At 40.9% G+C, this 72089-nt stretch overlaps 1 protein-coding gene and 1 non-coding gene across 3 annotated transcripts; one reads left to right on the top strand and one right to left on the bottom strand.

Annotated features, from left to right (window-relative positions):
• Nucleotides 1–15759: 15759 nt before the first annotated feature.
• Nucleotides 15760–15863, bottom strand: LOC127546052 (U6 spliceosomal RNA). Its single transcript, XR_007949917.1, has one exon. It is a non-coding gene; the product is annotated as a U6 spliceosomal RNA (small nuclear RNA).
• Nucleotides 15864–31658: 15795 nt separating this feature from the next.
• On the top strand, nt 31659–71498 carry CCDC124 (coiled-coil domain containing 124). Of its 2 annotated transcripts, XM_051972377.1 has the most exons (6): nt 31659–31758; nt 49415–49586; nt 67370–67556; nt 68373–68487; nt 68656–68880; nt 71060–71498. In XM_051972377.1, the coding sequence occupies exons 2-5, from the start codon at nt 49428–49430 to the stop codon at nt 68858–68860; spliced, it is 666 nt and encodes a 221-aa protein (XP_051828337.1). In that variant the 5' UTR covers nt 31659–31758; nt 49415–49427; the 3' UTR covers nt 68861–68880; nt 71060–71498. The 2 variants fall into 2 exon arrangements, with proteins under 2 accessions (XP_051828337.1, XP_051828336.1); XM_051972376.1 differs by lacking the exon at nt 71060–71498 and having other exon boundaries at nt 68656–71035.
• The last annotated feature ends 591 nt before the right edge of the window (nt 71499–72089 follow it).

The following is a 72089-nucleotide window of genomic DNA, read 5'->3' as shown; positions in this document are numbered from 1 at the left end:
TGTATTCTGACAAAGGAACTTTGACTATAACCAAGAATCAACTACCCAGCTAAACTAAGTATTATTTTTCAGGGGAAAAGATGGATATTTAATGAAATAGGGAATTTTCAATCATTTTTTGATGAAAAGACTAGAGTTGAACAGAAAATTGATCTTCAAATACAAGACTGAAGATAAATATAAGAAGAGAAAAGGGAAGGATGAAAACACATGCTTTTAAAAAATGTTTAAATCCCTACATAGAAAATGATTCATGTAACCCTTGAAAACTATAAATTTGTCAGGGCAGTTAGAAGGGGATACCTAAAGGGTGTAGTTATAAATTGACTTTACTATGATGATATAAAAAAACAAATTAGGGATGGAAAAGAGATTGTACTGAGAGAAGAGGAAAGGGGAGATAAAATAGAATAAATTATGTCACATGAAGAGGCACAAAAGACCTATTACAAATTTGGTTCAAAGAGGGAATAACATACATATTTAATTTGGTGTAGAAATTTGTGTCACATTCTGAGGTACCACTACACACCTCTCAGATTGACTAAAATGACAGGAAAAGACAATGACAAATGTTGGAGGGAATGTGGGAAAACTGGGACACTAATACATTATTGGTGGATTTGTGAAGTGATTCACCATTCTGGAGAGCAATATGGAACTATGCCCAAAGGGCTATCAAACTGTGCATATCCTTTGATCCAGCAGAATTTCTACTGTGCTTTTATCCCAAAGAGATCTTAAAGGACGGAAGGGGACCTACATGTGCAAAAATGTTTCTGGCAGCCCTTTTTGTTGTGACAAGAAACTGAAAACTGAGTGGATCCCCATCAGTTGAAGAATGGCTGAATAAGTTATGAATGTTATGGAATATTATCATGCCATAAGAAATGAATAGCAAGATGATTTCAGAGAGGCCTGAAGAGACTTAAATGAATTGATGCTAAGTGAAATGAGCAGAACCAGGAGATCATTGTACATGGCAACAACAAGATTATACAATGATCAGTTCTGATGGACGTGGCTCTTTTCAACAATGGGATGAATTAGGCCAGTTCCAATGATCTTGTGATGAAGAGAGCATCTACACCCAGGGAGAGGACTGGGAGAACTGAGTGAGGATCACAACATAGCATTTTCACTCTTTTTGTTGTTTGCTTGCATTTTATTTTTTCTAATTTTTTTCCTTTTTGATTTGTTTTTTTGTGCAGCAAGATAATTGCATAAATATGTATACATATATTGCATTTAACACATTTTTACCATGTTTAACATATATTGGATTACTTGCTATCTAGGGGAGAGGGTAGGGAGAAGTGTGTGGGGGGGAATTGGAAGGTTTTGCAAGGGTTAGTATTGAAAAATTATCCATGCATAGCTTTTGAAAATTAAAAAGCTTTAATAAAAAAAAAAAGAAAAATCATTTAAAAAATAGAAATTTGTCTTACCCTATGGGGAAGTAGGAGGGGACAGGGGAAAGGAAAGGGGGAGGATAATTGAAGGGAAAACAGAAGTAGAAAGGTAAAAGAGATAAGAAAAGGGGAGCCAAAAAAGAGAGAACAGATTAAGGGAGGTAGTATCAGGGGAAAAAAAAAAAAAACAAAAAAACATTGGTCAGGAGGGAAATGTGAAAGGAGAGAGAAAAGTATAACTTGAGGAAAATAGGATAGGAAAATACGTTAGTAACTTTAACCATGAATGTGAATGGAATGAACTCTCCCATAAAACATATCAAAGCAGATAGCAAAATGCTAGAATCCTACAATATGTTATTTACAAGAAACACATTTGAAGCAGAGAGATACATGCAGAGTAATGGTAAAAGGTTGGAGCAGAATCTATTATGCTTCTGCTGAAGTAAAAAAAAAAAAGCCAGGGTAGCAATCCTGATCTCAGATCAAACAAAACAAATATAGATCTAATTAAAAGAGATAAGGAAGGAAATTACATCTTGCTAAATGGTACCATAATGAATTTCAATATTAAACATATATGTACCAAATGGTAGAGCATCCACATTTTTAAAAGAGAAGTTAAATGAATTGTAAGAAAAAATAGAAAACAAAACTATTCTAGTGGGTTATCGCAATTTCCCTCTGTCAGAATTAGATAAATCTAACCACAAAATAAACAAGAAAAAAGTTAAAGAGGTGAATAAAATTTTAGAAAAATTAGGTATGATAGACCTTTGGAGAAAATTAAATGGAATTAGAAAGGAATATACCTTTTCCTCAGAGGTAATGGCACTTACACAAAAATTGAGGCACAAAAATCTCACAATCAAATACAGAAAAATAGAAGTAGTAAATGCCTCCTTTTCAGATCATAATGCAATAAAAATTACATCCAATAAAGGGCCAGGAAATTGAAGAAATTAGAGTAAGTAATGAAGAAACAAAATTATCATCTTTGCAGATGATATGATGGTATACTTAGAGAATCCTAGAGAATCAACTAAAAAACTACTAGAAGCAACTAACAACTTGCAGGATATAAAATAAATCCACATAAATCATCAGCATTTCTATATGTTACCAACAAATCCAGTATCAAGAGATAGAAAGAGAAATCCCATTTAAAATGATTGTAAGTTAATATAAAGTATTTGGAAATGTACCCGTCAAGACAAAGTCAGAAACTATATAAACACAATTATAAAAAAAAAAAAAAACTTTTCACACAAATAAACTTAGATCTAAACAACTGGAAGAATACCAAATACGAATGGGTAGTCTGAGCTAATATAATAAAAATGACAATTCTATTTAAATTAATCCACTTTTTCAGTGCCATACCAATTAAATTGCCAAGAAATTACTTTATGAGAGCTAGGAAAATTAATGATAAAATTCATCTGGAAGACCAAAAGGTCAAGAATTTCAAGGGAATTAATGAAAAAAATTACAAAGTGGCCTAGCTGTGCCAGAGCTAAAATTATATTATAAAACAGTAGTCATCAAAACCATTTGGTACTGGCTAATAAATAGAATAGTGGGTCAGTGGAATAGATTAGGTTCACAAGACACAATAGTCAATGACTATAGTTATCTGGTATTTGATAAACCCTTAGTTTTGGGGATAAGAACTTACTATTTGACAAAAATTTCTAGGAAAATTGGAAAATAGTATGGCAGAAACTATTCATTGACGAACATCTAACGCCCTGTACCAAGATAAGGTTGAAATGGGTTCATGATGTAGACATAAATGTTGATACTATAAACAAATTAGTAGGACAAGAGATAGGAACAAGAGATAGTCTACTTGTCAGATCTTTGAAGAAGGGAGGAATTTATGATCAAAGAAGAACTAGAGAATATTATGAAATATGAAATGGATAATTTTGATTATATTAAATCAAAAAAAGTTTTATACAAACAAAACCAATGCAACCAAGATTAGAAGAATTAGCAGCAATCTAGGGGGAAAATTTTATATCCAATGTTTCTGATAAAGGCTTCAAGTCTAAAATATAGAGAGATTAGACGCAAATTTATAAGAATACATAGTAGGTGCTTCCTCCTTTTATTCCTCTTTCATTAGTAGTAGTCTCTTTCAGTGCGTGATCTACCCAGCAGATAGCAAGACCAGAGTACGGTTAAGAATATGAGTTGAGATATAGAGAGGAACTCAGTGAAGCAATATGCCCAAAATAGATACTGCACATAAAGGGAACATTATGACTAAATCATTTAAAAAAAGATATTGGAGTCCTGTGGTGCTAATATGTGATTTTCCTTGGCCATATCTGTGCAGTGTTTAGAGGGATATAAACCCCTGTTTTATGAAAGGAATGGTTTATGACCAGTGTCTATGTTGTGCTATTTTAATAAATATCTTTATTTTAAGCTAATTGTGTCAACTGGCTGATCATTAAATATAAATGCACTGGTGTGGGTTTGTGAACTATGGTTTTAGGATTTTGAACCCACAAAGTACCCTAAATCTGTGGTACTTGTTCCTCTCAAAGAATACAACTTGTGAATGTGAGTTGGGGAAACAGTCCAGAGAGGGCACTTGTCTGACTATATGAAGTCTAAATCACTAATCTTATTACCTTTTCTATAGCTTTACTAAACTAGTAGATGAGATAGATATCCATATAACTATGGATAAAATTAACTTACATTTTATCAAAGATACTATTTTTGAAGAGAAGATGTAGACTAAATGAAAATACAATTAGTTAGATTCAGAATTGGTTGAATGACTAACTTCAAAATAGTTTTTAATGATTCAATGTTAATGATTTGGGAGGACATAAGTAAAGCCTCCTGGATATCTATGGTTTATCATTTTCCATTTATTATTTTATCCATCAAATTAATTAAGATATGTAAAGTGATTGAACTGTCTTCCTCAGAATCCTTAGAAATGTCCTGGGTATGTGCTCTCTAGCATAGCCAATTCAACCAATTTAATTATCCCTACAGATATAGAACTATTATTACCATATCTATTATTATTATAGTATAGGGGCCGCATTTGACATCCCTTCCTTTGTTGATTTCATGTAGACAAGTGAAGTATTCCTAGAGGAATTGTCCGCTAGTAAAGCTCACTCTTTTAGCATTTTAGGAGTAACCCTAATGGAGAGAAAACCCATCAACTACTGTATACTATAAATCTTGAGCCCCCACTAGTATGCTTTCCATTTGATCAATTTAGTTGGTTGCATTCCATTACCTCAACCAGAATTATATACTAAACAAAGGCAAAGTCAGAATAATAACATAACATTCCACCCATAAACTAGGGACACAGTCTGCTCCCAACACATACAATTCCCATTTGGGGGCTTTAGACATAGGTTTTTCTGTAAGCTAAACTGTTTATATCTGAAAGTGGCACAAGATTAATTATTATGAATGACTTAGATAAAGGTAGTGATGGCTTGCTCATTAGATTTTACAGATAACACCAAACTGAAAAGAAGAAACCAAAATAGTGAATGACAGTGTTAGGATATAAAAAGAGCTTGACAGAGCATTGGACTAAATCTAATAAGATGAAATTCAATAGGGATAATGTTTTACATTAAATAAAATCTTATACTTGGGTTAAAAAAAGCTATTAAATATAAGATGGAGGAGGCATATTTAAATGGCAGTTTGGCTGAAAATGATATAGAGGAGCACTGCATGTTCCATATGAATCAAGTGTGATATGAAGACCATAAATTATTGTCATTGTAATTTTAGGCTCCTTCCTAGGGTTAGGAAGGAGATTTTCCTCGTGAGCTTTGATCTTGTCACATCTTATATAGAATATTGCATTCATTTCTGGATATCAGAGTTGACATTGATAAGTCAGAGAGGGTCCAGAGGAGGGAAGCAGTATATTAAAGAGATTTGAGTCCATGCTGTGTGAGAGTTGAAGATAAGGGATCCCCTTTGGCTGGTGGCAGGTTTTGTGAAAGAATTCACAAACACCAGTGAATACAGGCACGAATTTTGTGGCAAAAAATGGATTTATTTATGCTTAGAAAACAGTACGTTAAGAAGACAGTTTTCTTAGCAGGCAAACTCTTGATTAAGAATTTAACAAAGGTGGATTTACACTGAGAAGAAAATATCTTCATTAGTGGGCTAAGTCCAGAAGGGCATTTAGCAAAGCTTCAGGGTTCAAAGTCATCTTTTATTAGCCTTCTGAGGTCTGGGCCAGGGGCCAGTCTCTGGGTGAATCTGAGAGACTGATTTTCAATTCAATTCAATTCAAAATTGAATGAGATTACTTATTTTGGGAGTTGTCTGGGAAGGATGTGTCCCTCCCAGAGGCCAGGAGAGTTTGAGAGTCAGGTGCACCCTTCCCCCAAAAGGCTCCTTTCCAACCCCTCCCTCCAAAAAGGGACACAGTCTACATCAGCCCCCCCCAAAAAAAATTAAATGGGACACAATTTACATCACTATTTGAGAATCAGTGGAAGGGATAAGTATATTCATCCTTGAGAAGAGAATATTTGGAGGCATGATAGCTATATTCAAGTGTTTAAATGCTAATATATGGAAGAGAGATTAAACTTATTCTATTTGGTTTTAATGGGCAGAAAAAGGGACAATGAATAGACATTATAATGAGATAAATTGAGATTTAATGTCTGGACAAACTTCTTAACAAGTAAAGTTGCTCCAAAATGGAATGGACTAATATTGTTTGAGTGGTCTAGATTAGTGGCTATAAGAGAGTTGTTAAGAATCCCCTTTAAATCAGCCACAGGTTTTAGGAGTGAAAGAATTCACTCATTCCCAAATTATTAGTTGAAAAATGAAAATTTATTGTTAGAAATCAGTTTACCAAGAGACTGACTTTTATAGTGGCAGGTCTATGGAAAATGGAGTTTTGCACTGAGAATGCAGTTCTCGGTGGACAGAAGGTCCTGGCAGCAAAAGGAGCTGCCAAGGTCCATCTGCAAAGACTTTAGGTAATGGAAACTATTATATTATGAGTGTCTTGGTAGGGCCTGGGACAGCTGGAGCAGAGCAGGTCAGACCCTGTGGGGGCTAGTGGGTGGAGTCCCATGTTGGCTCATCTACAGGCTGGGTTTCAGCTTGAGCTGGAATTTGAACAAAATTGAATAGAAGACCTTTAATTGAATAGGGTTGGAATTCTTTTGCTCAGGACTGAATCGGCCCTCCCTCCGGCAGGGTCCCTCACTGAGGCAAAATTGAAAGAGATTTTCTCCTTCAAGGATTTTTAGAGTTTCAGGGTCCCTTCTTCAGGACTATCTCAAGAGGTTATAGATTCCCCTTCCTTAAGGGACTTTGGGAGATGAAGCAGGGGGATGAAGGACCATTTGTGGCATATGTTCTAGAATGGGTTAGTACCATGTATTGTTTGTATTAAATGACCACCGAGATCCCTTCCAATACTCAAAATTCTATGATTCTGTGAGTACCCATTGATATGGAGATGGATGAAAAAACTGTCACCTCAACTGCTTTTTCTCTGAACCCTCGAGGCTACTTTTCCCATTTATGAGCTCCTCCTAGAACTTCCATTTTTAAAAAGGGCTCAGACCAGTCATCCTTTATTTTCTGGATGTCACCACCCTGCCCCCTCAGTAGTACCCATTTCCTGATCTCCTTTTAACTCTCTCTAGTGTGTTTCCTCTCCTCCCTTCTCCAACCTTCATTAGAGTGTGTATTCTTTGAGGGTAGGAAATGTATTTTTTTTTTTTTTTGCTTTATCTTCATCTTTATTGCCTAGCCCAGTGCCAAGCATGGAATAAATATTTAATAAATGTTGGTTGATTTGCCTTGCTGACACAACTTATCAGGTCCAGTCCATCTGCTCCTATCCTAAATGTGCTTGATAATATGGCAATCCATATCAATGTAAGGAAATCTTATTGTGCAGTGAGAAATGAAGATAGGGAATTTAGACAAGCATGGAAATTTTTGTTTAAATTGACGCAGTGTGGAATAAAGAGAACTAAGAAAAAAATGATGAGATGTAGCTCCAGGAGAATGTAGCAATTTCTGAGAAATGCTAAAATCCTTGGGAGTGCCACAAATCATTATTTATCTGTCAGAGAACAGTCTATTGGTCAGTGAGCTATAGAATTCAGTGAAAGGAACTGCTCCAAAGCTCTCCACTTCTATTCAATTCTCTTCAAGAAGCTATAGAATTCAATAATGGCTTCAACCCACCTCTACCACTTCTCAATTATACCTCTAAGACATAAAATTAGTCTATCAATGATTTGAACCTGATTTTTGGTTTTCTTTCCTATAAAATTATCTGCTTGGCTCTGGCTCTTTGCTTAAATTTCCTTGAAATTTAGCCCACTATCAGCAGCATGAAAAATCTTTGCTCCTTAACTTGGAAACAGAGTTTGTGAATTCTTTCACCATATCTGTGACACTGAACTGCATTCCCTAATATTGTTGGAGTGTCTTCCACCTTAACAAGAATATATCAGTCAACAAGCATTTATTAAGTACCTCCTATTTGTCAAGCACTATGCTAAGTTCCAATAATAAAAGGATAGACCTCCCAAAAAATACAAATTAGTATCTACCCTCAAGGAGTTTATTTTCTAATGGGTAAGACAACCTTTGGGTTAGGGTATATAAGATACATGCAGAGCAAATGTAAATAAAAAGATAACTAAAAGAAATTTGAACTGAGTAACTTCAGAAACAGTGAAAGTTTAAGAGAAAATACATAATGAAGCAAATGTTCTCATTGTGACAGAAAATCGGAGAAATACTAGGGCAGAATGTTGTACAAATTATGAAATCTGCACACTGTACTGGGTTTCTTTGTACTTGACTTTTTCTTTATTATAAGGGATGCTTCAATTGTGAGGAGAAGAACAACAGGTTAATTGACTATGATATAAAGAAAAAAAAATCAGTAAAACATATTTTTAAATGTTACCTGTGATCTAGGTGAATGGGATAAATAGTGAAGACCTCTCATGGGAATTTGGTCTTGAACTATGCCCTAACTGTGATTTGAGACTTTGCACTAACAAATTGAACTATAGCTGAAAAGCTGCAGGTGTCCAATTGTTTTGGATGAACATTTCCTGTCCTGTTTCCCTCCACACACACCTCTTAATTAGCATTTAAGTACTTTTTAAAAGATGATGATGACTTTGGGAATTTAGTTAACAGAACTCTCTCATCCAAGAATACCTGCTTGTATAGCAGTTCTCTAGGGAAATTTTAATTAAGAGTTTGTTATTTATTCTTTTGTTTATGGTATAGATTTCTGTGTTTAGAGTGTAAACCTGGATTTCCCCAGACAATGGGAAAAGAAGGACTTGTGTTTTGCAGTTTGTGCTTTGCACTCCTCTACTGACACCTTATCTGTTGGAAGTTGTCCTTTCTTGCAAAATCATAATAAATCTTTTTTTTGTTTTTTTAATCTCAAAAGTCTCTGATTTTAATTTGGGTAAGGCTCACTGTCCCACACAGGGGTAACATTTAAATGTCACTTAGAAACTCTCAGGGGGCGATGGGATCACATGGGTCAGGTTTGTTCCTGGGGAGCTCACTCTTTTACTCTATCTCCATGCCAGAGTAAAACTCCAGGAAATCACCTAAATAAAGCTTAGATGTGGTTCATATCTAAGGAATTTCTTCAAAGTGAGTAAAAACCTCCCTAATTTCCAGATAAGCATACAATGTACTATGTGAATATCAAGAATGGATCATCCTTTAGTTTCTGCTCTATGAAAAATGAATAAGATACAAGGCACACACTCACACATGAGCAGTTATGTGGCACATCAGATAGAACCTTGGGCTTGGAGTCATGAAGGTTCATCTTCCTGAGTTCAAATCTAACTTCAGACACTCACTACCTGTGATTCTGGGCAAGTCATTTGTTAACCTTTTTTATCTCAGTTCCTCATCTGTAAAATGAGTTGGAGCAGGAAATGGTAAACCGCATCAATATTTTTGCCAAGAAAACTCCAAATGGATTACAAAGAACCAAAAATGACTGAAAAATGATTGAATTGAACTGAAAATATATACAGACAATGTAAAACATAGAAGTAGTTCATTAGAACACTGTCTCAGTCACACCAAAATGAGGCTTGTAAACACAAGAAGAGATTTAAGAGTCTAAACTTCTGAGTTTTAAAAGATCAGGAGGACACTATATTATCATCCAAAAAATCTGGGTTTTGTCCCCAGCCCTATCCTGAGGAACAAAAAATGATATTTATGCATCAGCATTAAAAAATAATTGAGTGTCTCCATGGTCTAGGACAGGATGGACCCAAACAAGGCAGATACTTTATGAAGTAATGTCTAACTTCTCCTTATTCAGCACATTTTCCCCCACTGCTCATGAGGTTCTCAGCAACAAGCTAAGCCATTCAACACACCACTCTGCCCTCCACTCACCCACACATCCAGTGCTCTGAAGGGCCAAACTCTAAACCTAGAAATTTGCTGTTCAAGTCAGAGAAATGAGAAAGAACTGAGGAACAGAGAGAATGGAGAACAGAGAGAATGTGTAGGGAACTGTGGGGTACTCTACTAAACCTGAAAGAAATAGCCAGCATCCCTTATGAAGCCATTTTTGTCCTTCCAGAAGTCACTGTGAGGCAGACATCTAGTCTACTAACTGTGAACTGGTGTGTCAGAGGAGGTTAAAATGCTGTGAGATTCAGCCTCCAGGGCAAATTATCATGAAAGAAGAAGCAGTCAGAAAATAATCAAAAGGAAAAAAGTCAGAGGGAAAAAAAGGATGAAATTACTAAAGATCTCAGTAGGAAAAAAAAACCAAAATAACCCCAAGATGTAGAGCATAAGCCGATAGAACAACTGGAAAGATATTAATAGCTGAAAGAAATATAACCTCCCGATCAAGTAAATACATTCAAGCATCTATGAGTAAGTACTGCAAAATAAAGGAAAATTGCTCAACATTTGATGAGGCAGAGGACCCTGTGGATTTTGAAAAGAGCCTAAAATCTCAGTTTACTGTTCCTAAATGGTTTAAAAGAAAAATAAGAGCAGAATGTTATGGCCTGAACAGCAGTAATAATTAGCAAAATAGAAAAACTTCAATCAACAAATCTCATCAAAGCAACAAAATAAAAAATAATTGAATAGGAATTAGGAATTTACTTCATTATAGAAGTGAAGGACAACCTAAAAAGAGAAGCAAAAAAGCAGTAACATTAAAAGAAAATCTGTTATCCATACAAGCAAAACATAATGATCTCAAAGACAGGATGCATAGAGACAAAAAATCCCTCCCCCCAAAACAAAATCTGTACACTATAATATAAGGAACTATATGAGAAAATTGTCTTGAATTTTTGAACACAGAAAACAAAGTACCAATTGTAAGAATCCCTAGATTGCCTCCAGAAAGAAATTTGAGACTGCCAGGTTCAAGACATATCATGATTAAACTTGACATTCCAATAAGAAACAACCAATTCTGCAAGTGACCAGGAGAATGACTTTCAAATATAAAAGAAAGAGAATTTTAATAACACAAAACTATTCTGCAAACACCAGAAAAAATGAAGGATAAAATGGAATGTGTTTCAAAGAGCAATGCATCTCAAAATACAGCCCAAGATGACCTACTCTGCAAATCTGAGCATAACCATAAACAGAAAAAGATGGATGTTCAATAATAAAGGGAAATTCTAAACATTCTTAGAAAGGAAACCAGACCCACAGAGATTGTTTGCTTTTCATACATCTCAGACAACAGAAGTACCAGAAGAATAAATAAATGCAGCAACCAAGAATAACAGCAACAACAACAATAAAACAAGAGAGATACTGTTAAGCAACTTCTTTTAAAATTTACACAAGGAGCCAAGAGTGAAAGCAGAAATCAACAGAAGTGATGATGAAGAAATAAGCACAACACTATCCCGCCCCCCACAGGTGAATCAATATTTTTTTGTGAGACCAAATTACAAAGTGTTACTGTGCATTAAAAAGGAAACTGAGGAAGAAGATAGAAGAGAATAGGGATTTACCTTAATCATGTCAGAGGCTAACAATAATTCATATAGTTTTTTTGTAATAGGAACTGTGTCCCTCTGATCTTTGGTGGGGAGGGGGTGGACTTGGGTTGGAAAAACCCTAAATCTCAACCCCTCCCAAATTTTGGGAGCATCCTCATCCTCCTACTTGATTCCCAGGGAAAACTCCCACAGTAATTCCCACCTACAATTTATTTGGAGATTTTGGCCTGGGGCATAATTGCCACCCATTATTGATTAGTCCCTCAAATCATCTGGAGATCACTCCCTAGCCCTGGGCCATAGAAGGCTAAATAAAAAACAAGACTGTGTACCCAAATCTTTGCTAATTCCTAATAAGGAACTAGCCCACTGAGAGAGAGAGATGCTCGGTGATAATAAACCCATTTCTGCCAAAAACCTCACTTGGAGATTGGGAGATTCCTTTTGTAAAAACCTGCTAGGACCCCCATCACTATTAGGGTATCCTCACCTGTCAAAAGTCTCACAGGAAAAAAAAAACAATAGAATGCTTGAGGAGGTAAAGGGAGGGATTGAAAAAGGAGGGAAAAAAGGGGGGAAATTTTGTTTTGCTGGTGAAAGGGGGTATTGTTGATGAATTCTATGAGAGAAGAAAGTCTCTAAAAGAGAGGAAAACCTTAAAATACATTTTATTGCAAGAATTTGGTGTTTAAAGAGCAGAGTCATCCAGCCTCAAGAAAAGGGGGAATCACAAGTCTTAGGGGCAACTGACACCCAGAAAAGTGGGAGGATATATGGACCCAGGGAAGAGATCTTTAAATGACCTAGGGGAGGGGAAAACAGTTAATCAGGGACACAGGAAAATTTTACTGTGAGGCAATATTTTCTCTGTCATCTGCAGTAATTGGTATCTTTCTAAGAATAAGGCATACCCAAAGAAAGGGAACCAGAAGGCAAGGTCTATAAGATAAGAATAGCAATAATTTAAAAGGGAGAATCAAAGATAGGGAGCCCAAAAGTTTTAATTCTATGAGGAATCCAGAAAATAAGTATAAATATTATGCCCTGAATAAAATTATTATAACCCCACCTTTTTCTTTGCCATTAGGACTGGGAAAATTGAGTCAGAAAAGAAGCCTTGAAACACCTTTGAGTCATAAAACTCCAGGTGCCTTATCTCAATCCTTGCTAGAATAATTCCTCTTCTTTTTGAGTATTGTCCCTCGCCTTGCTGTCTCTTGCCCTCGACCTTCTTATCTTGATCCTTATCCTGTCAGGACTAAGTTATGATCCTTTCCTGGAATTATGGTTTGTCTGCCCACCCAGTGTCCTCACCCCCATTATCTGCCTTTTTTTCCCCTTTAATATTGTATACACAGGTTATTCTGTTTGCAAACCCTAGTTAGCTATGAGAGTTTCCTGCTTCAGTCTCTCAGGGTTGAATGATTTTTGAAAATATAGTAATAAGTACAGAAATTGAAATTTCAAAAACTAATGATATGGTATAGTTTCTAGGGAAATATAGTGGTGTTTTGGGGGTCCTCTTGTTAAAGTTGGGAAGGAGACCCCAAAAGTTTAGGGGTGACCTAGTGAAACCAGTGAGGTGTCTCAAAAGACTTTGCAGGTTTGAACCCATTTCCTTAGCCACGGGGCAAAATTTATTGTAATTTTAATGCTATTATAAGTAGACTGAAATTCTGAGAATTCATCAGCTTTTAATTATTGACATGCTAATTCTATGGCTCAGGAGTGATCTCCGGATTTTGGTGATCACTGACCAATAGATTATCACTATTGATTCAGGCATTTGGTCCCTGGGATTATTTTGAGGAGACCAGAAGCTATCTGACAGTCAGCAATGAATTGAGGAGTGGTCTTTTCAGAATCAGACAGATTGTTGCTCTTAAATTGGGAGAGTGGGAAGTCCCTGAAGCAGACTCCAAAGCCAGAAGATTTAGGATTACTGATTTATTCTTAGAATAGAAGCCCTCCCCCCCAAAAAAAAATCAGGGGACCACAAGATCATATTACCTCACCCTGACCTTGGGGGGCTTCTGTTGTGGCAATCTATTTGATTCCAGAGTTCTCTGGTTTTGCCCCACACACACCCAACCTAGGAATGCTATTGTTCTGGCAATCTATTTGATACTCCTCAATTCATTGCTGACTATCAGATAGCTTCCGGCCTCAGGAGAGTCCCACAGACCAATGCTAATCTAGCACAGAACAGTGCTAATCTGTTGGTCAATGAGACCTAATTCTGGAGACTACTCTCTAGTCCTACCCTTGGACCATAGAATTAGCACGTCAATGATAGAAAGCTGGATAAAAGTCTCTCCTTGCTTCATTTACTCTGCTGAATTCTCTTAGAATTCAGTCCGCTTGTAATTGTGTTAAATTACAATAAACTTTGCCCCTTAACTTGGAATGGGTTCAAGCCTGCAAATTCTTTTGAGAAACCTATGACCCCAAACTTTTGGGGTCCCCTTCCCACCCTCAACACTGACAAACAAAAAAATTTAAGACAGGAAGAATCTGACTATTTCACTGATAAGAAAAATAGAGGGGAAAAATTAAATAACCAGAAAACAATGACAGAATAAAAAGGAATTAATTTTTAAAAATTCCAAAACAAGGGAAGGAGTAGCATATAGGGGAGGAGAATTGAGGGGCATGAGTGTGACAGCAATGAGAATAGAACCACATTAACAAAGTTTATGCTAAATAACTATAGAGATATAATACTGTGTTTGCAGAGGAAGAGATAAAAAATCATAAGTGGGGGGGGCAATATCAAAGACAAATAGAGGAAGATATAAAAAATTTTTTTTTCCTGAGGTAATTGGGATTAAGTGACTTGCCCAGGGTCACAGGAAGTGTTAAGTGTCTGAGATAAAAATTTGAACTCGGGTCTTCCTGACTTCAGGGCTGGTACTTTATCCACTGCATCATCTAGCTGCCTCTTAAAGCTTTCTTTTCTTTTCTTTTTTTGAAGATATAAACTTAACTCAATTTCAAATGTGACCAGATTAACCAATTCAATAGAACGAAAAAGAATGACAACTTTGTATGGTATGAACTGAGTGAAGACCTCTCATAAGGAAGTGGCTTCTACTTATGCCCTAATTGTTACTTGAGACTTTGAAATAACAAGTTGATCTATTGTTAAAAGCTGCAGGTGTTTGTCTTAGATAAATAAACATTTCTCTCCTGTCTCTCCCCCACAAATATACTTTTTCATTAGCATTTAAGTACCTACTTTGGTAAAGTGTGTGCTAGGGTCCATATCTAATCTCTAGATAAATTAGAATTCTTCACCAATGGGAGAAAAGTTCAGAGGGTGGGGTAGGGGCTTCTGGTTAGTGTATATAAAACCCTATGTTTGCACTTTGCATTTTGCATTCCTCTACTGACACCTTGTCTGTTGGCAGTTGTCCTTTTTTGCAAGATCATAATAAAGCCCTTTTTGCTTTTCTTACTCTGAAAGTCTTTGATTTTAATTTGGGTTCACTGTCCCAGTCAGTTTAAGAAAACATAACCCTACAATCTGTTGCTTGCAAAAAATATATTCTTAAAAACAAAAGATTCAGAGAATAAAAATAAAAGACTTGGGGGAAAATATTTTATTATGCAACAAGTGAATCCAAAAAAGCAAGAGTTGTGATCATGCTATCAGATAAAGCAAAAACATTCAAAATACAAAAAGAGATAATCAAGGGCATTATATTATGCTAAAGGAAACTATAATTAATTAATATCAATTTTATTTACTATTAATAAGTTGATCTTAAATGGTTAAAGGGAACTGGAATGTTAGTCACTAAAATCAATAATGAAGTAGAACACAGCAGGTAGGGGCTCAAGCTGTTGGATTTAGAGAGACACCTCCAAATATCTCATGGTTCCTCTAAGCCCTGAAGGAATGAATCTTATGGAGGAAACTATAACTTTTTAGAAATGTATACATGAGCTTCTTAGCAAGGCATCATCTAGAATGCACTTTTGTTGGCTGAGTGCACTATCAATACATGAATTTAATTTTAATTTTTAATATTAAAATCTTAATTTTTATGGAATTATTATGATTGATTTTTCATTATTAAATAATTTTATTATGTCCTTGTTTACAGTATTAGCAACTTTTAGAATGAAGGAAAAAAAATGGCTTCATGATGCTTGAATTTACAAAAAAGAAAAGAAAGAAAACCTTGGGTGTCTGACTCTCAAAGCCATAACATCACAATTGTATCATCCATATAACAACATCTCAATATTACAGGTAAGTTGGAAAATGAAATGTCAACATTGATGCATACATTTTCTGAGATAGCAAACCCAAATTCTAAATTTCTTCATCCTTGTGTAGGGGTCACGTTAATCTTCTCTGTTATCATTCCAATTTTAGTTTATGTGCTGCCAAAGCAAACACCAATACGTGAATTTTTAAAGGACAGTGAATCTGGTAAGATGAGATGGCATAGGGCAGGCATCAGTTAAGAGAAATGAGAAAACACAGCATCCACATCTAGGTTGTGCTAGCATTTATCACGGTCAAAAGAGGTGCCAGTAGCACTGTAGGAGATCTGCATGTACTAATATGCAACTCTGAGAGAAAATAGCTCCTCTAGACTAAAAGTTGGCAAATTATAGCCTGGGGACCAAATCCAGACTACTTTTGCATAGACCATAAGCTAAGAAATCTTTTATGTTTTTAGATAGTGGAAAAATGTTTTTTTAAAAAGAATAATACTTCATAGCACATGAAAATTATATGAAATTCAAATTTCAGTGTCCATAAAGTTTTATTGGAACACAATGATGCTTATTCATTTATGTACTGTACAGATGTTTTCAAACTAAAAAGTCAGAGTTAAGTAGTTGTGAGAGTGATGTGTTTATTGTTTCTTGCATCTCATTGTACTACGAAATTGCAGTGATACAGTTAAAGCTCAAAAGTATTCCAAGAGTCACATGTATTGCCACATTCTTTTTTTGGTACATAACCATAATGTCAACACAAGAAAAAACTCTGAACATCAAATGCTATATTTTATTTTTTATAAACTAAAGCTAGCATTTATTTAAGAGATTATTAGCAATATTTATATCTTGGGACAAAAATTTTTTTTGGTTATGGATAAGTGGTGAAATTTAGGCAGAAAAAGTAAAAATACTGATGAAAATGAGGCATAGTCTTTGCTAACAGATTATAGTACACCTAAATCGACAAGGGGAAAAATCTGTTCAATCATTTTTGCAATATGGATTTACTTCTTTAAAAAAAAAATAATAGCTTTGGGACAGCTAGGTGGCACAGTGGATAGAGTCCCACCTCTGAAGTCAGAAGGATCTGAGTTCAAATTTGACCTCAGACACTTAACACTCCCTAGCTGTGTGACCCTGGGCAAGTCACTTAATACCAATTACCTCAGAAAAAAATAATAGCTTTTTATTTTCAAAATACATGCAAAATACATTTTCAAAATACATACCTGGAACCAATGAAACAGCAAATCCTTCTGGGTATTGGAATAACTCTGGGAGGCAAGGAGTGCAAATATTCACAAGTCGAACTTATTTAACACATATTGGACTACCTGTCAGCTAGGAGAGGGGATGGGGGAAAGGAGGGAAAAACTTGTAACAAAAGGTTATGCAAGGATTAATGTTGGAAAAATTATAATGTATCAGTGTCCCAGTTTTCCCACATCCCCTCCAACAGTCATCATTATCTTTTCCTGTTATTTTAACCAATTTGAGAGGTGTGTAGTGGTATCTCAGAGTCATCTTAATTTGCATTTCTCTGATCAATAGTGATTTGGAATACCTTTTCATATGACTAGAAATAGTTTCAGTTTCTTCATCTGAAAATTGCCTGTTCATATCCTTTGGAGAATGGCTTGATTTGTTATAAATTTGAGTTGATTCTCTATATATTTTGGAAATGAGGCTTTTATCAGAATTTTTGAATGTAAAATTATTTTCCCATTTTATTGCTTTCCTTCTAATCTTCTCTGCATTAGTTTTGTTTGTGTAAAATTTTTTAACTTAATATCATCAAAATTATCTATTTTGTGATCAATAATATCTCTAGTTTTCCTTTGGTCACAAATTCCTTCCTCCTCCACAGGTCTGAGAGGTAAATTATACTGTGTTCTTCTAATTTTATTTATAATCTCAACCTTTATGCCTAGGTCATGAACCCATTTTGACCTTATCTTGGTATACAATGTTAAGTGTGGGTCAATGCTTAATTTCTACCATACTAATTTCCAATTTTTCTAGCAGTTTTTGTTAAATAGTGAATTCTTATCCCAAAATCTAGGATCTTTGGGTTTGTCAAACACTAGATTGCTATAGTTATTGACTATTTTGTCCTGTGAACCTAACAAATTCCACTGATCAACTAGTCTATTTCTTAGCCAGTACCAAATACTTTTGATGACTGCTGCTTTATAATATAGTTTTAGATCTGGCATTTGATTTTTTTTATTAGTTCCCTTGAAATTCTTGACCTTTTGTTCTTCCAGATGAATTTTGTTGTTATTTTTTCTAGGTGAGTAAAATAGTTTCTTGGGAGTTTGATTGGTATAGCATTAAATAAATAGATTAATTTAGGAAGTGTTGTCATCTTTATTATATTTACTTGACCTATCCAAGAGCGTTTGATATTTTCCCAATTGTTTAGATCTGACTTTATTCATGTGGAAAGTGTTTTGCACTTTTGCTCATATAGCTCCTGACTATGAAAAGTTATTTCACACAAATAAAAGTTATTCCATTTTCTTATTGGTTTTATATTATTAAAAATATGCTGCTACTATTTATTTTGAGTTTCATCAATAAAAATTTTATGGAATTTTTTTCTCATTATGTAAGTATATATATATATATATATACATGATTTGCCTCTCAGTTTGCAAAGCCTAAACTATTTACTATCTAATTCTTTACAGAAAAAGTTTGCTCACCCTTGCCCTAAATTACAACTGCTATACTAAAAAGAAGCCAGCAACAATTTCTCTTAAAACTCTTCAGTTATATATCAAGAAATTAGTGCTTCCAGTCTGTTACTGTAATGAGTTTCACTTGCATCTAGGTGTAAGTGAACTGACTTGTCACTTTTCCACTGCATTAAAGAGAATAAAGGATCAATTGGGAACTAAGGTTAGTGCTATCAGGAATATTTAACACCTGACTCAATTTCTTATTATTACTTTGCTATTCTATTCCAACTGGATATCTTTTTATTGAGTTAATGTGCCATCTCTTTTGATCTGGCATTAAGAGACATATTGGTGGGACCTTAAAGCTATGAATTTGAAAAATGACAAACCTGCCAGAACCTGGAACTGAGGGAACTCCCAGTTGCCCTAAGTAAACTTTTAATGACCTTCAGATAAGATAAGAAAAAGGGGATTGCCTCATCTCCTTTGCTCTGGCCAGATATGAATATATATACTTTTTTCCCATCTCCCCAGCTTCTAGTTTTTTATGACTTTCTCCTATGGCAACAAACTAATAAAAGTTTGCCTGTTTCACCAAGGAAACAAGGCCATTGGAGAATAAAAAGAGCATTTATAGGTAAAAACCAAACAAAAGTAGTCTGGGTTGAGGGAAGGCTAAGAAGAATTGAGTTGCTATTTCTTGGAAATGTTATAGATGAAGGTCACTCAAACTAGTAGCTGGAGAGATGGTGATGTAATATTGGAGGAGGAGTACAATGAATCATGAAACACAGTAGTATCTGGCCCAAACAAAAGAAACAAAGGTCTTACCTTGTCTGGAGGCCATCCAAGGGACAAAGAGAAAGAACATTTAATGTTGGGAATCAGTAAAGAAGTGGGAATGATTCTCAATATTGGATATAGTGAGTAAGAAGAAGTTAATAGAAGCATAGTCTAAGACAGGAAGGAGATCTTGGAGACAACTGGATAACTCCATTTTTTTTTGCAGACCCCAGGGAACTCGGGTCCAGAGAGACAGAGTAATCATACTAATAGGTGGTAAATGGAAGAGCCTAGATTTATTCTGATTCTTAAAGTCTCCCTCTAAATCTATTGATCATCTCACTATGTGATCATCTCACCATGTTGCCTCCTTAATCCTACCAAGAAATGGGAAGGAATAGGGGCAAAACAAAAGAAAAATATATTGTTTCAGGAACAGTTGGGTCAGAAGACAATTGAGAGAATAAAGAGAATAAGGCCCTTCAAGAGGAAAATGACAAGCAAAAGTACTTTAGAGGAGGAAAGGAAAAAGAATTAAAGAGCTATCACAGAAAGAAGAAATTAGATTTGACCCCATGATGAAGAAGTGGGAGAACTGAAGAGAGGCAGGTCTTGGTTAAGTTTAAGGGAGTACTTCTTAAAAAGAGCCAATGTGAAATGATCACCTCTGGAAATAAATAGTCCTCCATCATTGAAAACTGGATGATCACTTTTCAGGGATGCTATAAAATGGATTAGTGAAAAGATAGGGAGTCAGGGGAGTTGGCTTAGAATCCTACCTTTACCACTTAGAACCTGAGTGACCCTGGTTAAAGGTGACTTTGATCTCCATGATTCAGGTTCTTCTTTTGTAATGCAAGAGGGTTAGATTAGGTGGTATTTGTAGTCCACTCCAGCTCCATATCTATGATTTTACAATTCCTACGCAATACAGGTCCACCTAAATTAATGGAAAATTAATGAATGAAAAAGTATTTATTATTTGCTTATAATGTACCCAGTACTGGGCTAAATGTTCTATGTTGTTCCTTCCATCTCTGAAATTCTAGAATACAATTTTCTGTATCCTCCTCTAAAAAGTAGTCAGAGTAATGAGGTTCAGCTCCCCTTGATTCTTGGTCAGGGAGCCAAATGATGAGATTTGGTACAGGGCAGGAAATTATGGGAACCCCTTTGGTCGGCACAGAGGTCCTTCATAAAGGAATTTGCAAACTTGAAAAGCAAAAAAAGTTTATTATTGGCATTGGGAATTCAGCTTTTGCTATGCATGAATAGAAAGACTGAATTCCTTGGTGGCAAGATCCTGACAGAGAAGTAAAGTTTCTAGTGGAGGAGTCTTGGCAGAGAGAGAGAGAGATAATATTTCTAGCAGAGAAATCCCAACAGAGAGGTGAATAAGGTCTTGTAAGGGAAATAGGTGAGAAAGATAAAGAAAGGGCAACGCTGAAAGAGAATATCATTTCACTGGGCAGAGGGTTGCAGCTGAGCAAGCTACTTTTAGGCCTTCTGCAAGGAGTAAGCCCCAAGTTGCCTCTTTTTATAATTGAAACCTTGGCTAGAAGCTAGGGGCACTTCTCTATGGGGGCTGGAAACAGTTTTAGCTGGAATCAGAATAGAAAGTCTTAGAATTCTTTTTTGGAATTCAGTTTTTTAAACCATGAGTGAAGTGGAATCCACTACAGAGGCAGCCTATTGCATTTGAAGTAGCTCTGATTTTTAATCAGTTAATAAACATTTACTAAACACCTACTATGTTCCAGATTCTGTGAATACAAAGACAAATGAAACAATCCCTGCCCTCAAGAAACTTATATTCTAATGTGGGGAGAGAAAGAAAGAAATCACTTATCACATGTAAGTGCAACATCCCTTAACTCAAGGAGTTGGGTTGCATCTGAGATTGTTGCTTGCAGGATGAGACAGAAATTCTTGGTGTATTTTGATTAGAGAACTATTCAAAGCCAAAACTGTATATGAAAAATCAGTCTTCTCTGCTCATCCTAAAAGAGAGTATTGAAATCTAATTTAAAAAAAAACTTAAATACTTAAGTAAATTCTTAAGGGAGGACACAAGGTCTCCCTTGGTGTGATAAAAAGAGAAGCTACATAGTTCCATCAACACTTATTACTGTGACTGCTACTGTCCTGACCAGAAATGAGACAATGAAAAATCATTATATTTGAACTAAGTAGAAGTCACTCAGAAGAGATGCAGAATGATTGTAGCTGTCCAGGGTGCTGAAACAAAACTGGTGACAGTTCAACTTCTATGCCAATTTGACTCTTGCAGAGTCTATGTCCCTGAGATTATTTAAGGGTTTAATTTCTGTCTTTGCCATGTATTTTCAAAAGATGCCATTCATTGCTTGAATGTCTGTCTCTGAAGGATTAAATACATATGAGAGGGAGACTATAATCAGTCAAATTTGCAGAGGAAGAGAAGAAAATTGATTTTATGTCTAATTATTAAGACTACCAGTTAGGAATTAAAGATATACACACACATATATACAATTCATATATACATACATACACATGTGAATACAATTATGTGTGAATGAATGAGATCCCTTCTGCTTGGAGATGCAGATTTAGAGACTAAAGAATTCACTAACCCCAAAGGCTGTGGCAAAAAGAGAAGGTTTTATTTTTCACCAAGAGGCTTTCCGTTAGTGGGCATATTTTCTTAATGAAGAAAATTTTGCAAAGAATGACTGGCAAAGACCCACTTTATGAGCAAATCTGGGACGGTTTGAATTGATTGACCAGGATTTCTCAATTGAATAAAAATTTAGAATTTCCTGAATGAAGATGTGACTTCCCAAAAGATCAATGGGAGTTGATTTGCCCTTGAATAATGCTGTTTATCTCATACTGGGAAGGTGGGTCTTCTCTCTAGACTCCTTGGAGCTTGGGAGACCCTGACCTCTCTTCTCCTCCTCCTCCTCCTCTTTCTCTGATGCAATTGGAGTTAAGTGACTTGCCCAGTATCACACAGCTAGGAAGTATTAAGTGCCTGAGGCCAAATTTGAACTCAGGTCCTTATCTCTCTTCTTTTGAAGATCAACGGGGACATGGTTTTACACAATTTTTACAGAGTTCACCCACATCAAATAAACATACATATAAAAATATTATTGTAGCTACTCTAAAGCAAAAAAAAAAAAAAAAAAAAAAAAGTGAATCTGTACCATCCCAGATATAGACTGAATTACAGTTTCTACTGGAAGGAGGCTTGCCAAGGGAGTACAAACCAGTCCAAAACCAGTAGCCTAAGGCAATTTCTCTTCTAAATGTCTCCCCAGAACAGGTTTAAAAGACTCTCATCCTACTTGAAGGGCAGAATGAGAACGCTATGAACAGAATGAGATAAAGATCAAAATCCTTCTACTGGGGACGCTTATTAGAAAGCTAGGAAAGCGTAAAGCCACCCACACAAATGTAGCAGGACCTAGAAAGGGAGTAGCTATTTCTCCTCATCCAACTTCCTTGACCACTGTTAGTAAAGAATAAAACAAATTTGCTTGCATTTTGTTTTCTTTCTCATTTTTTTCTTTTCTGATCTGATTTTTCTTTGTGGCAACATAATTGTATAAATATGTATACATATATTGGATTTAACATATATTTTTAACATATTTAATATATATTGAATTACTTGCCATCTAGGGGAGAAGGTGGGGAAATTTGGAACACAAGGTTTTGCAAGAGTCAGTGTTAAAAAATTATCCATGCATATGTTTTGAAAATAAAAAGCTTTAATAAAAAAGAAAAAGAAAAAAGAGTAAAACAAAAAGAACATTCAAAATAGAGGAAATTTCTTTTTTTTTTTTTCATTTCTTCCTTTCATTTTAACTGAATGACTGTTTGACTGATGCCTTTTGTTTTTACATGATAGTATTGGAATTATATGTTTCTACCCTCACCTTAAATAATATAAACACAGAAGATCCTCACTTCTCAATTGAATCAGCCAGTTATGATTGTAAACTTCATAAACAATTCCTTAATTGATTTGAGTGGAATGTTTTGATGTTAGATGAGACAAATGAATCCCAATTGCCTCAGGAAAAAAAAAAAAAAAGAAAGAACATCAACCTTGGAGTTTAGCAGGGAACTATACCCAAATAGGACTTTACAAAAGAAAAAATACTTTTATCAAACTGTGCATACCCTTTGATCCAGCACTGTTACTACTGGGCTTATATACCAAAGAGATACTAAAGAAGAGAAAGGCACCTGTTTGTATCAAAATGTTTGTGGCAGCCCTTTTTGTGTTGGCTAGAAACTGGAAAATGAATGGATGCCCATCAATTGGAGAATGGTTCGGTAAATTGTGGTATATGAATGTTATGGAATATTATTGTTCTGTAAGAAATGACCAGCAGGATGAATACAGAGAAGCTTGGAAAGACATACATGAACTGATACTGAGTGAAATGAGCAGAACCAGGACATCATTACACACTTCAACAACTATACTGTATGAAGATGTAATCTGATGGAAGTAGATATCTTCAACAAAGAGAAGATCTAATTCAGTTCCAATTGATCAATGATGGACAGAATCAGCTACGGCCAAAGAAGGAACACTGGGAAATGAATGTAAACTCTTTGCATTTTTGTTTTTCTTCCCAGGTTATTTTTAACTTCTGAATCCAATTCTTCCTGTGCAATAAGAGAACTGTATGGTTCTGCACAAATATATTGTATCTAGGATATACTATAACATATTTAACATGTATAAGACTGCCTGTCATCTAGGAGAGGGGGGTGGAGGGAGGGAAGGGAAAAGTCGGAACAGAAGTGAGTGCAAGGGATAATGTTGTAAAAAATTATCCATGCATATGTACTGTCAATAAAAAAGTTATAAAAAAAAAAAAAAAGAAAAAATACTTTTAGCAATCAAAAACTATGAGTTTATCCTTTGACCACATGTGCTTTCTCTAAACTTGAACCCATTCTTTTCAGGGACTTTATGTATGAAAGTGGAGAATTTGCTAATTCTGCTAATTTGATAAACTGGGAAGTTTAGGCATAGGGAGGGGGAGGGGGGGCAAGTGTTTTTATAATAACTGTTTACCTACTTATTGATACCTTTTGTAAAATTAATTAATTGTCTGATAATTGATGGAGAACACATCTGATGGGGGCTCAGGACATAGCAGAAGTACTAGAAACCTGAAGATCCTTTGGGATTAACTCTAGAATTTTGAGGGGAGAATTAGTTGTCCATCTTCTGGACAATGTGGAAGAGAGGTGGGAAAGTATTCCCAGAGAGGTATTAAGTTACCATATTAAAAGTAGCCATTCTGAAAGGGGTCAATTGGAGGAAAACTTTGCATTAAATTTCTTGAATTATGAGTTAGTATCCAAAAGGCACAAAGAACAGACCAAAAGTCATTTGCTCAATAGAGAATTTATCAAAGTATATGAATAATTTTCAAAAGAAGAAATGCAAATTATTAATAGTCATAAAATGGTCCAGATAATTAATAAGAAAAATGCAAATATTGTCTCAGTTTCCCTAACTGTTCTGCCTCAATCTCCTTAGTTGCAACCCCACCCCGCCTCCAGTTCATTAAGACTGATATAACTCTAGGCTACTTGCTCTAAGGTTATAAATTCTCATTGTGTAAACTCAAAAAGGGGCAACTAGACTTTCTGTATGTAGTCAGATACTTTTTTACTTCCCAGTTTGTTAGAATTTATGATCCTATCCCCCAACCTGTCAGAACCAGATTAATAGTTCCTGCCTAGAGATTCCCACTCATCAGAGTGGACTCCACCCCCCTGCCTTTGTTTAGCTAATGTGTATAAATATGTCCCTCAAATTGGTGGCTGGATGCTGGTTTCTTGGAAATGATAGTCTCATTCAGCCCTGAGACCAAACATGGATCCATTTGGTCCCAGTAAATCTCTCCCTTTTAAATAAATTATTAAAAACTCTCTCATCTCTATCTTGCCTCAGTTTCTCTAGCATTACAAACCAAAGAAGATGTTCATTGATTTTAGACTGGCCAAAGAGTTTGTGGTGCATAAATACAATATAATACTGATGATGATGGAATAGAAGGGATTGGAATAGCAAGTGGTGGTAGGAATTTAATGAACCACCTTGACTCCATCTTGTTACTCAATTCTGGAACCAGCTCCATTCCCTTTCTATTTAATTATGGGTAAAATCCAATTTCTGTCCTGTGAGAAAATTTTATTTGATTGTGGGAATTGTGAGAGGAAATTTTTGCTTTATTTGAATTTAACCCTGTGTTGCTGGGAAGTTGGAGCACCTCTAACTATTTCTTAGAGACCCTTAACTAAGAATCTTAATTATGCTGATCAGAAACCTGGTCAGATCTAAAGATTGATACAGTTTTTTTTATAATTATACATCTCAAGCAACCCATATGTCTTGTCTAAAAACTGAACTCCTACTGATCAATCAGTTATTGTGTCCGTGTTCCTTTGATTGTTCACAGACCCTTGTGGAGGAGTGAGGCACATCTTCTGATTTCAAAAATTTATTCTTCTTTACTTTCCCCTTTCCTACTTAGAAAGTCCCTAATCTTTTCCTCCAATTAGAAATCAGATTATTTACTGTTGTATGCTGACTAATTTTTTCTTTTGATTAAATAACCTTATCTGATTAATTGCTTTTAATGTGTAAAAATCTGTCTCCTCCTATATTCAGGGTCCAAACCAAAGCTGAGGAAGGGGTCTGGTCTTGATATGTTAAATAATTGGCATGCGTTGATTAATAAATCAATATACTCATTAGCTTAAACTTTTGTTTTCCTCAGTCATTTCAACTTTAACCTGCCATACTATGCTATAAGAAATGACAGATAATGATAAATGCATAGATGCACAGAAAGACTTAGTGAACTGACAACTGATATGAAGTAAGCAGAACTAAAACAACAAAATACAAAATGACCTCAGCAACATAAACAGAAATAAAACTAATCACAAAATAATTGAAAATGAATGTTGCAAAATTATAAAAAGCAAACTTGGTCTAGAAGAGAAATAAGAAGGCATTTCCCTCTGTCATTCCTTTGCAGAGATGGGGAAGGTAGTGGTCCATGGGGAGTGGAACATTGCATGTATTAGTAGATATGCTATATATGCATCTGTTTTGCTGGTTTTTTCCCCTTTTTTTCTTTTCCTTTTTTTCATTTTGAATTCTTTATTTTAAGAGAGAGCTCTCTAGGAGGAAGAAGAGGGGGATATAAAGGAGAATCCAGACAATGCAATAAAAATATATCAATAAATTTATTTTTTAAAAATGTTATATAGCCCTTCAATGCCTTCGTTTTATAATCTTTTAGCAAAAATAAGTGTTGTGCTTTTTTCCAAGATTTATTCTGCATCTTGCTATAACCATGTAGTTTGAGGTATTTTTGTTTTTAATATGATTATGTCATTTTCCTAATTTTGAACTATCTTTGTATTCTTAGTATAAATTCAATTTGATCTTTGAGATGAGTGACCTGGGGGAAGGTGCATATTTTTAATCTCTTTCCTCTAATTTCAAAATTTTTGCATCAAAATTTACCAGTGCTATTAATCAATAGTTCTCTTTTTGTTTATTTGTCTTTTTTTTTTTTACTCCCTAATTCATTAGGACTAAATTGTTTTGTAAAAGAAATACGGCAACATTTTCTTTCTCAACTTTTTAGAATTTGTGTAACATAAGACTATGCTATTTAAATAGTGAGAGAATTCATATGAAAATGATTTTTTTTTCTGTCAGTGGGCTCTTAATGGCTAATTGAATTTCATTCTCTGTAACTGCTTAAAGATCTCTATCTCATGTTCTATTATTTAGGGTATTTTATATATTTATAAGTAACCCTCTCTTTCTTTTAAAATGCCAGATTTACCATAATAGTGTAAAATTTGTAAATTCTCTTATTTGTTCTTTCCCTATTTTGATTTCACCCTCTTCATTTTTTTTTAATTTGATTTTTCCTCTCTCTCTCTTTTTCTTTTTGATTAGGCAGTTGGGGCTAAGTAACTTGCCCAGGGTTACATAGCTAGGAAGTCTTAAGTGTTTGAGGTCAGATTTGAATACAGGTCCTCCTGACTTCAGAGCTGCTGCTCTATCCACTGTGTTGCCTAGCTGCCCCTTTCTCTTTCTTCTTTTTCTTCTCAAGTTAGCTTAAGGTTCATTGATCTTTGCTGCTGTTATTTTTTGTAAGACAATTGGGGTTAAGTCTTGTCCAGGATCACTTAGCTAGTAAATATTACAAGTGTGGATTTGAACTCAGATCCTCCTGACCTCATGGCTAGTACTTTATCAGATCCTCCTGACCTCATGGCTAGTACTTTATCCAGTGCCATTTAGCTACTCCAAGGCTTATTGATTTTGTTAGTCCTTTCAAAAAATCAGTTTGGAATTTTGTTTATCATCTATCTTTTCTTCTTTTATTTGTTCAACCTCTAATTTTTTAAAATCGTGTGCTTATTGGGGAGGGTCATGTTTTGATTTTCTAGGTTTTTAAATTGTACTTCAGTTCATTAATTATTTCTTTTTATTCATTAATTAAACTTTCAGAGATTCACTTTCCCCCAGAGGAATTATTTAACTACTTACAGAAATTTTGGTATATTGCATATTATTGCAATTCTTTCACACAGTTAGAAACTATTTTATGATGTGTTCTTTGACCCACTCAGTATTCAGGATATTATTTCTCATCTCAGTCTGTATCGATTACTATCTATATTATGTTATGATGTATACATAATTTTTAGTTTTGCTTTTATATATATAAATTTTCTATGCCTTAGCATATAATCTATTTTGTAAAGTCATCATGTATGTATGTATATTCAAAATATTAGTATTTAGATTCTATCTTTTCCAATATATCTCTTAGTTCTATATGGAAAGAGGCAGGATAGCTCCTAAATAAGCTGGACACTGATGGGCAGCTCTGTTGGTATGGTAATATCACTATGGAAACTGTGCTTGTACAGTCTAAGTGTACAGGCTCCTTCTATGTTAGCTTTTGAAATGTGGTAAGAAAGGGTGCCACTCAAAGTCTCTGAGACTAAAATGGCAATTTGTTATTTTTCTTGATCATTTGCCTTTCTACCAAAGGAAGAGAAAACAGTTCTATAGGTATTTTTTGCAAGACTTATGGAAGATAACACAAATCTTCACTAAACTGTTTTGCTCTCAGTTTTGCTGAATAAATACCTCTTACCTTTGAAAGGGAAATCCTTTCTCTCTCTTTTACAAATTATGCAAACTCAGTGTTCAAGGCCATTAGCATTTTAGTTTTTTTTTTTTTTTAGCATTAGTCCTTTTTATAGTATTTTATTTTTTCCAAATATTACAAAGATAGTTTTCAATATTCACCTTTGCAAAATCTTGTGTTTAAAATCTTCCTCCCTTTTTACCTCCCTTAGCCTTTACCTCCCCCAAACAATAAGCACATGCAATTCTTTTAAATAGATTTCCACATTTGTCATGCTGCACAAGAAAAATCAGATCTAAAGTGGAAAAAAACCCATGAGAAAGGAAAAAAAACAAAGAAGTAAACAAACAATAACAACAACAAAAGGTGAAAATACTATGCTTTGATCCACATTTAGTCTCCTTTGGTCTCTCTCTGGATGTAAATGGCTCTTTCTACCACAAGACTATTGGAATTGCATTGAATCACTGCGTTTTTGAAAACAGCCAAATCTGTCACAGTTGATTATCACATAATCTTGTTGCTTCTGTGTACAATGTTTTCTTGCTTCTGCTCTCTTCACTCAGCATCACTTCATATAAGATTGTTCGAGCTTTTTTGAGATCAGCCTGCTCATGATTTCTTATAGAACAACAATATTCCATTACATTTATATAACCATAACTTATTCAGCCATTCCCCAACTGATGGACATTCACTCAATTTCCAGTTTCTCGTCACTACAAAAATGGCTGCTACAAAAATTTTAGCACATGGGGGTCCTTTTCACTCTTTTATAATCTCTTTGGGATATAATCCCAATAGAGATACTGTGTATAGTTTTATCTAAGTGTATACTTTCATAGCCCTTTGGGCACAGTTCCAAATTGCTCTCCAGAATGGTTAGATCATTTCATAACTACATTAACAATGCATTGATTACCCATTTTCCTCACATCTCCTCTAACATTCATCATCTTTTTCGTCATTTTAGGTAATCTGAGATGTGAATTAGTATCTCAGATTTGTCTTAATCTGCGTTTATTTAATCAATAATGATTTAGAGCATTTTTTCATACTGAAGAAGGGACCCCGAAACTCCTTGAAGGAGAAAATCTCCTTCAACTCTATCTCAGTGAGGGATCCCGACCAAGGGAAACAAGACAGTTTCATTCTGTTATTTCGGTGGGGCTGATTCTAGTCCTTAGGAAAAGAATTCCATCTCTATTCAACAAACTCATTTTATTCAAATTCCAGCTCAAGCTGAAACCCAGCCTAGGAGATGAGCCAATTTGGGACTCCATCCAATAACCCCCTTCAGCTTGTAGCCAAAGCTCCTATTATAAAAGAACCAGACTAAAATCCTCTCTTTACAGAGGTTCCAAACATGCCATGCTAGGCTCTGCCATGCTATGCCAAGTAGGCCTCTGCCCACTGGAATAATATTCTTCTCCAGGGCTATCCTCTCTTCACCCTCACTTATTTCCCTATCCAGACTTTATGCCTCTCTGTCAGGATTTCTAACCTTACTTCCCAATCCCCATAATAAACTTCTAGATTTTGGGGTCTGTAAATTCCTTTACAGAGAAGGGAGTTCCCCAAAACTCCCATCCTTGTGCCAAATCCCAAGAGGGTGCAGGGGAGCCAAAACTCTCCATTTGGTTCCCTGAACCCCGAACCTGCCACTAGACCTTTTCATTTAACTCCCTGACCACCAGAAACCCTAATCTCATTTTGATTCTCTAAATCTAGACCTTATAATTTGGTTCCCTACTAAAAGGAACCCCCAAACCTAAACCTCATCAATATGACTAGAAATGGCTTTAATTTCTTCATCTGAAAATTGTATGTTTATATTCTTTAACTATTTACCAAGTGGGAAGCATTTCTGTATTTTAGAATTCACAATGAAAGTAAAACATTTTTTTAAAAAATTGAAATCCCTACTCATGTTGAGTACTCTGACTTGCCTAGTTTTCTTTGAGTAGTAATATCAAACTCAAATAGAAATGGGTTCACTAAACTGTACACAAAGATCCCTGCAGGCCATTTATTGACTTAGAATACCACATATTAATTTTAATAAGTTGCTCATAAATATGTTTCTCATTATGCATTTCTGGATTTTTTTAGGATGTGTTCTTTGACCCAGCCAATGCTCAAGATATTATTAATTCATCTGAGACTATTTTTTCTTTGTATTCTATCACTATATTTATTATGTTATGATATGTAATGTTTATCATTTTTGCTTTTTTTACATTTATTTGTAAAAATTTCCGTTTTACTGTATTTTTATTACTTTGGTTAAATGTTTACCAATTATATTTTAATCTGGTTTGTTGATACTTGGGAGGATTTTGGCCTGCATGGGGATCTCAGACAGCAAGAGACAAAATGAGAAGAATAATTTAGTTTTCCTTGGAGAGAAAGATTGGGAGAAAAGGACCATCTCATCCTCTTGAATTTCATATTGATCAGCAATTCAAGTCAACATTTTATCCTCCTAGCTCAAGTTTGGTAATTACTTTGAATTAGGGACTAACCCTCCCCATGAGTACCAATTACTGCAATAATGCATCATATCTCCTTCCAGCTCTTGCTTGTTGTGACTTCCTCATGTCTTCTTTTGCACAAACCCATTGCAATCTGAACTGATCCCTAAACCCGGAAAATGCTGACTAAATAAACCCTAAGTAATCAGGTCAGTTTTCTTACCCAAGTCTTTCCAATGGGGCCAAAAAGCTGGCACATTTTTTTTTCTTTTGCTTATTTATGTTAGATTTGCCTATCTGAGAGAGAAATATCAAAGATCGCTACAATCATTGTTAACTTTTTTCTAGACCCTGTTTTTTCAAAGGCTCTGGCCATCTCTTGCGATTTATATCAAGCTGAAAGTTTTGAGCACTGAGGGAAGTGACGGATTACAGAGGTTTGTCTGGAAGACCTGAAGCTCACCACTAGGTTGGCAATAGGATGATGGCATTTTGGCCAGCTTCGCTACCAGTTCTGCAGCGGGCTTCAAAAAGCAATGGGCAAAGAAGCGCTTTAAAAATTGTTAGCTGGTTTGTTCACTGGCGGGCACCGTAGGAGGGGAAGGATTATCCTAGAATGGCTACCCGTGGGCCGGGGAAGTAGGAAAAGAGATGAAAAACAAGCGGCCACCATTTTGGAAGCGGGAGCCTTCCTAACCCCTCTCCGATAAGCCGAGCCGCCATTTCCCCGTCCAGTTGTAAACTAGAAAGTCAAGTCAGCTGAAGCCTCGCGACAGTTGGCTTCCGGGAGCGCTCTCGCTTAGCTCCGCCCAGCAGGTTCATGACATCAACAAAAGGCGTCGGCACCGTCTCCCCTCTCGTCGCCAGTGACGAGGACTGCACGCGACGTGGTCCTGAGCTCGGGGAAGGAGGTAGGAGGAGACGGCGGCGACGGCGGCGACGGCGGCGGGGCCTGCGGGTGGGGGGGACCGGGGTGGGGCGGGGCCAGACTGTGGAGGGGGGCTAAGGCTTTGGAGCCCTAGAAAGCCCTAGGGAGGAGGGTTCTGAGACATCCGCAAGGGACAGCGGAGGGGGTTGCGTGGTTTGGGCAGAAGGGATTTGAGGGGGGCGGTGGGAGAAGGAAGAGCCGGAGGAGGGAGCATGGGGAGGGGGGAGGGGCTCCGTGCTCCCATTCATTCATTCGTTTCTGGGGTCCGGCGTGCTTTGTGTTTGCGGTCTAGCTGGATGCTGACGGAGCCAGGGGGTCCCCGAAGTAATGACTGCTGATCTTTGTCCCACCTTACAGTAGGCGACCCCGCTGGAGACGGTCTTTTTTTAAAGGGCATTGTGGGTCTCTGGGGACCTGGAAGCCACGAGGTTTCTGGCCTCTTGCTGACTTGTGACTCTGGGCCAGTCACTTAACCAGTGGCTCAGTCAGTCAACATTGATTAAGCTCCTACTGTGCGCCGAGCACTGTGCTTGGGAACGCAAAGGTAGAACCAGTCCCTTGTCTCCGGGAGCTCGAACTCCGATGCAAACAAAAACGCACAAAGTTATAGGATAAATTAGAAATACTCAACAAGGGAAAGACAGCAGAATTCAGAAGGCCGGGAAGGACTCCCCACGAGGCGGAATCTTATCAGAGATTTGAAGGAAGCCAGGGAATCCTGGGGGACGGATGTTAGAGCGTTCCAGACATGTCAGTGAAAATGTCTAGAGGCAGGGGGTGGAGAGGCCTGTTTGAAGAATGGCAAGGAGGCCAGTGTGTCACTGGATAGCAAAATACAGAGGTGGGGAGACAGAAAGTATAAAAGGCTCTAAATGCCAACAAATCCTGGAGGTAACGGGAGCCAGTGGAGTTTATTGGGGAGGGGGGTGCAGGGACACGACCAGATAGGCATTTTAGGGAAACACGTTGGCAGCTGAATGGAGGATGGAGTGGGGAAAGACTTGTGGCAGGGAGACTGACCATCAGTTTACTTAAGTAACCCAAATACAAGATGATTTAGGGCATATACTAGGGAGGTGGCATTTGAGGTGAATAAGATGCTGAAATGTTGAGACCTCAGAACTGTTTAAACCCCATGCAAATCTCTAAGAATGTAATTTCCTCACCTGGGAGTTTACCATACTTATATCTCCCAATGGAATCACAGGTTCAGTTTCTATGTCTTTATTGATGAGGAAACCAGGAGCAGAGTGGTGAAGTAATTTATCTAATAATAGTTGACGTTTGTATGATAGTAGCAAGTTTACAAAGTACTTTCCTTTCCTGTTCTGAAATTTATAATCAAATCTGCCCTTGTTCCTGGTTGGAGTGTATCAACCTCCAGAGCCCCATTCTATAGCTTTTTGTGCCTTTCCTGACCACCTTTGTTAATAATAATAGCTTAAAGATTTGTAAAAACTTTATGTATTGTCTCATTTGAACCTCACTACACTTTTTGAGGGGGGTAGTATCATTAACCTTATTTTTAATATGCGAATACTGAAACTAAGAAAGGCTGAGTTCCTTGCCCTGGATCACAGTGTCAAGAGGACATGTCTAAAGCCAACCCTCTATCCACATTGCTCCTAGCTGTCTCTCTCCTTATAAACCTTTTTAAGAGAACTTAAAAAAAAAAAAAAAAAAAAAAAACTTTAGATAACTATAATTTAATATGACAGTTGCTTTTGTAATCTTGTGTTTTATGAATTTAAAAACATTCTGAGGAGAGGTTTTATTTAAGAGACAGGGTACAAAAAAGATTAAGAACTCTCATCTATTTGAATGTAAGCCCCTTAAAGGAAGGAACCATTTTTATTTTGAAGTAAGCACTTAGTAACTTTTTCATTCATTCGTTAATGAGGAAGCAGGCCTAGAAAAATTAGAGTGACTCACCTAATAATGGTTGACATTTAATGCTGACTCTAATACTAATAACATGCTGGAAGGTTGACACACCCCTTCACACATTCTCTGACCTCACAACCATTTTACAAATTCAGAGGCTCAGGGAATATAAACAGAAATTAAATGGGGACTTTTGTGAGTTAAATATTAAGGTATTTACTGTTAACAAATCAAAAAACTGAGGCGCAAAGCTGGGGATATAGACAGAAATAAAAAAGAGACTGCCCTCCAGAGATAAAGCATGTGTGAATAAGTATGTACAAAATATGTGTTAGGTCTTTGTATCTATCTAAAATAAATACAGCCTAGTAGGCATCAGAAGCAGGATTCAGGTATAAATCAAACTCCCCAGTCTGCTGCTTTCACTGTTATACCAAATTGAAGACAAGGACAATAGGAGAGAAAGAGAAATGATTGTAGATATTCTCAAGGAGGGAGAACTCATCTTTTGCTGAGATCAAAAATATACAGAAGACTTTTTAGAAGGGTGGTTTTTGAGTTATTCCTTGAAGGCCGGGAGGAGATGGTATCCAGGTATAGGAAATAGCCAAAGCTGGAAAGTGTAATACCTTCCCTCAGACCTGCAGCCTCTTCCCCTAAGGGCCCTCCAGTCTGTTCTCAGCTCCTGATTCCAGCCAAGAACAGGTTATTTCCTTTCAATTTCCTGTCCACCTTGTGAGCTAAAGATCCATGCAATATGCCATCAACTCCGTTGACTCTTAAGTCTGATTACCTTCAAGTATTAGAAGGACTGTTTTAGGAAAGGCAGGATTAGACTCATTCTGCTTTTTTCCAAATAGGATAATAGGGACCAGTGAGGAGAATTTGGACTAGGGAAGAGGACCATTTCAGGCCAACATAAAGAAAAACTTCCTACCAATTTGAACTGACCAGTGGTAGACTAGGCTGCCTCCAAAGGTGGTGGATTATTCTTGACTACTTGTCAGGAATGTTATAGAAAGAACTGCTATTCTGGGCTGGATGAGACTTGCCTTTGCAGCCTCTTCAAATTTCGATTTTCAGACCTTCAGCCTTCTGGAAGAGGGGGCTATTTATTGGGACTTATAGGACAGTAGGGAGACAAAAAATCAGACCTTAGATACCCACTTCCCTTCTCGGAGCCTCACATTTTTCTCCTGTGAAATCAGGAGATTTAACAAGATGATTTATATGATCCTTTCTAGCTCTGACAAATTGTGTGCTTAGGATGTTAGATGAAAATGTCCAATAAAGAGCTGCTTGAAGTATTTCTGATGGGCATAAACTCTTTCCTTGTACTGTTCCAGTTTGCCTCTATAGTACAAGAGTATGAAGGAAGCTGATGGGGGGGAAGGGGAGAGATGATTCTGGCTGTAGAGTTGTGGGAAAACACATAAGCTAGTGTGGAAAAGGAAAAATGTCTTTCTTCCCTTTAACCCTAGTTTCAGAGTCTTCCAGAACATCCAGAGCCCTAGCAATGATAGGTCAAGGAGACAAAACCGGTAGGTAGAATCGTATTCAAATGTTCCTTAGAACATTATTAAGAGCTTCCTCCTCTTAATAATGTTAATAAGAGTAACATTTATATTCAATTTATATGTAGTGTAATTTATGTGTCCTTTTTCCTTAATCCTCAGAATCTTGTGAGCTGGGTACTGAAGTTCCATGACAAGAACTTGGACCCTTGAATCAGGTCTTGGGCTAATATCCTATCTTCACTATCTATTTGACCTCAGGCTAATCACTATGTAACTCCTTAATTCTTGTAATCTGTGATACAGCACTCTGGGATCTCTTTGTAACTTAGGATCCAATTTTTAAAAATTATTTATTTTGTTTTCTCTCTAATTACACACAAAAACAATTTTAAACTGTTTTAAAAAATTGTTTGAGTTCCAGATTCTATCCCTTCCCTCCCCTTCCCTGAGCCAATAAACAATCTGATATAAATATGCAACCATGTGAAATATTTGTATATCCATCATTTTATGCAAGAGGACTTGAAAAAGGAATGAAAGAAAAAGGAAAATAATATGCTTCAGTCATTATTCCAACAATATCATTTCTTTGGAGGCAGATAGTATTTTTCATCAGTTCGATGGGATTGTCTTAGATCATTGTGTTCCTGAGAATAGTCAAGTCATTCACAATTCATCATGCAATGTTGTTATTACATGCCCAGTGATTTCCTGGTTCTGCTCACCTCACTTTGTTTCCAGTTCATGTACATCTTTCCAGATTTTTCTGAAATCATCAGGACCCAAGATCTTGTGGAAGAAATGGGTAGAGGTGAGGGCAGGGACATTTGGAGTTGAAGTTAATGAAAGGATTCATGGTCTACACTGCTGCTGGGTATATTTTACCTTTGTAAGGGGAAGTGGGTGGAGGCTTTCTGAGATTTCTCTCCATGCTGACTCGAAACAAACCCAAGTCTCTTCCATCCTGAAAAAACTCTCTATGTCCTCTCAGTCTATCATCCTTTTTCTTTCCTCTTTTATACAACCAAATTCTTACCAAAAAGCTCTTTGCTTTTGTCTCAACTTCTTTTTTCACTCTTAATCCTCTGCAGTTAAGTTTCTATCCAATTTATTCAACTATCCAATGCTGTCCAAAGTGAAAAATATTCTCTTAATTGTCGAACCACATGACTTTTTCACAGTGCTCATTCTTCTCTTCTCCAGAAAGATTTACACTATTGACTGCTGTCTCCTCCTGGATACTCTCCTGGATACTCTCTTCTCTGAGTTTTCATAGCTTGACTCTTCCTCTAAGTCTCCTTTGTGAATTTTTTATTCTATCCCAGCCTCCAATTCTGGAGATATCCTATGGCAGTAGGGCCAAACTCAGAAAAGGGTCTCTATAATTTTAAAAAACTTAGACTTAGAAAAACTTTTTTAAAACCACAAAATGTATTTTTTTTTACTTTTTTTGTTATATATTTTTACTTATTTTGTCATAACATTTTTGTTATGTATTTTAACTTCTTTCTTCTGTTATGCCTTTTTTCTGCCTAATCTGTACCCTTCAGAGAGAAAAAGATTAGTGAATTAAGGCTTTCCTTCTGACTATCTTTCCATTGTTCCTAGTATTCAACCTTTCTCACTTGATGAATATTTTCACACCTGGTCATGACCTTTACATCTTAGTGATAATGAATCCCTGTCTCATCTTCCAAACCCCATTCCAAACCTGATTCTTTATTCCTGTCACCCTCAACCTTTCCATCCCAAAGTTTTAACCAACTACCACCACCACTTCCAGTCTTTCCACTGTGTCCTCTGAAATTACTCTTCATCTTTAATCTTCTACTTTTCCATTTCTTCTGTTTTCTAGCTTTTAATGAAACCTGGTTTCTCCCAGAAGACAACCTGTTCAGCTACTTTTCCCAGTTAGGACTGTACCTTCTTCACCCATTCTCCTCAGCTCACTGTTTGAGGAGAAAGGTTGTAATATTCCTTGTTCTCCATTGCCCTTTATAGGTTCTCTTCCATCTGTCATCTCTTAGGAATCTCTCCTTTAAAGTCCATGCTGTTCATATCTACTGCCCATTCAAAATCCTGGTAGGTATTTTCTACAGATTCCCCTCCCTACCCTCTCCCTTTACCCTCCACCTCTCCCCAAAAACTTCCCTTCTTTCTTAATGGGCTCAATACCTGACTCATAGTTTTTCTCTCCTGCTCCCATCTGCCCTTACTAGGGGACTTCACCATAATCTTTAACCATTCATTTCCTCAACCTACCCATTTACATCTCTTCCATTTCCCTTCAGCCACATACAAAGATGGTCATGTCTTTGGTCTTGGTGTCACCTACTAATGCACCATCTCAAGAACTTCAAAATCCCCATATCTGACTGTAACTTATTGGCTTTTCACTTCTCCCTGTGTCTTCTCTTACCAAACTCTACTCTTTGACAACTTGTGTGACTCTTGACCCCTTTAGTTCTCTTCCAGACCGTCTCCACTAGGCTTAGGGTTTGGTTAGAGTTAACTCTCCATTCCTCAACTTGATGAAGCAGCTCAACTCCATTCTATTTTCCTCTCTGGATTGCCTACTCCCCTTATCATGTCACTGATTATGCTCTCCCTAGAGTCCCCCATTTGTCATCTTTGCACCGACACATGTGCTTCTGAACAAAGGTGAAGAAAATCACAGTCACTCTGAGTCTGTTACAAATGATGTTAGTGAACCTCAACTGGACCCTCACTGCTACTAGGCAATCCTAGCCATTAGCAGCTCTTGCACATCTTTTCACCCTTTTTCAAACCTCCCATGGCCTACCACCCTCTCAGCTGAGATATCACCTCATATTTTACAGGAAAAAATTGAGTCCAAACAGCTAAGAGCCTCCTCTTCCTTCATCCTCACTTTACCCAGGTGTTTTCTGTCACCTTCCCCCATGTCTGTCTCACTTGATATAGTGGCCTTACTCCTTATCTAGGCTAACCTACTTACTCAGAGGAATCCCATTCCTTCCTTTCTCCTCCAGCTTATTCTTCTTCTTTGTTATTCCTATTCTATCTCTTATTTTCAACCTCATGACCTTAACATCCTACTGATGATTCTGAATTCCAGTCAATCATCTTCCAAACCCCATTCCCACCACCTGGTTCTTTATTCCCATGCTCTTCAACCCTCTCACTCCAAAGTTTCAACTGATTACTATCATCACAATTTTTCCCTCTATTGCCTCATTCCCAACTGCCTACCCAGATGCCAGTGTCTCCCCCATCCTGGAAAAACCCTCACTTGGTCCTTCTATCCTCATTAGCCAGCATCCTATATCTTTTCTGCCCTTTGTGGCTAAACTCTTTGAAAAGGATATCTAAAACAGATGCTTCCATTACTTCTTCTCTCTTAACCCTTTACAATCCAGCTTCTGACTTCATCATTCCACCAAAACTTCTCTCTCTAAGCTACTAGTGATCTCTTCTTTGCCAATCCCGGTGGCCTTTTCTCAATCCTCATTCTCCTTTTCGCCTTTGCCATTGATCTCTCCCCTCTGGCCCCATTCTCTTCTGAGTTTTTAGGACCTGATCTCTCTTGGTTCTCTTCCTCCATCTGATTGTTCTTCCTCCGGATTCTTTTTTGATCCTCCTCCAGATCATACCGCTAATCCTAGAGCCTCTTCCCTGGGCCCTCTTCTCTTCTCCCTCTATTCTACTTCACTGTGATCGCCTCAGTTCCCATAGGTTTAATACCATCTCTAGGCTGATGATTCTCAAATCTACCTTTTCTGCTCCAGTCTCTCTGCTGACCTCCAATCCGCCTTTCAGTCATCTTCAACTGGATGTCAGTAAATATCTCAAACTTGATGTGTCCAAAACAGAACTCATTTATTTCCCCCAAACCCTCCCCCACTCCTTCCTGCCCTCTTACTGTAAAATTGTTGGAAACCTAGGAATCATCCTGGATTCCTCCTCATTGTTTGCCACCTCCCACTCCACCCCCGGCCCATATCCAACCTGATACCAGACCTGTCAGGTTCACCTCTAGCCCCCTTCTGCCCTCTGACCTACTGGCACTCTGGTCCAGGCCCTTTTTGGCCCACACCTGGGCTATTACAGTAGCTGCTGTTAGTTACTCTTCCAACTCCCCTCAGCCACATAAAAAGATGGTCATATCTTTGGTCTTGCTATTAATGCACTTTGGTCACCTATTAATGTACCACCTCAGGAACTTCAAAATCCCCTGCCTCAGATTTTATCCTTTCTCCCCATCTCTGACATCCAACTCCTTTCTACTTGAATGGATCTCAGACATTGTTGTTCTCAGCACAGTATTGCTTGCGGTGAGCAATCTCAGCACACTGACTGTTTAGATTGGCAGCACCCTGGGAGAGTTGGGAAATTCATTTATGCACATTTTCCCTTCAATAAGAACAGACATTTTTGTTCTTGGCGTGTTCATGGTCTGATGTGTTTTGAGGTTACAGCATATGTCTAATAGGCAAATTTTGTTTATTTTGTGAATAAAATGTTTTATCTGCAATAACATGACAAAATTTTGCAGCACACCTAGCAAAACACCAATTACACAGACTATAACGTGCTTTTTGAGAGCCTCTGCTCAGCTCACAGTGCCAGCAGCAAAATGAAAACCATTGTACCCTCTTAACCTCACATTTATCTCCACCTGTCCTTCCCACCTGCTGCCAAATGAAATGTCACTGCCCAAGAAGGTCTAGGGCCTCCCTGATGCCTTGAAGATCTAATACAGAGTTCTCTCAAGCCCTTCATAAGCTTCATTCTTCACAAGAATCATTTGACCTCTTGGACCCTCAGTTTTCCCATATGTAAAATGAGGAATTAGGACTAGGTGGTCGCCCCAGCGCCAACTCTCTTAAGTGCTAAGTAAGATTCCTTCTCAACCAAACTATTTATTCTAAATAACTCCTCTTTCTTGTCTTATTTAAGATGGGACTTTTTAGTTGACTTGAATCACAAGCTGGCTCCTGCCCATTTCTAGCTGGCGTCTACTTGACTTCCCTTCTTACTGTGTTATATATAATATTCCATCTCCCCCCACCTTTAATTCTTGGAAAACCCCTGTTTCTATCTAGGCTCACAAGTGCTTCATTTTTCTATATGAAGCCTCTCCTAATCTTCAAAGTTGATAGCATTGTCCCTCTTGGACTTAATTTCCTTTACATATTTTGTGTGTTCTCCATATCCTTATTTTTGTGTTCTACCCCAATTTCTGTCTACCCCAATAGAATATATTAGTGGCCTGGGCCACTTGTTTTTGTCTCTGTATCCCTAGCAGTGCTTGGCACATAGTAGGCACTTTCTAGTTGAAATTCCTTCTAGCTCTCAAACCCATCATCTCCTCAGGTTTTAATCTGTGGTTTCTGCCACTAATTTGCTTGTGACTTGAATCATTTGACCTCATGGACCCTCAGTTTTCCCATATATAAAATGAGGAATTAGGACTAGAGATCCCCAGCACCAACCCTCTAAGTGCTAAATAAGATTCCTTCTCAAACAAACTGTTTATTCTAAATAACTCCTCTTCCGTGTCTTATTTAAGATGGACTTTTTAGTTGACCTGAATGACCCTTAGGGTTGAGCGCTGCTTTAGAAATGGAACCAAGCCCATAAGTCTTCCTGGTCCCTCAGACAGGTCTTACCTGATTCTGCCCTGAGCTGGGGTAATGCTAGTGTGATACCTATGAGGGTGGGACCTGTTGTGGCTTCCTGATGGACACTAGGTAACACCTGCAAGGCACCCTATGGAATCTTTCATTTTTTTCAAGCTCCAAGCCTCCACTACAGTAGCCAAGAGCCCACTTGGGGCCTTGCAAAAGGTGGTCTGTTTTGCATGTACGTGAGTGTTAGGGTGAGAATGCACCATTCATATCACAGTGCTATCATATGCTTTACTCTGTGGAGTCTGTGAGACAGGGAAAGGAGGGAAAATGGTTATTTTTTGCTTTTGTAGTATTTTAGCCTTTTATTTGTACATCACATGCAATTCTGAGTATACCATTCCTCCCTTGCAGTCTTTAGCAAACCTTCTTATATAACCAGAGTTTAAAAGGAAATTAAAATAGGTTGGAGAACCTCACATTCACAGTAAGCTGACTTCATGTGCAATATAATCCATACCAAGCACACCCAACTCCAGTAAAAGGGGAAAGATGCATTTTTTGGTATATTTAAAAGTCTCATTTTTATTGATATCTTTTGTTCTAATGTCTAAATTTTCAAATATATTTCTCTCCTAGTATCCAGGAAGCTGTCCTATTAACCACCAAGGGTTTGTTTTTTTTTTCCAAAGGAAGAGAAACAGTCAAGCAAAATGGATAAACAAATCAACCGTTACTGACAGGATAGATTATACTATATTCCATATCTCTGCACAACGGGGCTGGAAGTACTTTTTTCTCAGCTTCCTTCCTGGGTCAAGCATGCCCATTACATTGATGACATCTTCTGATAAGTGGTGGTGGGTAAAAGACTGAAGTGCTTGAGGAAACAGGTTCAGTCTCTCAAATGGGCCAATTGCCCGGCATATTCCTCACTTGAGGACTGAATCTCAAATACAGAGAGAGGTATACTTTTACACATTAAAAACAATCAAATAAGACCAGTTAATTAAAAGGAAACAATTCAATATTAGGTAATCTAATTTCTATTTGGAGGAAAGATTGGGAGGGGGAGAGTAAACAGGTGTAATTCCCTGAATTCAGAAAAAGATGGTCAACCTCCTCACTCCCTCCCACCAGATGTCTGTGAACAATCAAAGAAACATGGAAACTTCCTTTTTTTTTTTACATTTGATTACTAAGGGGCAGTTCTCATATGAGGCATGGGTTACTTGAGATGTACAATTGAGAAAACTTTCTATCATTCTTTGAGTTTGACTGGATTTCTGGCCAGCTCCTTGGTTAAAGGTAAACAGTACAATAAGGTTTTCTCCCACAATTGAATAAAGTTTTCTTAAAAGACAGAAGTTGTACTAGACCCATAATTGAATAAAAAAAGGAATAGAGCCAGCTCCAGATTGGATCACAAGATGTAGGCATTGTGCTTATTCTGTTCCTACAATTAACCCCTCTTTGTCCTAATCCCTTTAATTCCTTGAGTTTCCTCATGCTGGTGGAGCAGTCTTTCTGTTTGTGTGGCTGTTGTGTTCTGTATGTTATTTTCCTGGTTCCACTGACTTGAGTCACTCCATATGTCTTCATGTGAGTCTTTCCTGTCTCTGTTTAGTTATAAATGCCATAAGATTTTAAAGAATGTTGCATTGGGACCCTGTGTTCCATTTTTTTTGATTACGGCTTGATAGTCTCCTTTCATGAGGTTCTCAAAAGTTCTGAGTGAACAGCAAAATGAACACTAATCTCTTACATTTACATGATGAATTTAAACTTTACTATTGTGCTTTCCCCATCTATTATTTAATCTGATCCTCAAATCATACCAGGGAGGGAGATAGGACTAGGATTAATTTCCCCCTTTGACAGATTGTCATTGGTGTGTGAAGGTCACCCTGGGTTCTCAAAGGCTGTGCCAGGGAAGGCAAGCTCCAGCAAGCCCTTCCAGTCTGAAAATGAGTCCAGGGCTGGTGAAAGGTGCCATCTGTCCCAGGGTGGGGACAGGCCCTGTGTATTCCAGGACTGTTTGAACTGAGCATGGGTCCCCAGAACTGGGCTGCCTGTTGTTGGCTGATGATTGTTTGGGCCACAGCTACACCATCACAAATGTCTGTTTAGGTCATGAAGGGCCCTGACCTCTGCTATTGGTATGACTGCCAACCCACACTGCTGAAATCACTTTTTATTTTTAATTACTTAAAATATTTCTGCAATTGAAAACAAACATTTTATCCTTTCTCCACAACATATCTAACATCCAACTCCTTTCTACTTGACTGGATCTTAGACATTTTTGTTCTCAGCACAGCATTATTTGCCACTGTTTAGATTGGCAGTACCTGAGAGGGTTGAGAAACTCATTTATGCACATTTTTCCTTTCAATAAGAGCAGACATTTTTGTTCTTTGCTTTTACTAGTTTGATGTATTTTGAGATTACTGCATACATCTAATAGGTAAGTTTTGTTTATTTTGTGAATAAAATGTTTTATCTGTAGTAACATGACAAAATTTTGCAGCATACCTAGTAAAACACCAAATATACAGACTGTAGCACACCTTTTAAGAGTCCTTGCTCCTCTCATATTGCCAATGCCGTAGTGCAGATCCTTCCCATAGACAGTGATAGAAACCTGCTTATCTGTTTTTATCAAGTATGCCCTTCTGAGTGAGTCAGAACATTGTCTTTATTTTCCAGGTAATAAGGTTTTTAAAATGTAGGTTTAGGCTTTTTTTTCTCCCACAGCTCCCCAGACCCACTTAGCAATTATTTTCCAAAACCCCCTTAATAAATAACTGCATAGGCAAAACAAATTCCCCTGTTATCAGTGTCTGAAAATGTGTCTTTGCATTTTAAATTAATCATGTCTCTGTCAGGAAGTGAGGGGCATCTTGTTTCAACTTCATTCATTTGGATTTAAGAGTTTATCATCGTACTGATCATCATTGTAAAGCCTTTCAAAGTTGTGGGGTGTTTTTTATCATTAGGTATTGAACCATTGACAGATGAGGAAAAGAAGGTCAGAAACTACTGATTCAGAGTCACAGCACTTGTATGTTATACCTAGAACTTACATCTTGAGCTGGAGTGTGCTGACCCTCCTTCCAGGATTCTCCTTGACTGATGGTGGAGTTTCCCTCCATGAGTTTACCTAAGCCCCTCTTGGATGTGTTTGCACTTTATTTTGGCCTTGCCAGCTTCTTGGTGGTGATCGGGCCTTTTCAAGTTCATTGCTGGATAGGTAAAGTAGCTTCATGGAATCAAAAAAGAGACCCCAGAGCTCAGCTGGTCCCAGAATCCAGACCCTTTCCTTTTTTTTATGGTTTTCAGTGTTTATTCCTATCTTTGTTTTTTCTGTATCTTCTTTTCTGAATCTACTCATCCCTCTGCCCTTCCCAACAAGCTGTTCTCCGGTCATAGGGAGAAGCAGCAAATTTGCACATTCACTGATTCCCCACATTGGGAAGCAGGGAGTGGACAGGTGGGTTTCTCATCCTTTCCCTGGGTCAGGTCTGGTCACCAGTCACATCAGTGATTCTGTGTACTTCAGGCTGCATCAGGTTATATGACTTTGTGGCGCTGTAGTGCTCAGAGAGCTGGGCCTGGAGTGCAGAAGCCCTGAGCTTCAGTGCGGCCAATTTCCTTCAGTTTCCCCAATTGTAAATTTTGGGAAGGGTCGTAATAAGAGCATCTCCCAGATCCTCCCAGGATTATTGTAAGAACCAAATGAGATATTTGTTAAACACTTAGCACCCTGCTGCGGGCCAAGCACTATGCTATGTCAGTGTTTATATATTATTCTCTGAATTCTTCATATTCATTGATTCTCTTTGTTTTAAGTATAAAATGAAAGTTGAAAGTGTTAAGTAATCCCTCTGGAAACAAGAAGAGTAAGAATTTGAATCCAGATTCTTTGATTTCCACATTTAGTGCTCTCCAAATTAGACTTTATCCTATAAAATTCTTAAAAAACAAATCCCCAAATATGACACCCTCAGTGCTCAGCTGCCCAGATTTGTTGAACTGATTAATGCTTACCCTATTCTATTGAGTTCTTGCTGTTTACATGGCCAGAACAGATGAAAATGAAAAGGCATTCCCATTCGATTCTGCAGCATGAGCAGAGGTATGGAGGCTGGAAAGTGTGGGCCTATCTGGACACTGAGCTATTCAGTTTCCTTGGAGCAAAAAGTCTTGTGTTAGGGAATATTGGAAGGTTAAGTTGGAAAGGGAACTTGGGGCTGGATCATGGCTGGCCTTGAATGCTGAACTAATAAGAACCCCTGGATGTATTGGTGGGAAGCCATCAAAGGTTCCTAAATAATAATCACTCATACTTCCCTAAGCTTTACAGTATATGAAGCAATACCACCCCCCACCCCCATTCCTCTTGAGAGCTAGGTAATGTAAGTAACGTTATTCCCATTTTAGAGATTTTGAAGCTTGGGCTCAATGAGATGAAGCCCAGGGTCACAGAGCTAGTCTGTCTCAGAACAGGGCTCCAACCCCTCTCTTGCCCTGAGCCCAGAACATGGGGATGGGCCTGGCCTGAGCTGGCCTGGCAGCCTAGGCGGGATGGAGCAGAGTGGGGAAATGAGAAGTGAAGAGCACAGAAGCCAAAGGACACACCCCGGTGAGGGCCCACGAAACCAGGGAAAGACAATAATGGCCACAAATCCCTGTCCAGTCAAGAGGAAAGAAGTTCATGATTATTCTTTGTGAGAGTCGATGCACGCTTGTTAACAGTTGGGAAACCAAGGAGCTTTCTTCAAGTGTACAGTTTTATGTTTATGTGCTTTTCTTCTTGTTTGTGTATTTTATGCTTGTACTTAGTTATGGAATCTAAAATAAAATTTACTTTAAAAAATACAGGTAAGACTGAATAAGAGCCAGAGATGGAGAAGGACCAAGATTCATTTTAAAAGTAGAAACTCCAACATTTGGCAATTTATTGGATGTGAAACATAGGAGAGTCAGGCAGACACTTCATTTGTCAGAGAGGATGATGGTGCCATTAAAAGAAATTGGGAAACTTAAAGAAGGAATGTGGACAGCGTGTATACTGGGTTTAGGAAAAGATGGATTTGAGGGGTGGCAGGTGGCCAAAAGACAGCTGTGCCTCAGCTAGTTGGAAATGCAGAACCAGCACTTGGGAGTAAGATTGAGGGTTCATTCCTGGGGCCTTTGAGCATATTACTTCTCATTCTCAGGCTTTTTAGCATCATTAGTCAGGATTAATAATAGTAGTATTTATATAGCACCTACTATGTGCCACACTGTGCTTAACATTGTACACATTTTTTCATTTGATCTTCATAGCAATATTGAGAAGTGGGTGTTATTATCCCAATTTTATAATTGAAGAGCCTCAAGCAAATAGGTTAAGATGCTGGTCCAAGGTCACACAGCTCATGGGGTCAGATTTGAACCTGGGGCTTCTTGACTCCAGGCCTAGTCCCCTAGTCTATCTGTACCAAGGTGGAGTAATGGCCCAGCAAGCCAGACTAGCTATTGGCATGTGCTAAATGGTGCCTGACCATTTCAGGGATCCATCACTTCAACTTGGTGGGGTTCTCTTTCCACTGATCCTAGAACAACTTAGTGGATGCTCTTGTGGCTGAAGTTTGTAGCCACACCACTAGTGGTGAACCTCTTAAACATGTAACTAGGTTGGTGCTTGGATTCAAGCTGTCAAGGTGCTGTCATTCAAGGCCTTAACCACTTGCTAGCAGTTTTTCCTCCATTGGGACCACTTTGGAGAACCTTGGTTTGCCTTAGAGCCACACTGAGGCTTTTGAGGAGTCCTTACATGGATGATTGTGGCATATGAGCACTAAAGGGCCAGTGTTACTCTTCTCCTGGATTCTCAATATTCTGCCTCTTTTGAAATCATAGAATTTTTGAGTTAGAAAGTCTGGTGCCCTGGCCTTGGCTGTTGGCTCCATTGCATCTCCTGAAGCAATTCATAGATCCTTCCCTGAGTTGTAAGATTAGGAATAAAATGTCTGTCACTCCCAGGGCTGTTAGGAGGGGAATGGAAGTTTTTGAGTTGAGACCTCTTTAAAGAACTGCCTAAAACTGAGATATTTAAAGGTCCAAATCTCCTAAGGACCAGCTCAAAGCATCTCTCACTGGCAGCGGCCAATATAACCTACACCTGATTGCTTCTGGTAATAAGGAACTCATTGTCCCCCTAACAGCCTGTTCCATCATTGGCTAATTTGCTCCTCTTGAGCTGAAAACCTACTCTGTATTACTTTCTACCAAATAATAGCCCTTTAAATATGTGAGTACATTCCCATTTTTTTCAACTGCTCCTCTTAGGATGCTTCCTCTTAGCCACACATTTTTGCTTGTAGATCCAGCTGATAAATGCCCCTTTTAAAGTGGGCTCCCCAGAATGGGACACAAAATCTCAGTTTTAGAGTAATGGAGAAAAAAAAAAAACCCACACCAAAGCAAGGTGTTTAGACTGGAGGAAAGGCCTGGAGCATGGAAGCTCCTTGTGGATAGAGGCTTTTGATTGTGTCTGTATCTCCAGTATATTATATTTAGGAGATATTTAAAAGTATTTGTTGAATTTTGCAAATCCTGTCCTCTATCTTTGAGAACACAGTCCAGAAGAGGGCATTCCCTTTGCTTAGCCCTCTCCTTTTTGTGTATCCCACTCTCCGTTGTATTTGTTACTTTTTTTTCCCATCCACCATTTAATTATCTTTATATCTTGGTTGTGAAACATAGTGCCTTCCAGCTTATAGTGGATGCTTAAAAATTATTGAATTGAAAATGCAATACAATATCCTGTCTTGTATAAACCTTTTAAACCACCAAAAATATGGTTGAAGTCTTTCCCCTCATAGCAAAGGGCTTCTCTGTTATGTCAAGTGCATCTGGATATTTGAAATGAGGTTGAATTCAGGGAGAAAAATCTATCAGGTTCTATTTGAGAGAGAGCTCTTAGGCTACCAACTGGGGGACAGGATGACAGTCTTGTCAGTGACTAATTCCCTGGAGATAGGAGACAGACACCCTCCCAGACCAGGGGAAGGGCTTTCCAGAAACTGCTGTAATGTTCCTTTCCCTGGAGAGTTCTAAAATTATTTTGTTGTATTTTGGTGGCTGCAGGCAGCTGGAAGTCCGCCTCACTTCAGCTGGGGTTCCCCCAAGGCTTCCCTGGGTCATTCTTAGGGCTGATTGGCTCAGGGATCTCTAAGGGCATCTTCCCTAGGAGTCACAGAGACAAATCATGGGATACGATAATATCACTTACAAACAATAAATCTACCTCTGGCTTTCTGTTTGATATTTTCTAAACTACAATTCTCAGGTCCTGTGGGTATTGCCACTGCTGCTTCCTGTGGAAAGGAGGACCAAATCACTATGCCTTGCAAACATTTCTGTGTCAGTTATAAAGGTCCATTATTCACATTTATTTTGCAACTGGTTGATAAATTGCAAATGCTTCCCTTAACTTGTCCCAGTAGCTGTAGGAAAGAAAATTGAACAATTAAAGCCCTTGGCCCTTGTGTGGAATTGGAGTAAAATACAGTTGAGTTATCCATAGCTATATCTTGCCCTTTCATTGCTCTTCTTGGTTTCTTTTCATCCTTTTTTAATATTGGATAAGGAAAATGCATGAAGTCCTGGAATCTCAATTTCCTAAATAATCTCTTAAGATTCTTTCCAAAGAAGAGTATTCTATGATTCTAAGCCAGGGATAAAGGCAGGACTTTGGAGTCCAGATCTCCTGACTCCCCAATTCATAGTTCTTTCCATCAGATTCTTGATGTTTATAATGATGACCATAAGTCATCAACACTTTTGATTCTGTTCTTTATACTGTTAAAAAAGACAGGCGTGGATGTGTGTATAATCAGTTTCTTACTGATTTTCATCCAGAAGAATTAAAAATGTTAAAAATGCTTACATGGGGTTAGCCTTCAATTATCTGAAAGAATCAGATTTATGGTCCTTCATTCAATGAGGGTCAAGGATGATTGGCATTTTAACATATTTGATTTTTATTTTAAGTAGCAAAACTATACCTGAATTTTGAGGTACGTTTGAAAAACTGGGAAAGGGATAGTTAGCCAGTTTCTCCCCAGGAATCTGGCAAGTATGAGCAGGAACCAGGTGGAGAAAGGTTGACTAATAGATTGCCAATTTGACCTATAATAGGTCTCATTTCACCCACACACAAAACAGTTTTAAAGTTAACTCAAGTAGGTTGGAAAGAACCTCTACAGAATGTCTGGGCCCATGGAAAGCAGGACCCATGTTGTTTATTGGAGTTGTTCCTAGGCGCTACCTAAACCTCCCCTCCTCCAGGAAGTCTTCCCTTGGCAGCTCTATCCCCCACTGTCTGTCTGCTTACTGCATTGCAGTTTTTAGCACACCATTCATAGTTTTGGAACGGTTCTTAGCTCAGAGGGTATCGGTGCTGAGAGGTCCACAGAGGGCCCCTGGGCCAGCTCCTTGCTTAGCCAGCGATGGGCCCTGACATCTTCATCCCAAGGCTGCACTGTGGGTCTCTGTGCCAGGTGCTCAGTGCGAAGCGAGGGGGACGGGCGGCCTGGAGTCCCACAGATTCCTGACCCTTGTTCTTCTCTCCCTGAAGTCCATGCTGAGGGATGCCCAAGAAGTTCCAGGGCGAGAACACCAAGTCGGCCGCTGCCCGAGCGAGGAAGGCCGAGGCCAAAGCGGCAGCTGATGCCAAACGGCAGCAGGAGCTGGAGGATGCCTATTGGAAGGATGACGACAAACACGTCATGAGGAAGGAGCAGAGGAAGGTCTGTGACGGGCTTGTCGTGCACTTCCCGGGGGCCCCCTCCCATTCCTCCCCAGATTCAGGTTAGAGGAATTGGGAGTGTTTAGCTCAATGAAGAGAAGCTATAGGCAGCCATGATGGCTAACAGCATCTCTGAGTGGCTTGGGACAGGGCCCAACGGGCAGAACTGGGACAATGAAAGGGAACTGCAAAGAGACAAGTTGCTGTTGAGTGTTAAGGAAGTTCTAACTGTTGGAGCTGTCCAGCAGTGACATGAGCGGCCCTCAGAGTGAATGAACTCCCAGTAACCTGGAGCATTTAAGAAAAAGCTGGATGGCTTCTTTCTGAGAATGTCGTGGGTGGGATCTGATGTGGTTTCAGCCATAAACTCTTTAAAATGGCCTTGTTTGCCATAGAAGAGGCTTGCTTCTTATGTTCTTTCTTCACCCATTAAAAACTTGATTGCTGACACTGAAATATTAGTGTTTACCAGTGGATATAAAAAATACATTAGAAATTTCCCTGAAACTAGGAATGGGGATAGGAGTCCATCTAGCTGGAAGACAGGATAGATAGAAAGAGGAAATGTGGCTGAGGTCACACTTCCTCCAGTCTTCCCTTATCTTTTCTGGTGTGAAGTGACCTTTCTCATCTGCACTCACAGCATTTTAACCTTCTTATTGAAATACTTTCACATTATTGTGTGGAGGGAGAAAGAAAAAGGGAGGGAAAGAGAAAGAGAAAGCTATAAAACATACACACACACACACACACACACACACACACACACATATGAGAAAGATCTCAGGACATGGAATATCAGAAATGGCGCCTACAGCATAAAAATACAGGTTCTTAGAGTAAACCCTTGATAAATACTTTTGGGGGTTTGTTGAATTCCAGAGGAAGAGAAACAGGCCCAGATTCAGCTCACCCTGAGCCTAGTGGTCCTTCCTTTGAATCCCTCGGGTCATGGGGAACCCCTGCTTGCCAAGACTGATGGGAACACTCTGGGCTCACTCTGAAGGTTGGGATGGTCTTTCTGATGTTGACCCCAAATCTACCCATCATTCCTAGTTTTCTGCCCTTTGGGACCAAAGAGGACAGATCTCATCTCTTGTCAATGGAAAATTCTCTTAAGTACAGGAAGACAGGGCTCCCTAAGTGTCCCCTTGGTTTTTCTCAGATAGTTGTTCACTTTGGCCAGAAGGTGGCAGGAGAGGACCGGAGGTAGCCATCCTCTCCCTGGCACTAAGGGGACTGTGGTGGTGCCGGGGGCCAAGGGAGCTGCCACCCATTCTCCTTTCTCCTCCGACATGTGATGTCTGTCTGTGTGACACTGGCACTGAGGGCCCGGCCTGGCTGGCCCCTCCCCACTTGAGGGAAATCATTTTAGGGTTCGGTGGAGCTTAGCACAGTGCAGGCGGGTGGGCTCAACTTGTGTATTATAGGACAGACAGCCCATAATAAGGATAAAGTCTTGGAGACTGGGAAGTGAATGCCTGGAGGCAATACCATGGAGAGTTAATGGGCTGATTCCTGTCACTGTGACATTACTGTTTATTTGGCACTCATTTCAGCTCTCGTTCTGGAAGTCCCCAAATGAATGTCTGATTTCCTTGGAGAGCCACATGAACATCCTTTGAACTAATATAATGTTCTAAACCTCTTATTGCAGTCTTACATTTTAGTCTGTATTCTGTTTTTATATTCATAGGATGTCAAATCTAGATGCCACCTTAAAACGGGGATGTAGAATTTGAAAGCTGGAGGGATTGTTGGAGAGCTTTTAGTGTTTCGCTCGCTGCTGAGAGCTCATAGTCTAGCAGAGAAAATAAGAGAAATTTATAGGAATATCACTACTATGACCCAGAATTGGATATAAGAACAGCAGCGAGGTGGGGAAGAGCCAGCCAGGATGGACCATCAGCATCAATGTCATATAGGCCAATGTCACATGTTGAAGGAGAAAGGAAAATGGGTGGCAGCTTCCTTTCCTCACAGCACCCACATTGTCAGGATAAGCTTCCTTGAGAACATTGTTCTGTGGTTCCTGCCATCCCTGCCATCACTCTGCTCTAAGGTCTCAAGGACTCTGCGAAAACAGACTTTCTCTCTGATGATGTATATTGCTCTCCAAAGAAATCAAGGCATTCATTTTGAGGCCTCCAGAAGGCACACCACACTTGATGCCTTTCCCTACAACAGGGCATTTTCTCCAGGCCTGACGGGTGTATAAGATTTCAGGATAGACAGATTGGGGGAGAAGACATTCCAATTATGAGGGTGTGTGTCCTAAACTAAGGCACTGAAAGACAGGATACATGCAGAGAATGTCCAGTACTTGGATTTGAAACTTGATTCTATGTGACTTGGAACAATTTCCTTGACCTCTCAGGGCCTCAATTTTCTTGTCTCTGAAATGAGAGGGTTGAATTCTATAGCCCCTTTGTGCAGTTTGATGAGAGTGTAAAGTGGGTGAAGGGGGAGTAGTGTCAGGAGAAAAGGTGGGAGAAGCAGCATGTGACAGTGCTCCAGGAGATGGAGCAGAGGAGAAGACTGTGGTTTGACTCCCAGCTCAGCCATTCACCATCTGTATGAGCTTTAACAAATTCCTTCCCTTCTCTGGATCTCATTTTCTTTTTCTGTAAAATGAATCTGTTGAACTCAGTGATCTCTAAGATCTATTACAACTTTAAATCTTATGATCTTATAAATGGAAGATCAATTCAGAATATGACAGGCCTTATATAGTAAAGAAGTTAAGGAATACACACATTTTCTAGAGGTTAGTCATTAGGAAAATGACTCTAGCCAGGTCCTTAACCTGAGGTCCATAAACTTCTTAATCTTCCAACAAATGCAAAATAATGTATTGGGTTCCTTAAATAATCCTATGTATTTAGTTTTACACATTTAAAAACATTTTTCTGAAAGGGAGTCCATAGGTTTCAACAGAATGCCAAAGGAGCTAAATGATGGATAAATAAAAATATGAATAAGACCTTGCTCAAGCAATCTGATCAGAGAAGAGAAAGAAAGATAATATTAAGATCAGACTCTATCCCATCTTGCTTGGATTGTTCATTCTTGATCCATTCAGAGTCAAGTCTTACTAATCCATCTCTGACCATTCAGAACCCTAGATCTTGAAAGTAACCTTAGAGAAGTCATCCAGCTCATATGTTGTTTGGGTACTGCTGGTGGTAGGAAATTCACTCGCTATTCAGTCTTGATTTCTAGTCCACCCAATTTATACCTTTGCTCTACTTGGAAAATAGGGCACAAAAAATATTCACATTGGAGGCAGCCAGATGTTGCAGTCAATAGAAAGCCTACCCTGAAGTTAGGAGGATCTGAGTTCAAATTCCTGCCTTAGAAACTCAACACTTATATATCAGCCACTTTTTTCTATTCTATACTCACCCACCACTGGCCTACTTCAGGCACCTAATACTTACTTCAACTCAGAAACAACTAATTCTTCTTTAAACCTGTCCCAGCATTATCCATCTCCATACCCTTGTTCCAGGCACTTTTAATATTAAATGAAGGAATGAAACTTGATATTCTCTGGAGCCTTTCTTAAGACCTCAGCTGCCTTGCTGCCTCTCATACTTCAGGTCACTCTAATGAGGATGACATAATCCTGCCATTGTTCATGAAGGAATGGACTCAAGAAATCTCTTTGACCCCTGGATTCCAAAGCTGGTGGTGAGGATAATCGTGGAAGTGATGGAGGCAATGATGGTCATTCAGAACTAGAAGCTGAGAACTGGTTTCTGACCCCTCCATGATCTCCTCATAAATATATTGGTTTTAAAACAGAATCAGACTCTCTGGCCACCAATTTCCAGATATTCTAAGTGAAATCAAATAGGGAACAGAGACATTCTGATTTTTCCAAAAGATAGTATGTTCTTGGGAAAACATATCTACTATTAGTGCAGGGATCCTTAACTTGTGTGTATCGTGGACCTCATCAGCAGTCTGACTATAAAATGCATAAAATAAAATACATAGAATTAAGGCTAGAGAAAATTTAAAAATTTTCCTCCTAAGGAAGGAATCTTATTCATTCTGTCCATTAATCCTCCAAGTTAAGAATTCCCTAAGGTATCATTAGTGTTGCTGCGTTGACTTATTAGATGTGTGACCTTAAGGACCAGGAGTTTTATCAGGGCCTATATTTCTTTTAAAATAGTTCCAGCTGGGAACTTGGAAGTAACCTTAGAGAGATCATCCAGGTCAGATGTCGCTTGGATACTGCTGGTGGTAGGAGATTCACTCTTTTCTATTCTTCCCAATTTGTATATTCTATTTGTGGAATGTCAGAGTTTGATAAGACCTGAAAATACAGAGCCCAAGATAGTAGAACTGGAAGGGACTTTTCATATACAAACTCCTCACTTTAGGTCAGTTGTATTTGTTGGGAAGTTTTTTGTTATATTGTACTGAAATCTGCCTCCTTGTGACTTGTGCCCATCTCTCCTAAAAGGTCCTAGTTCCGCCCTTTGGACACACGGCCTAAGTCTGCCCTTTCTGATTTATAAAGGTTCCTCCCATATATGAAGATCACTGTCTTCCTGGACTGAGTATCTGGAGAGGAAGTTTGTAATCTTTAAGAAAATCCTTCTTCCCCAAGTATCCTCTCTTACTCGGGGTTGGCCATCCCCAGTTCCTTCAGCCAAACATCCTCGGCATGATTTGGGGACTCATCCCCTTCTGTTCCATCCAGTTTGTGCTCCCTGCCTGGAGGTGGTTTATGGTCTTGGGGAGGAGGGCTGCGGCTGTGGGAGGAGCAGGGAAGGTGAGAAGGCTCCTTCCTTTCCTCCATCTGTGATGTCATGGGTGCTGGCCTTCCTCCCATCACTGCGGAGCTCTCCAGAGCCTACATCCTGGAAGCCCTCGACTTGATTCACAAAATCCCACCCTGGGGGGATCACCTTGACTGCCTAGTCTGGCCCCCAGCCTCCCTCTGTCCCCGATCACCCTGGTCCCCCTTCTCAACATGGTACTCAGCTTGGGCCAGGCTGGGGGTAAAGGGCAGGGACATTCTCTCTCCTCCCTGGAAGCCTGGTCCTTCTTCCCATAGTGAAACGTCCTGAGCTCGGGGTCCCCAAACCCCCAGATCTTTGGCAAACTGCTGACTCACCCCCGTCTGGGATCACTGGAGTCTGTTTTTAAAACCAAGAGTCAGACTTGAGATTTAATGGGTAAGCGCTGTCTTACTGTGTTCTTAGCCTGAGTTCCCTTTTAGGTTCTGTTATCCAGCAGGTCCTGTTCTGGTCATCTGCAGACAGCCCACACTAATTAAGCACCAGCCTCTGCAAGGCCCTGGCCCCGGCCCGGCATAGAGGCAGACAGTCCTGCCCCAAGCGACATGCATATGTAAAGATCAGTAAGGAGTTGGGAGAGAGCTCGAACCCCGGGCTGGCTGTGCGGCCTTGGTCATGTCCCCCTCGTCCCCTTCCCCAGGTTGTCCGAGGCTCTAGCTAGAGAATGCACACCCAGCGCTTCGTTGGTGCTCACTACACCATCCTTACTGTACCAGTGCTCACTACTCATTGGTGCTCACTATACCCAGTGCTCACTACACCGTCCTCACTACACCAGTGCTCACAACACCCAGTGCTCACTATACTCACATACAAGGAGACTCGCTGACAAATAAATCCAAGGTGACTTGAGGAAAAGAAGGCTGACAGCTGACTCCTCCGGGAAGGCTTCCCTGAGGCGCCTTCCTCCCTCATCCTTCCCTTCTCGGGGTACCAGGGCACCTGCTGCCTAGCCATCTGTCAGCTGTCACAGAGCCTCCCCTCCTCCCACTCCAGCCACGCGCTTCCTGCGGCCCCTTGCTGGTAGGGAAGGACTGCGAGCTCTCCCTGGGAGCAGTCCTGGTGCAGGGCGGACGCCACCTTGGGCCCTGGGCTCCTCACAGGTGCTTTTGTTCTCTCTTCCTCTCCCTTCTCCCTTCCAGAAAGCTGCCCAAAGAGTTCTTTTTAAGAGGAAGAAAGACAAAACAGAGCAAGCCGAGAAAACGGGCTGACTGGTGTGCGGCCGGTGGGGGAGGGAGGGCCTGCTCTGGGTCCGTTGGGCTCTTTGCTGCTGGTTGGGTTTTCCCGTGTAGTCGCTGTGGTCACCATGGAAATCACTGGCTCGGCTCGGCTGCCTTCCCTCCCTCCACTCCTGGCCTCTCACTTCTCTGTATTCATCATATTCTTCCATGGCCGCCATGGGCTGCAGCTCTTCCCTAGCGGACGGGCATTTCCCTTGTTCCCAGTTCTTTGTGACCGTGGGGTGCAGAGCCTTTCTTTGAGTCACTGACCTCCTGGCCAACTTGGAATATCCCGGTGTCACAGGTGAAATTGCCCGGGATCACTCACCCAGTCGCTGGCAGAAGCAGGACCAGGTAGCTCCCAGATCAAGTCCTCTGTAGGACTTCCCCACCATGGTGTGAGATCTGCAGTTTGCCCAAGGCTTGGAGACCAGCAAGGAGGGGGTCTCTCCAAGGGCCGATATGACGGAACAGCCTGGCTCTGGCCAGAGGCCCACCGGGAGGGGAAAGGAGGAGGAGGGGCAGAGGCGGCCGAGCTTCCAGAATGTTAATGAGTCAGTGCCCCAGTGACTGGGCAAGGACAAAGCCGTGTGCGCAGGCGTGTCAGGGCGTCCAGCCATGCCGAATGACCAGGCCAGAGGGAGGGGTTTGTGCCACCTGCCCCCTTCTATGAGCTACCGAGCCCGGTCGGTGTCCCCCAACCCTGTTTTCTCCCTTTGATGGGGAGTGGCTAGGGAACTGAGCAATCTTTTCTCAGCCTGAATATTCTTCTGTTTCTTTCCTCTGAAAGTCCTTGGACCTTCCAGAGGCTGATGAAATGAGCCTGGCCACTATAAAGATAGCAGCTTATGTGCTTTTGGATATGGAGGGATTCTTTCATTCCCTTCAAATTATGGGATCTTTAAGGCCCCTCCTAACATTGCAGCTCTACAAACTTCCTATCAGCCCAAGCTCTTGAATAATGAAAGGGGGAGTTGGCTGGCCACTTGGTGGGCAGCGGGCCCTGAATTGGGAATCAGACGCAATTCTTTCAACTCCCATCTCTGCAATTTGTCATCTCTGTGACCTTGGGCCTTGGAGAATGAGGGGAGTTAGAGAAGTGCTGATTGCTAGGGCTGGAAGGGGCCTAAGATCTGGCCTAGCCTCTTGTTGTTCAGGCAGGGACTGAAGTCCAGGGCAGAGGACTCTCATCACCCTGGAGGCAGATTTAGGGCTTGACCCCAAGTCCTTCATGTCCCTTTGGAGGACTCTCTAGGGCCCTCATCCAGCTCTCCCTTTATAATTGTGCGTTTCTACTTCAAGCAGCTTCATGAACTCCTGGTCTCTTCCAGCTCTGACAGAAGCTAAAGTGGTGAAAATAAATGCTGGTTATCTCAACCCCCTTTCTTTCTTCCTTTTACCTTCTTATCCTTCCCTGCCCCCAGATCTTGGAATACTCTTCTCTCTTTAACCTTGCTATGTTAGTTTTGTTGGTAGAGTGAGACTGTTACAGATCTATCTTAATTGCCCCCTTCACCGTGTTTTAAAGTTTTATAGTAGTGTGAGAGTTTTTAAGAACATCTAAATGATCACCCTGGTTAAGACCATTATTCTTTTGCCTTTGACCTATCATCTACCTTTGAGTGGGAATGGAGGATGGGATGGAAATGAAGAATTTTCTAAAAGCTCCAAAAATGGGGACTCAACCTGGGCCCAGTTCATAAACTCAGGTTGCTTGTTTGGAGTAGGGTTTTTAAATATTTTTATAACTGTATTTCAAAATGTTTGGTTTCCTTTGAAATCTATAATTTTATGCTTTTAAAAATAATATTCTGAGAAAAGAGGTCTGAAAGCTTCATCATACTGCCATGAGGGATCAGTGACATAAAGAAATTGAGAAGCCCTGATTTAAAATATAATGCAAATAAAACTCTTATATCTGTATAATGTGAGACAATTTATAAAGCCCTTTCTGCCTTCATTTCCTGATTGGGTGTGAGCAGCCCTCTTCAGAAGAAGGAAGTACTAGCTGGCTTGAGGTAACTATTGACTGAATGTTAAATTGTCCAAGGTCACACATTGAGTCAGCTACGGAGCTGGGACTGGAATGAAGGTTTTCCATCCTCAGGCCTCGTGCTTCACCTGCCATCCAAATAGCTCTGATTTAATGTCCTTGATCTTCAGGATTTGTATATTCATTTCTAGTCTCCCAGCAAGAAACCTGCTGTGCAATTGTGGCTACAGTCTTAGAATATCAAGATAAACATCTGAGGCCTGGGGTCTTTCTGAGACTGACTATCTTCCCCTGCCTCTGAATAGAATAGCCTTGGTTAATGAGCACAGACTATTTTCCCCTCCCTTCCCTCCCACCCCCCAAAAACACACATACACAAGAAGCAAACATGTTATGACCTGAGGTAGGGCTCCCTTTTAAATGAGGAGATTAGACTTCATATTCCTTGAGCATCTTTCCTAGGTCTAATATCATGTGACCTAAATCCACCCACCCCTTAGCTCTGACATTCTATGTTCCAAAGACTATCCCAGCTCTCATATTTTCTATTCTAAGGGTCCTCACAGCTCTGGCAAGTGTTCTAAGGACCCTTTCTCTCAGCTCTAGCATTTGACCTCCTAAAGTTTCTCTCAGCTATAACATTATATGAGTCTCCCCTCTGTATCCAACTGGCTCTTCTAGTTTGTGCTCCTGTGCTGACATCACAGATCTTCCCATTTCATAGATAGAGAAACTCTCCACTGAGTAATGGGAATCTGGTCTCTGGGCTCTTGTTTCAGCCTTTGATGGTGCTTTGAGATTCCTAACAAGGCCATGTACATATTATGAACCACAACTCCCCCCTCTCAGCCCTGGAAAGTTGGCCGGCTTAGCTGGGGTGATGTCGTGCTACTCTTTCAGAGCCTGAGGAAAATTCAGGCAGAAGGTTGGATTAAACCAGGTCGCCTCCTTCCCTGCTGAGCAGCAGTGACACTCATTTTGCTTTTCTTCCTGAGCTGATGGTTTTGCTGTGAATCTGTTGCTGTCAGATATATTTAAAACCATCAGGCCATCCTGCCCAGGAAATTCTCAGAGGAAGGGATGCCTTTTTCGTTCATTCAACAGCCTGCCCATAAAATGGAATTATGGCTTTCTCAAATGCACCGGTTGGAAATGGAATTGCTGAGCTGTTAATGTGGTGGTGGTGGTGGGGGGGGGGGGGGGGGGGATGATGGCTTTGGGGCTGGGGAGGGAGTGCAAGAAGCCCTTTCTGATTTATTCTCAGCAAACACAATAAGTACACTATAAATAAGTCAGTGACTTTGCTGCTTGCCCTGTTGGGGCGGGTGGGGGGGAATAGATGATTTACAGCTTAAATAGGGGGATACAAATCCTGCCTGTGCTATAGCGGAGCTCAGCCTGACTCAGACTTTCAGCAGCCAGGGCCTCTCTCAGGAGCAGTGTAGATGTGACTTTACCCTTGTGATGCCCATGGCTCTTGTCTCTGCCATAGTACTCTCCTCCTCCTTGGCACCCCTGTCCCTTTGAACCCAGAAAGCTGACTGTCACACAGACTGTCCAGCTTCAAATGGACCTGCACACAGGGCAAACAAGAAGACAGGACTCCTGTCAAAAGTAGCCCTTAAGAGGAAAAAAAAGTAGACTGGAAGGAAGACAGAGAGCTCCTTGATGTAGTCCAGGCTCTCTTTCTGACTTTGCTTGTGACTTCAAGCTCCTTCTCTCTGCTCCTCAGTGTTCCCAGTGACCCTTACAAATCTGTCATTCTTTGTTCAGAGATCTTTGACCTTCGTGTCCTGAAAACCTTCCCAGTTCCCTTTCCTTTTGCCTCATTTCAGTGACTAAACTGATTTTTTTTTCTCATACTTTGGCTTAGTGTGGGGCAGTGAAACTTGGACAACTATGCCATTGACCTCCTGTTTAGCAAAAGCACAGCCATGAATGATTGGATGTTCAAATATATAGTCAATGTATAAGAAATTTAATTCACTCTGTGATTTTTACCCTGTCTGTGGATACCCAGAGTGAGCCAGTTAAGAAGTTTTCCATTCTGTTGCTTGTTCTGTTGTTAAGGCTGAAAGTTTTCTTGCAGCTCCATTTTGTTCCCCAGGGATCCACCTCAGACCTTTGTCTACTTCCTTCTTCCATTGCTGGCTGCCTGCCTGTCCACAGATGCATTACCTTCTTCCCCGCCAGTCTCCATCAGCAGACATTTTCTGTTGCTGCTCCTCTGGGAAGGCCTGATGCAGTGACCCAAGTGCTGGCCTTGCAGAGAGCTGCTTAGAACAGCTCTAAGGATGTTCGGCCAAAAAGGGAATGGGAATAAGAACTCCTCTCCATTTTGGTTCCAGAGGGCTGTGAGGTTTCCACGTAAAGTGTCCTCCTCAGGGGCTGTGATTTGGCCATATCTGTTACCAGCTGGGGGAGGTGCCATATTGATAAAGTATGAGCTTTCCCTTGCAAGTACCACTGGGTGATAAGGGCGTGTCAGCAACCAAATTCTGAAGTCTCTAGTTGCCTGGCAAGTGAAGGACGGGCACCTTGGGAAGGTTGTCGAGGGGAGGCAGAGCGGTTCAGCAGAAGGAGTGTAGTGCTCCGCCTGACATTGACCATCCTTGGGGCTGTGGGCCCCAGAACCTCTCTTAACTCCCTCAATTGCAGATGGACAGGACTGAACTTGCTGTGCCCTGAGCATCCAGGATTCAGGGGCATAGGACTTAGGACAGGGGAGGTCAGAGCTGACATCTGTCCTGCTCAAGATAATGGCCTCCTTTTATGTGAAGCCCTTTACAAAGAGCTCACTCACATTGTTTCATTGGAGGAGGTGCTGGTATAGTCCCCATTTTCCTGAAGAGGAAGCAGGCAGAGATGAAGTGATTTTCCTATGGCCATACCACTAGGAAGTGAAAGAGGCAGTCTTCTGTTCTCGGGCCCTGAGCTGGGCCTGGCAGAAACAGAACAGAGCGGGCCCTGGATGCAAGAAGGAAGCCCGGCTTCTTGTTTTATAGATGACCAGGGCTGGGCCCCGGGCCACCAGAGAGTTTGGCAGAAGAAGCCAAGACTTAGGGCTCTTGGCTCCCCTATCAGGTTTTCTCCCTTTTACAGCACTGACTCTTCTTGAAAAAGAATAAAGAAGCATCTCCATCCTTTTGATTGGAGTCTTGGGAACCATGACCTTTAGTGCCAGCTAGAAGGAATAACAATCTTCTCGTGGTTAGCTGAGCGGCCAAACTGCCGGAAGGGGCCTGAACATCCCTGAGAGAAAGCGCAAGCATGTGTTCTGAGCAGGGCAGGTGTGTCAGGCGGCAGTCCGGGCCAGGAAATGAAATCCAGCTCATTCTGTGCTGGCAAAGAAACCTTGGTGTCTTGTAAATAAACAATGAGTGTCCTTGGGGAAACAGCTTTTGAACAGATGGTTGGGTGAGGCTGGGGTGGGGAGCTGGGAGGCTTAAAAAAGAAGCCGTCGGAAACACATGGTCTGAGTTCCTGTAAATCCTGGGGCCTTTGCTCATCCAGAGACCCAGGCTGGTTTCAGGCATGTTGGTGATGTCCGTCTTATAGGAAGGGCGAGCTCTCTGGGTTTATTTGCTCCTTAGTGGCTTCTGTGAGGAAGCAACCCCAGAAGTGACCAGTGCAGCCCCTTTATTTTCATATAGAGAATCTGAGATTCAGAGGGGTGATTACTTGCCCAAGTTCATATGGAATGGGTGTAGGGCTCCAGCCTAGGCCTCCTGGCTTGCTGCCTCCAAGCTGCCCCTCTTTTTTAACATATGGAAAAAGTGGGAACTGGCAGTGCCTGGTCATGGACTAGGGATGGGCTCACCAGGACTCCAGCACTGTTGTCAGCTCAGAAGAGAGCTTGATTCTTCTCTCTAACTTTGGTTTTTGTTAATGGCATCTTCCATCATCTTCCAGTTAGCCATGATTGTAATCTTGGAATATTCTGACACTCTCAGCCTCACAGAATCTCCAATTTGGACTGTTCACTTGATACCTGCCCCTGAGCCCCCTCTTCCACATCCTAAGGAAGGAAAACCATGACTTCCCAAGGTAACCATATTGGGAGTCAAGCCTGGATCTGCTTATTGCCCCACTTTTCCCATTGCCCTAGTTCTATCCTCAGTACTAAACAAGAGTAATCTCTCTTCTGTAAAATAGCATTTCAGATAATCAAAGTGGTTTTTGTCTTTCCCTCCTCCCCTCTTTTCCCACTAGATGTGGGAGAAAGGAAGATCAAAGTTCAAACTCAGGCTCAGACACTTCCTAGGTGGGCTAATCACTTTTATTTCTTCTTGTTTCCTCATATGTAAGATGGGGGTAATAAAGGTACCTACCTGCCAGGGTTATTGTGAGGATCCAATGACATATATAAAGTGCTTTGCAAACCTTAACTTGCTGTAGGTTTCATTATAATAATGAGGATTGTCGTCAATATCATAATCATTCTCTTTTTCAGATTGAGCCATTTCCTTCAGCCAGTCCTCTTGTATCAAAGGTCCCTTGCCATCCTGGACACTATTGTGGGTGCTTTTCAGCATGTCAGTATCCTTCCTAAAATGTCTTTTCTTCATGTGGTTTGGCCAGGATGGGGTCTGTAGTTCTGCACACTCTTCTTCTGCTCTCGTTTCTTTTGACTTAGATTGAACCCACCCCACCGTCCATTAAAATCCCTAGTCTGGGTGCTAGCCACACTTCTCCCTCTTTGTATCCGGAATGGCAATTTTATGAGCTCACATCAGAGCACATTTGGCCCATAATTTTAGCCTATAATGACCTTACTGAGGTGGGATTGTCTCCCAGCCCTGTCACTCCCCTGGCTTTATTGTCATCTGCGTACCGGATAAACATGGCCCTTGTGACTCATCCAGATCATTGATAGAAGTGTGGGCTTATAGGGGACAGCTAGTTGACACAGAGCACCAGCCCTGAAGTCAGGAGGACCTGAGTTCAAATCTGATCTCAGACATTTAATACATCCTAGCTGTGTGATCCTGGGCAAGTCACTTAACCCACAGAGACTCCCAAATCATTCATCAGAGACCTCTGTAAGAGCTGGCATTGGTCATTCTTTGATCATTTAGTTAGAGTGATTCTGCGGCCTAGTTCTTCTCTTCTCTTCTTCCCTCTCTCCATCCCTCCTGTTCACCCATTATGGAACACGCTCCCACCCAGAATGTTGCTGCAGCTTTCTGGTCAGTCTTCCTGGCTCAAGGGTTCCCTCCATCACTCTTCAGCCAGAGCGGGCCACAGTGCAGTCCCAGGCCTCCAGGCCTTTCCAGTCTCCTTATACCTGTCTTCCCTTCCCTGTACTCCACCATCTGGCTCCACGCATTGTCATGGGCAGTCTGTGTCCTGATCTCCCCGATTTTCCTCAAGTTCTGACTAGATCCCACCTTCTACAAACAGCCTTTCCCAGCAGAGACAGCTGCCGTTGCCTATCCTGTAACACCTTGTTTTGTACACAATTATTTGTGTGTTGTCTCTTTGCCTTTCTTTGTGTCCCTAGCATTTAGCACAATGCCTGGCATATAGTAAACACGTAATAAATGCTTATCAACTTCTTGCTATTTTGCTCTCTTAAGTGGTCATCAAATCAGTCAGTAGATATTTATTAAACCCCTACTGTATGCCAGGAATTAAATTGCAAAGATGAAACAGACCGTGTCCTCAAGGAATTCTTTGGGAAGAGACCATGTGGAAACATACATTTTTAAGCACTTAGTATGTGCTATTTACTGTTGAGATCTGGGCATAGAAAAACAAAAATGAAACCATTTGTGCTTTCAATGGGTATCAGTTTCTCCCCTTCCCCTCTCCTCAAATAAATATATAAATGCAGTGTGTTCTGGCCACCCTCTATAAGCAGGGAAAAGCAAAGAAAGCTCTGACAAGAAGAAACTCCATTTTCTTTCTGATAGTTCTGAGAAACATGAGCTAAGTCCCTACAGAACAGTACTAGTTTAGCCTTAATATCACTGCCTCCCAGGTTGATTTCCCAGTTCTTCCCCCAGGCAAGCCTGGGGAGTGGGCAGACAAGCCAGGCCCAACGCTCCCAGTGCCAAAGTGTCCCAGGCAGAAACGAGGGCTTCGCCCACTCTGTCCCACTGATTTTGACAAATTGCTCTGAGGTCATTTATAAAGCAGCCAGGGAGGAGAGGAGCCGATGGCGGCCGCAAAGACTCCATACTCTCTCTCTGAGTGACACGGCAGCTCACGGGCTTGGGGCCAATCCCAGAATCTTGGCTTCATGAGGCCGTTGCAGCATTTTCTCATACAGCTTCTATCTTGGACCTGGGAGTGAACCTGACCAGATTTGAGTTAGGGAGTCCAGAGAGCACAGTGGAAAACCATAAGGAAGAAGGGTCCGATGGGAGAGATTGGGTCAGAGCCACTGCCTTAGACTGGTCACTTAACTCTAAAGGGCCACACTGGGCCACTCCCGGCTCTGACTCTAGGCCCAGGGGATCTCTCTTGCTAGGAAAGGGTAGAGTTAGGATCCTTACTCCCTCGCTTTTCTCCTTGCTAGCAGATAATGACTAGATGAGAGCTCTCCAACTCAATCTCTCGTCCTGGCCCACCAGCATCTGGGCTTATGCCTGCCTCTCCTTTATGGCCAGGAGGAAAAGGATTTTTTCAGACCTCCTTCTTTTGGCCAAAAGGGGGAAATAGTTTCCTGTTCTCCATATGCCCACCAAAGACTCTGTGTACTTAGGACTGCAGCAACTTTCTCCTACTTGCCCTTCCAGTCCCATCTCGGTAGTCATCTCCCTAAAGTCTATCCCTGACCATCTCTCTGCTTGACTTTTGTCATGGCACCTCTCCATGGGCTGTGGCAAAAGATTCCATGCGCCAAACTAGCTTTGAGGCCCTCCATGATTCGACCCCAGCTTCCCTTTGCAAACCCATCTCCCATTGCTCCCATTCTGTATAGCTAGGGAACAGAGGGGGCTGGGCCTGGAAATCTAGCTTCAGACACTCACCAGCTGGGTGACTTTGGGCAAACTGTTTAATCTACCTGCTTCTGCTTTCTCATTGTGAAATTTCCTACTTCCCAGGACTGCTGAGAAGCTCCGATTGGACAACATTTGCACTTTGTAAACCTTAAAACTAGGCTACACAAATATAGCTGTTATGGAAGAGAACTGGGCGGCACAATGAATGTAGAGCTCTGGAAGACCCAAGTTCAAATCCAGTCTTAAATGCTTACTCATTGTGTGATCTGGGGCATGTCAAGATCTATAAAATGAAGATAATAGCACCAAGTTCCCAGAGTTGTTGTGAAGAAAGTGAAATATGTTCACAGTGTTTTACAAATGTTAAAGCACTATAAAAATGCTAGCTATTATTCTTATATTTCAACCAGAAAGAACTATTTTCTTTCTCTCCCGTCTCTGAAAAAAAGCATAGATAAGAAAGTAGTGGATCTGAAATCATGTGGCCCAGATTTCTAATGCCGCTTCAGTGTTTCCTATCTGTGACTTTGGCTCAGTTGCCTAATAATCTCTTTGGGCCTCAGCCTCTTTGTCTATAAAGTGAGAAAGTGGGTCTGGATCTCTAAATTCCCACCTAGTCCAGTGCTCATAAATCATTGCTTTCCTAATTCTGCTGTTGCAGACATTAACCCCTCAGCCTTCTTTATCTCTGTTTTCCTTTCTCTTCTCCCCTTTACTGTATTTTGTGGTGTCAGCTAATCATTTGTATATCGTTACTTCCCTTACTAGATGGAGTTTCTTTGAGGTCGCCAATCATGACTTATTTATCTCTGAATATGTGCAGAAAGAGATACTAAGTGATTGTCAGGCAATAAACATTTATTAAGCACCTATTACATACCAGACAGTATGCAGGTGCTGGGGAAACAGGACAAGTAAAAGAGAGCTATTGCTCAATCTAATAGTGGAAAGCAATCCATAGAAAGAAGGGGAAGGGAGGGTAGGAGGGAAGCATAGACAGGCACAAGTCCTGCAGGTACTTGCCTTGGGTCCCCATTGTGAATGGAGAATCTGAGAGGAGTTTCCCATGATGTGTTCCCTCACTAGTCATACGGAAAACAGGAGAGGTAAGAGTTTGTGATTCTGCAAAAACACTGAGATTTCTAGAGTTGTTGATGAAGGCCAGAAGAACATCCAGGTGGGAAGCAATGGCTCAGTGACTGGGAAGGCTCAGACTTCACTCAGGAGATGGTCTTTCAGGTTAGCTGAAGAAAGACATATTCTAAGGCCCTGCCTTGTTAATAAGCATGTTCCATTCTTGAATAATTCTGTGGGTTAGAAATTTCTTTCTTAAATTGACTTGAAACTTTTTTCCATAATTTTTTCATATTGTTCTGGGAAAAGTCCCCAATCCTAAGTTCAGTCACAGTAAGCCTCTTTGACTGTGTAGGAATGGAGTAGAGCAAAGGAATCCTAAACCTAGATCAGACCTTTCTATTTCTCATTCATAGTCATTCATCTTGCCCTCCCTAACCCTCATTCTTTTTCTGATGTAACAAGGTTCCCTGTGTTTGTATTTTTTGTTTTATATATTTACATATTCTTATGTATTTTTTTCTTCCCACTAGAGTGTAAGTTCCTTGAGATTATATGTAGGGATTGTTTCATTCTTTGTACAAGTATCCCCAGTGCCTAGCATAGAACCTGGAACATAGTAGCTATCCAACACATGCTTATTTGGTCTCCAGTCTATTTCTGTACATCTCAATTGCAGTGAGAGGGGGAACCCATTACCTCTTTTTAATTTTTTTTTTTTTTTTGCTGAGGCATTTGGGGTTAAGTGACTTGTCCAGAGTCATACAGCTAGGCAGTGTTAAGTGCCTCAGGCCAGATTTGTTTTCAGGTTCTCCTGATTTCAGGTCCAGCACTATCCACTACACCATCTAGCGCACCCCCCCCCCATTACCTGTTTTTAAAAAATATATTTTAATTATCAAAAATCAATTCTTACACATTCTCCCTTTCCTCCCCCTACACACACACACACACACACACACACACACACACACACACTCTGTAAATAAGAAAAACAGAGCCCTTTCAGCACACATGCAGAGTCAAGCCAGCAAACGTTATCCAGAGTCTGCCGGCTCTGGGATGGGGAATGTCATGGGTCAGTCATTGGCCTTGCTCAGAGCTCTTCAGTTTCAGTTATCTGTCCTTGCAGCGTGGTCCTGCTGTGATATAAATTGTTCTGGTTTTGCTCTGGCTTCACTCCGGATCAGTGGACTCTCTGAAGCCCTCCCTCCTCCTCTCCATTTGCAGATTGAAGCCCGAGTAGCTCTTCCCAGCAAAGGGCTCCCCTCAATTTCCATCTTTGGCACCAAAAAAAGAGCTGCAGAGGCATTTTTGTACTCGGGATTCTCCTCTCGTGGTCTCTCCGGATTGTGGATCTCTTAGTGTCACAGAGTAAAAAGAACCCATCCTCTCTGAAGGGCACATTCTAGTCTTTACTGTTAAAAAGTTTTTATTCCCATTGAACCTAAGTCTGCTTCTGCCACAGGTCCTACTTGGTCCCAGCTCTGTCCTTGAAGACAGAGCAGATCCGTCCCGCTTCCCCATGACCGCTCTCTGGCGGTCGTGGACATCAGTCATCTCAGCCGTCGCTGGGCCTCACTGGCCCTTCCTTGACTGGTGCTTGGGTGCCATGTTTTCACGTCTCCCTCTGCTCCATCTCCTTTCTAAAGTGAATCCCCTTAGCCCGCGCCCAGGAGGCCTCTCTGAGCACGCAGGGATTGACCAGGTCCTCTTTTCTCTTTCCACAGGAGGAGAAGGAGAAGCGCCGCCTGGAACAGCTGGAGCGCAAGAAGGAGCTGCAGAGGCTGCTGGAGGAAGAAGACTCCAAGCTAAAGGGGAAGTCGCCCAAGCCGCTGACCCCTGGCAAAGTGACCCGGGCCCAGATAGAGGAGACGCTGCGCCGAGACCAACAGCAGAAAGAGAATGAGGACACAGGTAGGCCCCTGGTGCGAGAGCCTGCCGGCTGGGCCCACCGCCCCGGGCTCAGCGCTGGGGCTGCAGGGCAAGACCAGACGGCCCGGCTGGTCTAATGGGACAGAGCAGACAAGGCAGCAGTGGGACTGCCGGAGATCAGATCCACAGGGGGAGGCCCAGCCTGAGGGCATCACAAGGTGACAGGAAGCCGGGAGGAGAGCCAGGCCCAGCAAGGGACAGCGCCTTGTCCAGAGCCGTGCGCAGTCTGCTTCGCACCCAGTTCTTGGGTTCTAACTCTTTCTCTTTATACTGAACCCTGCTGCCGCCCTGAGTAGCGCTCTCTAGGCTAAGGGAGAAGAGGTCCCACCAAGGATGTGGCTGAAGGATCAGTGCCACAGCAGATCCCAGAGTTCACAGGCCCCGGCGTACTTGGCGTGGGCCACATGAGCAGCTTTCCCCGTCTCCCCAGTCACTAGATAGCTCAGATCTCTCCCTTCAAGACCAGGTGGGAGCAGGGGTCTGCCTCCATCACTGAGCCCGGGGATGGGGCGATCAATGCGGGCAGAGAGCCTGGAAGATTAAGTGCACTTAGCCTTTCCTACATCCCCCTCTTGGAGACAGACACAACTTAGCAGCTTTTATCTCAACTCAGCAAAAGTGTTCATGAAGTGTGGTGATGTACCAGGACCGTGCAGGGAGCTGTAGGCCGGCCCCCTGCTTTGTGCCCCTTCCAGGCTCACCCTGCCCGCTGGCGTGACTGGTGCTGTGGCACTCTTGTCTGGGTCCCTTTTAAAACTCCCCCCACCCCCACCTCCCCGTTCATTCTTTCTATGACAGTTGACAAACCAAAAAGTCACCTTGAAGTTCCCTTGGAGGAGAATATCAACCGCCGAGTACCAGAGGAGGGGAGCGTGGAAGCCAGAACAATTGAAGACGCCATAGCTGTCCTCAGGTGCCAGGGCCCCCCGGGGGCCCCGGAAGGGAGGAGGGTGGCAGAGGTTGGGCTCCCAGGCGATCCTACCCACACCGAGCCGATCCCCGGGGCTTGGGGGTTGTGCTCAGGAGGCCCCCCCTTTGGCCTCCTCTTCCTGGTCTTGACCCCGCCCCATCTCCCTTGCAGTGTCAGCGAGGACTCTGACCGTCACCCTGAGCGCCGCATGAAAGCTGCTTTTACTGCCTTTGAGGAGCTGCACCTGCCCAGACTGAAGAAAGAGAACCCCAACATGCGCCTTTCCCAGCTGAAACAGCTGCTGAAGAAGGAGTGGATGAGGTCCCCCGACAACCCCATGAACCAGCGGACCATGGCCTACAATGCCCAGAAATAGAACTTGGGGAATGGAAACAGGCAAGGGGAGAGAGGGATCCACCCCAGTCTGGACCGCCGGTCCTCCGGCTGCCAACTCAGGCTCTGGGTGGGTGGGAAGGACAGCCCCAGTTAGAACCAGTGGGATTTTTTAAAAACCCATGCCCCTCCCCTGTTCTCAGTACTACTGATTAAAAGAGGAGTCACCCGTCCAAGGTGCCTGCTGTCTGGCCTTTCCTGCTGCCTCCCTGGGAACACGCTTCTGCCCTCTGACTTCAGAGCAGAAGGGTCCCCATCCCACTCCCTGACCCAGCATGACAGCACTGGCCACCTTTTTTCTTCCTCTCTCTGTCTCTGTCTGTCTGTCTGTTATATCTCTATTTCTCTAATTTTTTTTTTTTTGGGGGGGTGGGGTTGGTGAAGATACAGCTTTAATTTTCATCTGCAGGATCCCAAAGTTCAACATCAATTTCTCAGGCCTCACTGACTTTGGCATGGCAGGGAAGGGGCCCTCTTTCTCCCTTAAAAGGGGAAGTTGAGCCTGTCCTGGGTGAACAGGGCTTCTGCCTGAATTGGGATCTAGATCCTAGTTTTCCCTCTCCCCATTGACCTTTGAACTTCATGCTGAAGTTGTCAAGGGAGATTTAGGTGTATATAACTGGCTTTTCCCTCCTCTTGTGCTTGTAATTGCTCAGAGGACAAGTGAGTAGTGGCCCCAGGCTCTATAGGTTAGGCCCCTGCTCCCTCCTCCATGAGACCCCCTCCAAGCTAGTTAGATGGACCAGTTACAAGCACACCCCATATTCCCTTCTCTCTGGTCATCTGCTTTTTGCCAGTTTTATCATGTACCCGATTCCTTAGGAGCACGTTCAGTCACAGGTGAAATTGGCCTCCAAGGAACTAGGTAACTGCCTTCATTGTGGGGCTCACTTAATTCCCACTGGGGTTATGGGTAGCAGAACTGAGTTCCTTAAACCAATAAAAGATTTGGGTAGCATTAAAAAAATTTTTTTTCATAATAAGTGATTTAAACTTAATTTTACTTAATTCTCCCTCCACTATCTAGCCAGAGACTAAAAGTTGCCCCTTTTTTCTTTGTCCCCCTACCTTCTCCTTCCCCATTTACTGTCCAAGGTTCCTGGATTTTAGCAGCACAGTGCTTATTGACTTCGTCTCCCACCTGCCATCTCCCCACCAAAACCTAAGGGGCACAGTCGTAGGCACAATTCAATGGCCACCACTCCTCAAGTGAGAGCCCCCACCCAGAGATGTTCTATTCTAGGCCTAGCTAGTGCCGAACCTTCCTGCGCCCACCAAGGAGTTCCTTCTTTCTCAAGGGCTTGATGCACGTGTTTGAGGCTGTAGAAGGCTATATATAGCTGCTGCCTCCGAAAAGCACTTGCACTTTGGGACCCTCGAATTTTTCAGGATATCAGAGTTTCTCCTCGCCCTTGCAAGGGTTACCTTCAGCGCTAGTAGTAGGACAGTAGGGAACTGAGCAAGTAAAAGGCAGGGTGACCTCTATCCAACCCAATCTCTTTTCCTGCTTCCTTTTCTTTTCTTTCCTTTACCAGACAGATAAAAGTTTGCATTTTTGGTTTTAACTTGCAGACAACTGAATACTACTTAAAGGACCCTCCCCTGCTTAGTGTTAGGAGATTTCTTCCCTTTTGAATTCCCCTGGGAAGTATTTGGGCTTCTGGGAAATTAAGGGAAGGGGGCTTAACCTTGAAAGAACCAGGGAATTTGGAGCAAAGTGCCTGCTCCCCAGGTTGAGAGAGGGACCAGAGGGTTCCCAGGGGATTCTCTGGGCCTGTATGGAGGAAGAGTTTAGGGGAAAAAAACTCCTTTTGATTAAGTGGGGGAACCTGTTCTCCACACCTGGAACTTTTCTTTTCCCTTCCATGCTGAAATCCTATCCATTCTGGAAGGCCTATGGCCAGGAACTTCTCTGATTACCCTGCTCCCCAGGAAGAAGCAAACTCTAACCACAGCTTTGTGTCTGGGCCCCTCTTGTAAGCTTTATCCCCTTCTCTTTGCTGTTGTAGTTAGTCTCCATGCTCCTGTCTTTCCCCAGCTAGCTCCCAATGGGTAGTCCATCCCTGTTTTTCCCTCTCAATGTAGCCCACAACAGGGCCCTGCACACAGATACTCAGTGTGCGATCCATTCATTAAATAAACAGAACTGGGTCCCAAACCTTTGTCTCTATCCCTTGTGTAGGTGTCTGGTATCTGTGACCCATTCTGACCCGTTGCGTAACACTTGAACTCCAGAAGGAGGCAGATGGCTGTTTCTGCAAGAGCCCTGGTCTGAGCATCCCATTTCAGGCAAGGCAATCCCCATCCCCTGGGGAGAGCAACGTGGACACAGCCTAACTTGTTAACTAATTGGGGGGGGGGGGTTTACAGCCTGGGAGAGAGAAGGGGCTCTTGGGTGAGGATAGCCTGATGTCTGGGTGAGGGCCATACATCCCCTTCCAGTTCTAGCCTGGGAGTTAGGGAATCCCTTTTGGCAGGGGACAGATAGCTGGTGCTCCTGGGGGATTGAGTGATGGGCCTGCTTCCTCACCTGTAAAATGGGGATAATCACAGCCCTCTGTCTCAGAATTGTTGTAAAAAGCATTTAATGGGTGCTATATAAATGCTGATCCCTTCCCTTCTCTGAACCTCTTCCTTTCCAATGAGGACAGACACTTCCCTTGCTGCCTTGGCAGGCACCTAATTATTGGGGGCAGCCCATTTGGGACAGCTGAATGGATAGAGTTCTGGACCTACAGTCAAGCATTGTGTCTCTGGGCAAGTCACTTCAGCCCTGCCTCTATTTCCTAATCTGTAAAATAGGATTAATAATAGCATCCACCATCCCCTGCCGTTTTGAGGATAAAATGAAATATGAATTGGACTCTCACTGCATTTTGGGGACAGGGGGACAGGGGGACAGGAAAGCCTTTGGGAGAGTCCTGGGAAACGATCCAGTTTCTTGCGGCGGCAGCACGAAGCGCCCCGCCCCTCCCGTGCACTGCGGCATCCTCCAGCGGAATCCCCGGCTGGTGCGCATGCGCCACCCAGGACGGGGGAATCCCTGCACACACCCCCTCTCTGCAGTCCGTCGGCGAAGGCTGTTGGGGAAACCGGCTCAAACTGGAGCTACAATGAATTATTGATCCCTGCGGGTGGGGTGGGGGTGCTACGAAGTGAGCTTAAGGAAAGGCTAGGCAACCCCCTTTCGTCTCTGCAGGCCTGCCCGTTGC

The sequence above is a fragment of the Antechinus flavipes genome, chromosome 1, assembly GCF_016432865.1.
Source record: "Antechinus flavipes isolate AdamAnt ecotype Samford, QLD, Australia chromosome 1, AdamAnt_v2, whole genome shotgun sequence".
Lineage (NCBI taxonomy): Eukaryota > Metazoa > Chordata > Mammalia > Dasyuromorphia > Dasyuridae > Antechinus > Antechinus flavipes.
The sequence above is the reverse complement of the archived record's forward strand: the minus strand, read 5'-3'. Positions and strand labels throughout refer to the sequence as shown.

Bases quoted from the DNA above. Each gene is read 5' to 3' on its own strand.
- CCDC124 (XM_051972377.1), top strand. From the start codon at position 49,428: ATGCCCAAGAAGTTCCAGGGCGAGAACACCAAGTCGGCCGCTGCCCGA. The intron at 67,557-68,372 runs GTAGGCCCCTGG...TTTCTATGACAG, and splicing joins GAAAGAGAATGAGGACACAG to TTGACAAACCAAAAAGTCAC. The intron at 68,488-68,655 runs GTGCCAGGGCCC...TCTCCCTTGCAG, and splicing joins GACGCCATAGCTGTCCTCAG to TGTCAGCGAGGACTCTGACC.